Source organism: Fundulus heteroclitus, chromosome 19 (assembly GCF_011125445.2).
Source record: "Fundulus heteroclitus isolate FHET01 chromosome 19, MU-UCD_Fhet_4.1, whole genome shotgun sequence".
NCBI classification, from domain to species: domain Eukaryota; kingdom Metazoa; phylum Chordata; class Actinopteri; order Cyprinodontiformes; family Fundulidae; genus Fundulus; species Fundulus heteroclitus.
The window spans coordinates 3,732,049-3,792,672 of record NC_046379.1 but is presented as its reverse complement, the minus strand read 5'-3'; the positions used below and the strand labels follow the sequence as shown (position 1 = coordinate 3,792,672).

At 40.1% G+C, this 60,624-nt stretch overlaps 3 protein-coding genes across 8 annotated transcripts; 2 read left to right on the top strand and 1 right to left on the bottom strand.

Moving 5' to 3' along the window:
• Nucleotides 1-5,408: 5,408 nt before the first annotated feature.
• Nucleotides 5,409-7,450, bottom strand: cga (glycoprotein hormones, alpha polypeptide). Its single transcript, XM_012867782.3, has 4 exons — nucleotides 7,392-7,450; nucleotides 7,198-7,309; nucleotides 6,831-7,015; nucleotides 5,409-5,606 (listed from the first exon to the last, which is right to left on the bottom strand). Exons 1-4 carry the CDS (start codon nucleotides 7,392-7,394, stop codon nucleotides 5,529-5,531), a joined length of 378 nt encoding a protein of 125 aa, XP_012723236.1. The 5' UTR covers nucleotides 7,395-7,450; the 3' UTR covers nucleotides 5,409-5,528.
• Nucleotides 7,451-19,359: 11,909 nt separating this feature from the next.
• Nucleotides 19,360-27,965, top strand: LOC105929878 (heterogeneous nuclear ribonucleoprotein Q). Of its 3 annotated transcripts, none has more exons than XM_012867804.3 (12): nucleotides 19,360-19,504; nucleotides 21,115-21,274; nucleotides 22,050-22,168; nucleotides 22,404-22,511; nucleotides 22,632-22,745; nucleotides 23,015-23,191; nucleotides 23,414-23,549; nucleotides 23,952-24,157; nucleotides 24,257-24,406; nucleotides 24,512-24,633; nucleotides 24,841-25,166; nucleotides 26,417-27,965. In XM_012867804.3, the coding sequence occupies exons 1-12, from the start codon at nucleotides 19,394-19,396 to the stop codon at nucleotides 26,440-26,442; spliced, it is 1,755 nt and encodes a 584-aa protein (XP_012723258.2). In that variant the 5' UTR covers nucleotides 19,360-19,393; the 3' UTR covers nucleotides 26,443-27,965. The 3 variants fall into 3 exon arrangements, with proteins under 3 accessions (XP_012723258.2, XP_012723257.2, XP_012723259.2); XM_012867803.3 differs by having other exon boundaries at nucleotides 26,414-27,965; XM_012867805.3 differs by lacking the exon at nucleotides 21,115-21,274 and having other exon boundaries at nucleotides 19,383-19,504; nucleotides 26,414-27,965.
• A 1,118-nt stretch (nucleotides 27,966-29,083) lies between these two features.
• On the top strand, nucleotides 29,084-60,053 carry LOC105929851 (sorting nexin-14). Of its 4 annotated transcripts, none has more exons than XM_036150435.1 (29): nucleotides 29,086-29,579; nucleotides 29,684-29,804; nucleotides 29,878-29,951; nucleotides 32,428-32,506; nucleotides 32,585-32,628; nucleotides 32,713-32,800; nucleotides 32,874-32,958; nucleotides 33,041-33,197; nucleotides 34,657-34,732; nucleotides 34,857-34,901; nucleotides 35,407-35,487; nucleotides 35,679-35,793; nucleotides 35,896-36,051; nucleotides 36,867-36,991; nucleotides 37,453-37,511; nucleotides 42,349-42,480; nucleotides 43,073-43,205; nucleotides 45,496-45,682; nucleotides 47,622-47,705; nucleotides 47,930-48,030; nucleotides 49,044-49,155; nucleotides 49,266-49,306; nucleotides 49,573-49,692; nucleotides 50,694-50,817; nucleotides 54,312-54,476; nucleotides 54,564-54,659; nucleotides 54,755-54,846; nucleotides 56,407-56,463; nucleotides 59,472-60,053. In XM_036150435.1, the coding sequence occupies exons 1-29, from the start codon at nucleotides 29,446-29,448 to the stop codon at nucleotides 59,508-59,510; spliced, it is 2,922 nt and encodes a 973-aa protein (XP_036006328.1). In that variant the 5' UTR covers nucleotides 29,086-29,445; the 3' UTR covers nucleotides 59,511-60,053. The 4 variants fall into 4 exon arrangements, with proteins under 4 accessions (XP_036006330.1, XP_036006328.1, XP_036006327.1 ...); XM_036150434.1 differs by having other exon boundaries at nucleotides 29,087-29,579; nucleotides 59,469-60,053; XM_036150436.1 differs by lacking the exon at nucleotides 42,349-42,480 and having other exon boundaries at nucleotides 29,088-29,579; nucleotides 59,469-60,052.
• Nucleotides 60,054-60,624: the final 571 nt, after the last annotated feature.

Below are 60,624 nucleotides of genomic sequence, written 5' to 3'. Positions count from 1 at the left end.
TATGTTCTAAAACTATCAAGTACTGAGAAAGTCATGTGCTGAAATATTTTGCATTTTATTTATTTAAATATATATATGTAAAATTTATAAATATATAAATAACAATATACAAAAACATATATTTACATATATGTATACATATATATATACATATATTCATATACACATACTTATATATACATATATATATATATATTTCATATGAATAACGTAAAGATTTTCAGCACCTAATTTCCTAGTAGTTGATAGTGTTAGTACATCCACTGACTGTAGAATTACCTGTGAAACGTTTTCACTCAGCCAGAAAACTGCTTGTTGTTGCAACCAAATCCTATGGGATTCTGTGAGAGTAGGGAGGAGCAAGATGGCGGCCAGTGACTTCAGTTTTTCGGCAAAATCAGCACTCCAGTGTATAATATAGCTCAGTGGTTTCAGACCCCCGATCTAGCAGATGAAAACTGTGATAGCTGAAGCTAAACGTGAAACGCCTTAATTTTTAAATCCTTGCTAGAGTGAAACTGTAAAGGTAAAAAATAAAACTGGTCAAAGTGACCAATCAGATATGGTTTGTTCTCTAGTGTATATAATCGGAAGAAGTGTATTTAATGTTAGGCCTTTTAATGTTATTTCTTTAGTACAGAGGTCATAACAGGGGCCAGGACCAGTTCTACAGGGGCACTGGCCCCTGTTGGTCCCTGTCTAGAACCGCCCCTGCTTTGGAGAAGGATGCGGAGCCGGTGTTCTGTTGGTGTGGCTTACCCTGTCACATAACATTAATTCTTTTGATATTTCTTATCTGTCGCTGTAGACTGTTTTGTCGAAACAACAGTCTGTGAAGCGGCGTGCTGGTGGTTCTTGCTTCTTTGAAATTTAAATTTAAGAAGGAGAATGTTTTTTTTTTGACAGATTTTGAGGAGTTTAGCCTCAGTCAAGTTGGGGGAAGGTGCTAAAAGCTAGTAACTTCATCCAACAGCAGAGTGAACTATTTCACAGGCGATTAAACCATTTTATGGCTCCACTTGCTAAAAATATATAGAAGACTTCAGTGTGCATTTCGTACAAGGCATGCAATTAAAGCAAAGCAGCACCATGTAAGTTGTGACCCAAGAATTTGTCTAATTTGACATGTGATAAATGGTTTTTCAGTCCCATATATGGCGCTTGCGCATATGGATGCTTTCCTTATGAAAAACTTGCCAATGTCTCTAAGACTGCCATAACAACAACACCAAACTGATATGATACGTACCTGATCAGACATATTTCGGTTCTCTGATGTAGGATTTACTCTAGAGGAGTGAATGTTGCCTCCATGACTTCTCAGGCTGCTGCTCCAAAGTTGTCTGCGACCGGATTCCAAAACATGGAGGGAACCTGTTTAATTTTGCGACGGTGCAGTGTTACTAGTGGATACATGAAAGTTACAGATCCAGCACCCCTAGGGGTTAAAAGTTACATGGTGCTGCTTTAAGTAATGTGGTAGAGTTGCCGATTTTTCCAGAAGTTTCACCAAGTCCCTTTTTGAATAACTGCCTGTGTGAGTAAGACCGACTTACTTGCTGCCTTCCGCTCCTTAGAGGGGATCTTGTGATGAAAATCTTCCATATCCACTCTTTTATTTCTTTCTACTGAGGCCTTCCTCTTCTTCTTATAAACTTGTACGCCGTTCCCTTCTTCCGACTCCCAGCCACATTCAAAGTATTTGAGCAGCGGAGCTGCAATAAACGGCTAACAACGAAGCTAACTGCTAAGCTAACCGCTAAGCTAACAGGATATATAAACACTAGAAGTGTGCATGCGTAGCCAGCAAGCGGAGACTCAGAAGGAAAGAGTGCGCACACTGGCGTTAGGTCAGCGCGTCACAATGATTAGCATGTCACATCATTGTGGGACAGTCAATAGTTAAGGTGATACTACACCTGGAACTTCAGGGACAAAGGAATGAAAGCACGACCAAAACTCAAACCAATCCCTGATTGGTTTGAGTTTTTACAGCCCTGCAGCTCCCACAGAGATTGATTTTTTAACCTCCTTTTTTCTGAAAACGTATAATGTTTACTACTTACAGGATAGAAGGAGGATTTTACCTAGTATAACAAACAGTGTTTCTGAACAGGATTACCAACTACAGTTTTAATATGCAATATAATACACTGATTCTTGGGAATTTGGATAAAGCAGGTTTCAATTTTGAAAAATAAAAAGTTAGTTAAATAACAAAATCTGAAGGTATATTGTTATAGACCAAGATCTTGGCTGTTCAGCAATGTACTGGTGCAACCTCCTCATTTTTACACACAAACCACTTGTAGTCGGAGGTATGCCGAATTTACAGCGCATGTACATAAACCAAGTGTATGCTGTTCCGATGGGTATGGTGAACCGTCAGAACACCGGCGACCAACCCCCCCCCCCCCCCCCCCCCCCCCCCCCCAGGTCACAGGGCGTTCCACTTCAACCCGGTTGGCCATTTTTGTAGTACGAACACTGTATATTTAACACTTCACCATGTCCTTGTCTGCTCATATTGTGTCATATCTGGTAAGGGTTACTGTTGTTTTCATATTTCTTCAGGAAACAGAGGTTTATTGTCTTTTTGGACCTCACCAGAACTGTGCCTGGGCCTGTAGGTCTAAATCTAATAATAATGCTTTTATAGACACAAGCTTGGCATCTATTTATGAAACTTAAACTGCTTGAACATTATAGCTGATTCACATAAATTAGCTAAAATAATCTAAGCGTAACTTATAACTGATTTTGCCTACTTATTTCCTTTAATTTAGGCTTAATGGGGCGTAGGTTTCAATACAGTTGCAAGTTTTCAAGTTAAAAGCTTGTCGCCAGCTCCTGCCAATAGGTAAATAAAACAAAGGTAAAAATCCCTACATTGGCATTAAAAAGTGCCTTTTTTCTTCCTTTGCGTAGACCAGTGAAAGATTTCTCATTCACCTGGATGTAAACCAGGTGTGTACTTAACCGGCAACACCAGTACTTTTCTGGTTTAGGCTTAGTCCAGCGATTCAGTTTTTAATTTTCGTTTAAAAACGCTCTTCTATCTCTATCTTGCCTTGGTAAAAAGTGTTGATAGTTGCTTGTCGATCATGGTATCACCATGGTCATGTTCACAGCTTGTCCAACAAGATGGGCTGTGGACTGCAAAAACGGAACTAAACATGATATTTGTCCTTGATTTGAGCAGATAGGTAAGATGATCTGCCAATGGAATGAGTATTTTGACCCCTAAAATAAGCTAATCAGTTATTCTGCTGTTGAAATAAGAATATGGAAATTAATTGTTTCTATTTTGATTGAAAAATCTTATTCCACTTGGAGATCATCTTATCTATCTGCTCAAATCAAAGGCAAATTTCAATAAAATGTTGCTTACATTTTAGTTCAGTTTTTGCAGTGTGGATACAAGTTGTGACAACCTATTACATGGGTAGGGACCACGGCAAGCAGGAAGTTGTTTTCTCTGACCTATAACTATTTGTTCTACAAAATGGAGGCAGGGTTTGTGCACTGCTGGCAGAACCCAGGAGGGGAGGGGGTGGTAAAATTTACTGTTGCATTAAGTGACCACAACCCCATGCATTCCACTATGAATAGTTTATTTAATACCATTGCAGTTCACGTGAACCCATCTGATATGAATGCAAGTTCGTTTGTGGGCCTCCAGGCCAGCAGGGGGCGCTAAGCAGTCGCATAATTTGCTTTTACCTCGTACTGGCTCTGCATCCACGACCCACTCTACACACAGGCGTGTGATGTATTCATCATTAAACAATCCTTGAGTGACACTGAGCTGTACACGAACCCTCAGAAACTTTAATGACGCAGACCATAAATTATCTCTGTTAAGACTAAATGGTTTGCTAGCATGTTCCAGTGATAAAGTCCTCTCATGTTTCCTGTCCCCACATGCAGGGATATGCGGTCCCAGCCATAGACATAATATAAGAGTAGACGCGTCATTGGGCGCGTTCTGCCTATGCTGCGATGCGTCAGAGCGTCCGCCATCTTAAATGTGGCAAATCTGCAGTTACTCTGTCACTTATACAGTATCAGAGGGACTTTAATCTCTGAATATACTTTGTACTCGTAGTATTTTTTTGTAATATTACAAGTTTATTTTCGTATCCCTTTAGCTTCATTCTCCTGAATTTATTCTCCTAATGAATAAAAATATTTAAAATAATCTAACCTGGCCTTATTACTCCAGGAGTGAAATAATTCAGCAAACTGTGATTATTCTGGAAATGTCCCCCCTTAATTCTCATAATATGATGTTTTTATCATAACATTATCTCTTTTGTGTTTGTTTATTTATTTTTACTTTATTGACGTAGGACTTTTTTCCTCATATTATTAATTTTACCTCTTAAATACTCACCCGAAAAGTCTGTTCCTAAAGGTTCACATGTGACACGGTTTTATGAAATAATCAAGACCACAATGTTTAGATTTAACAAATTGATCCTTATATTAATAACACATACACACACATATATATATATATATATATATATATATATATATATATATATATATATATATATATATATATATATATATATATATATATATATATATATGTATATATATATATGTGTGTGTGTGTGTGTATTTACTGCAGCACAGGAATGAGGCATCTTCTCTGATCCACGTTCACAATAACAGAACTCAATTTTTTCTGCCACATACAATATAGCGGTGACGTTGACGTGCGAACCTGCGCCCTATGACGCGTCTACGTATATATGTCTGTGGTCCCTGCATGTGGAAGCTTATGACAACATGGATTCAATGTGAGTTGCTCAAAGGACCTTCAGCAGAGCCAAAACAGTCGATGAAAACATAAAGTTAGTTGAGCTTTTTCTAATAATCGATGTGAACATAAAAAAAAAATGCTAAGAGGTATGTTTCTTAAATCTACACTGTAAAAGACTGGACTGCATCTTTTAAAAACATCTATTCAGTGTTTCTACCTCATAAAAAGAGCTATTTTACAGCCTTTATTGTTAACACACTACACTTATTTAGTAGCAAGAAGAAAGCCAGGAGAATCATGAAAAAGTGAAAATAAAATACATGAAAGTTTATGGTTGTCATGTTGGCATTAATAGTTTTTTCTGACACTGTACCCATCCTGCCTTTTTTATCGAATTAGGCTCGAAAACAGTTCAAATCCTTTTTTTACTTTCATTTTTTTTTAGTTTGTTATATAAAACATGTCAGATTCAGTAAAGGAATCAAAGCTTAACTTGTCCTGAAGCTACACATCACGCTGGATATTTTGAAAAGAAATTAAATATTACACCTTCATGATAACCGCTTGGTGCATTTTTTTAATTACTTTCAAGTTCTCAGGTATTGATACACAGTTATCAATGCAAACACGGAGCCTAATTACACATCACAGAAAAAGAAACGCTACCAAAAACATTTGGCGATGGCCAAACAGAGAGCAGCTTGTGCATTTCAGCAGAGCTGGGCGTGGGAGGACGGCTGCAAGTCGCCACCTTTCATATCAATTTGTGATAGTAGCAGGTGCTGCAGTGACACTCTGTGTGGTTTCTCACTGTTATGTCATCTACTTTTGTCTGCAAAAAACGAAAATGAGAAAAAGAGAAAGGGGTTAATTAGCAAAAATAGGTGAATAATGTCGATGATTTGTTATTATTTTTCTCTGCTGAAAAACGGAGTTCTATGAAAAATCAGTACCAACAAACTTAAACAGAGCAAAATATTCCAGGAAAAGGTCTCAAATTCTAACGAGATACACAACAAGGACCTTTTTACATAAACCATGGGGAAATAAAACTGAAAAAATACATTTCATAATATGAACACAGTAGATCACATAAAATAGATGTACTGTCAAATTAATTTGGAATAGGTGCTTATTTTCCATGTTGGCTGCCTTGATTTTATCATATGGCCAGAAAAAAAAAATTATAAACTAGTTTGGTTTGCACCCTTAACAGCCTAAGCACTGACTCCCAATGTCATCATCCTGTCATTAAAGGACTAGAGCTGGAAGCAAATGGACATCTGCTGAAAATGACTCCATTGGCTTCTGTAAACATAATTAATTGGCTTTATTTAGCAATTTTTAAATGTCACAATGACAAACACAATTGTTTTCCCTTATGGGCTACAAGTAGAGTAGCACTACATCTAAGAAGTGTATATATTTATATAAATAATGATAAATATTATTATGTACATTTAGGGCTGGGCGATATGGATTAAAAAATAAATCTCAGATTTTATCATACCAAATCCGATTAATCGATTTTTTCCTCCTTTTTGTTTCATAAAAAGAAATTAAAGAAATTATTTTAAAACCTTGCTTTTTATGTCAAGTATATCGTCAGGGAGTTGACGTGAATTCAAAGTGCAACTAAAAACAAGCTGTGAAACATGCTTGTAAAACAAGATGGCAGCCGTGCCATTATAAACAATGAAAATATAACAAAATATTTGCTGCTATTGGTATTACACATTGAGCTAAGAACAGGCTTCACTGCACTTGTGAACTTCAAACTAAGTTAAAAAAAAAAAAAGTAAATAAGTAAATGAAGTACCTCGTATTATGGTAAAAAAAGTTTCTACTTAACAATATTTTGACAATACATTTGCCTAAACATATATTCAGCATCACATGCTGTTCTCTTCATGGAAACACAATGAGTCTATTGGCAAAATAAAATCTAGATTTTCCAAAAATGAAATCTTAAAGAATTGTAAATTTAAATTAATCGATTAAATCGATTTATCGCCCAGCCCTATGTACATTGTACGTTTGTTTCCGCCACCCGTACCTCGTAGCTGTGCTTCGCAACGCAGCACTTTGCCTCTGAAGTGATGTTCTTCGGGATCGCCATCGTCTGTATGGCTGTTTGAGGCGTGGGGTACGCTCGGGAGAAGCAGCAACCCATGCACTGGTAGAGCGGACGATCCCGAGAAAAAAGCCTGTTCAGTCCCAGGCTGCATTCCCCACAGGCCACTGCAGAACCAGAGGCAGAACGCAGAGAGCAACACTGTGAGCTACGGCCCTGATGGGTGTCATGGAGTAAAACGCTGTTTGTTCCCCCGATTTCACGCCTTTAAATGGTACATAAACTCAGATAAATATTTAAATTGTTACATAAATCCTTTCAAAGTGTGGTTGTCACAGATAATCCTTACTGCTTGAGGAATCAAAGTTGGGATGAGAATCAGCTGCGTTCAGTAGAAAATACAAGAGAAGAAGAGACACGCCGGCTGCCTTCATGCAGCCCATAGTCGTGACAGCAGATACCTGAAACACGGAGACAAAAAGGCACGATCGTTAGGAAATGTGTGAAGTTTCAGGGAACCGAAAGGCAGATGCTCACTGTTACCATGTTGAGATGAAGTTTCCTTTCATTGCGCCTCTTTGCAGGACTCCTTTATATGGAGGGAATAATGCTCCACTTGAGCTAATTTTATACCCGCTTACTTCCTGGATTAGGTGAAACCTGCAACCTTATCACAGATCTCAGTGATGCCCCCTTTCCTCTAATCCATTTAGAGCCCAGAATGATTAGAGCAAGTTGTGGAAACTCATAATATGCTTCCCCCATCCCGGCAATGGATGTTCTCTTTAATCCCTGGATCTTTGTTACCTGGTAACACAAGGTTGTCGTCTGTCAGGTCAGGACAGAAAGAACCACATTAATTAGGGAATTTGTTCAGCAGTTTCCAGAAGGCCATTTGTCCAGAGTGCAAACAAGTGTTTAGACTGCGTGTTTTTAAATTAATGAGCGGTCTGATATTCAATGTTTCAAATGCAGCTTTAAAGCGTGTTTTTTTTTAATAGCTCTAAAGGAATAACAGGAGGTTTTATGTCTGCAAGGGTTTCCTTTTTAGGTAAAATGTACTGACCTTATGGAGGGGGAGGCTGCTTGAGGTCAAGTGCCTTGCCCAGGGACACCTCAACATGTGGCGGGCATCTAAGCTGGATCCGAACCGACAGCCTTCCAATGGCCACATGATCGCTCCTGCCACTGAGCCACACCAAAGGTAATGAGGCACTGGCCTTTTTTTGGCACTAGTGGCCTTTATCTGACAGTAAGCGGACTGAAAATGGGGTTGAGAGAGAGGAGAAGACATGTGGCAAAGGTCCACAGGGTGGGACTCAAACCCGGGACCGCTACGTTAAGGCCTGAGGCCTCCGATCATGGGCGGCGCGCTCTACCCCTTCACCACCGCCGCGCCCAGGGAGGCACAACTTTGAAAAATACAGTGACTCTATTTGATTATGAAAGCAATTTGTTGAACTGGATTTTTTTTTAGGGGTGACATTCAGGCTGCTGGTAGTCCTGTTGTCTCAAAGGTTTGGGGTTCAAATCCTGTCCTGGGGCAAATTTTTCCTGCATTTGGAGGTTTGCATATTGATTTCTCCCACCGAAACATTAACTGGTGGGTTATTGGGTGAGGTGTGAGTTTGTGCTTGGCTTGTTTGTCCCGCCTGTCTCTGTGTTGCCCTGTGATGGTTCATATTCAATTTTCCTTCCACTTCACAACATTCTGAAGCAATCTGTGTTGGTCTGTCACATAAAAACGTACATATAAAATCAAAAATCTGTGCTTATGTCACGCGCAATGTGGGAAAGTAAATGAGGCCGTGTAACTGTCTATACTATTTGAAACCATAACAAGCCAATGAGCTTTTAGAACAGCCCTGCTCTAAAAAAACTTTATCACTACCAGTTCCAAGGCTATAAATAAATATTCAGGTTAAACAGAAATTTTTTATATATTCTTAGATAATGGTTTGACAGCGTGTCAGAAGGGAGGAAATTAACAGATACAAGAATATAATGACATTATTTTGTTGAACTTGTGTGTGATTCATATTATGGAGCTCAGCACAGCATAAAAAAGGCATAAACTGACGTGGTTGTACAGTGAAGATCATGAAGACGAGGTGGTGCATCGTTTGGGCGACACTTATCGATTCTCAGTGTGGGAAAGAGATTTGCAGCACTGAAGCTGGCGTTAAAATTGGCGACTGAACAAAACCTGCAAACAAGAGAAATAAAACTAAGCGTAAGAAAGAAGCAGAAATCTAAACGTTGTGTGGGAGGGATGAAGACTCTGGGTTGAGCCGAGACAAATCGCCTGGAGCAAACTGTATGCTGTTTGTTCTTGGTTCACTTCGTCTCAGTTTACTCGTACGGCGCCGAATCACAGCGAAGGTCCCCTCGAGGTGTTTCACAAGACAAACAGATCCACTTTGTACACAGAGAGAAATGATCTGAGCAATCAAATCACACTGACAGATTCAAACTGGATTACACACATCAGATTTACTCCTAGTTGGGAAGCACTGCAGTCACATTCAGTCCATTGTGCCAGAAAGCGCAGCAGACTGCATGAAATGCAGCAATCCCTTCGCCTGATAAGGCAACCCCCCCCCCCCCCCCGAACTTGTTGAATTAGGTTTAGTCAGGGTCTTCAAATGAAAACCTCTACCTGGCAAAAAAAGCAAAGTAAAAACTTTGAGGTGCTTGCTTCTAAAATGTTAGAAGCAAGCACCTCAAAGCTCACATTGGAAAAGGTTTCAGCCTCTCTCTATAGCAGGGCTGTCCAACGTGTATTTGTGGCCCCTTTGCTGATTTTCTGCGGCCCCTACCAACTGCTATTCAACAATGATTTGGCCCCCCAGCACAGGTGGCTGATGCCGATATTTTTCAGATGTTTTAAGGCAAAAATCTTTTTCCAGTTTGAGAATATGTGGAACAACATAAAGTATTCATCTTTTTACCGATCTTTTTAACAATCTATTTAGTAAACAGGAGACTGAATAGAATTTGCTCAAATTCAGACTTTAGGACATCAAAATCTGCTTTTATATTAATTTCTTAAAGTTGCCTAAACACAGCAAGCATTTTCAAAGACAGAACCTAAACCCTAACCCTTTTCTTATAGTTGAGAACAGACAACAGTTTGACCTTTTTTTCTGTCTTTAATGTGGCTAGTACGCAAAAAATATTGGATCTCCAATGACCGACACATCCATTTCCTAGAAAAAAATGTCTGAATTAAAATACTGCATGCTCATATTTTGTAGAGCAGATTAAAAAAAAGTTCACAATATTATTTGTGGTAGTTTTAGTTGTTTTTTTTCTGGCCCTTGAGTACTTTAGATGTGAGGAAAGGTTTGGACACCAGGGTGGAGTCTTTTTCTGAGTACTTTTTAAACATTGATTTACCCACAGTGGTAATAAGGCTAAGCATATATATATATATATATATATATATATATATATATATATATATATATATATATATTTGTTGTCTGTGTTTCTTCCAGTTTTATGAGGATTTCATTGCAAATCCAGGAAGGGATCCATGAATAAACGAGAAGCAACTTGATAGTTGATAAGGAGTTTCCATTTGTCCGCCCGCGATATCTGAAAATGTCAAGGATGAATATGAATTTATTTCAGGTTTAATTTGTGGGCTCACTGAAGTGCCTGCGTTCTGTGTCCTTGGTTGTGTTGGTGATAAATCCTTTGCCTGTCTTATGGGATGAGTGCAGTCATTTTATAGCTTTGAGGGTTTCTCTTGACAGTCTTTCACTGCTTTAGGTGGCATAGCCTCAAACAACAAATAGAAATGTTAATTTAGTAGTCAGTGAGTTTGTGTCTGACCAGAATCAGGACTAAACCATAGAGCTGTGATCTGATGTCGTATAATCCAGTTCTGAAATGGCTGAGGGTTGATTTGTGGAATATGAATCTCTTTCTTGGTCCACAAAGCTGTGGGTTAACTTGCTCTCTCTGACCTGCTCCCTTGAGTTCTAGTCTATTAAACGAAGTATGTTTCCAGGTTTAATGCCTCATGCTCTTTTTAAAACACTGGCCTCATACTTTAGGGCATCTCTCAAAATGTGAATATTATTGAAATGGACATTTACTCCAGTACGCTATGCATAAAAGTGAAACTTCTACAGAAATATAAGACACAAAGTGAGAAATATCAAGAGTTTATTTCAATTAATTTTGATGATCACGGCCTCACAGGTAATAAAAACTCAAAAATCCTGCTATCAGATAACTAGAATGTTACATAGGAGCAATAAATAAGTATTTTTAATTCAAAAATGTTATATTATTGTAATGATACTGTCTACACAGTCATGGAGAAGACTGAAGAACTCAGTTGTCCAGCAGATGATCACAGACAGCCTGTACATGGACAGCAGACCACAAAAGGTCAGTGGTAAAGAAGCTGGCTTCTCACAGAGGGCTGGATACAAGTGTCTCAATGGAAAGTACTGTACAGTCCCACATTTCTGAATTTAAAAAATATTTTAAAATTGCTCTGATGAACAATGTTATCTAAAAAAAAAACAATTACGTTTGCTCCATCAAGGCTTGTTTGTCAGATTAGAAGTCAAATCTGACAAACGATTAAAAATTATCTTTTGAAAAAAATCTATTAGGAAGTTTTTTTTTACATACTCTTCATTAAACCCACATTTCTGTATGAAAAACATTTCTATTGGTCTGATGTAATATTCTGATGTTAAATGTCATGTTTCCTTTAGGTTGTAAGCAGAAAATCGTCATATTTAACAGAGAAGAAGGCTTGAAGGCGTCAATTAATCTATATAATGAGTTTCATTTAGTGGTGGAGTTACTGCAATAAATGAATTTCTGTAGTCTAAAATCATCATTATCTGTGAACTATAAATCAACAGAAATGGATGGCTGAACTATATCACTCTGTGTGATGAATCTATATAATATGTGGAATAAAGTCACTTTTTGCAGATATAATTAATCTCTTGCAACAGAAGACCATGTTAATATACATCTGGGTTCACTGGTGCTTCTGAGGCTCCAAGATTGTCCTAGATTGGCAGGTTGATGTACAAAAGTGTTTTATTATTGCATTTCTGCTAAATTGTAAACAACGAGTCTCAAAATCTATTAAGTTCGCTTTGAAGGATGAATTTGTCCTCTATGTGGTGATACCATGACACATTTTTATATTTATAGAATTATCAACTTAATTCCATTAATTTAATTAATTACATTTGTTGCTAAGGGATTTCAAACAATTTTATAAGAATTTGCTAAAGTTTATAAAAGTTAGTCATTCTGTTTTTTTTATGTACTTTTTGGCTTGTTTTGTTTTGTTTTGGAAAAGGCATCATAGAGGGAAATTATGACAAAATTGGTTAACTAAGTAATGAATTGGGCCATAGTGAGCAATAACTAGGTTCTGGTAGATACTTCTATTTATCTCTGTGCATCTGGGAATGACACCAAACCCAATTTAACTGTGTTTGAGTTTAAATTTTTCAGTCCAGGCAGATTTGCTAATTGATCAGTGGCCAGACTAAGTCTTATCACTAATGTCAGCTAACATCAATGAGTTTTTCAATTTTTTTTTTAATTTTTTTTTTTACTTTCAAATTATAATTTTTCATTGTGGCTGTTTTCTATGCAAGGCAATTATGTTGGACTTTAATGCTGGAGTGTAAAACTCCAACTTTCCCACTTTGAATTTCTCTTAATTTCCTGAAGCATGGACATATCAACTTGTTACGGCCAAGGAAGTCAGAATACCATGCCTGAGCCTTCAAGAAGGTGGGCTCCAGCAAAAGAAAACCACACCAGGCGCCTTTCCTTTCCTTTCAGCTACAAACAGGAAACCGAGGCTAAAGTTCTCAAAGAACTGCAGCAGTCAGATCTGAATTCAGCATGAATGCAGGAGTTCATCCAGCATGTATCAAGGGTTCAGGCTGCTGGTGGTATAATGGTGTGGAGGATGTTTTCTTAGCATGCTTTGGGGCCTCTAGTACCAATTAAGCATTGCTCCACCTCCTGAGTACTGTTGCTGACCATCTCCTTCTCTACATGACCACAGTGGACCCATCTTCTGATGGCTACTTCCATTATGATAATGGACAATGTCACAAAGTAAATGGTAAATGGCCTGTACTTGATAGTCTCCTTATCCAGTCCAAGGACCCCAAAGCGCTGTACACTACATTCAGTCATTAACATGCTGACAATGGTATGCTAAATAGTAGCCACAGCGCCCTGAAGCAGTCTGACACAAGTGGGGCTTCCATACCATTGACGCCACCAGGCTCTTTGATGACAGGCAAAGTGTCTTACCCAAGGACACTGTCAGATTAGTAGTTCGAACCGGCAAACCAGGAGCCACAGTCGCAGGCTCCGATCATCGCTAACCTGTTTCTCTACTTTACTCCAAGACCCCAACATTCACCAGATCTCAAAAGATCTCAATCCAGTAGACACAGTTAACATAAATTATGAAATAAAAAGTAATTATCACGTCTGTTCTCTCATAAAATGTGTTTGACGTTTGACTTTTCAGCCTTTCTGTTCCCTTTTGGTCTTATTTGGGTTGTTTTCTGTGTAAGTCAAATTTTTAAAAGGTGCGGGACACCGGACAGACATGTGTGTACGGTCTAACACTTTTTTACCTACATGTGACTTCATGCTTGCGATAGACTGGTGACCTGTCCAGGGTGTACCCCGCCTCTCACCCAGTGACAATGAGATAGGTACCAGCACCCCTGGTGACCCCAACAGGGATAGATGTGTAGGAAAATGGATGGATGGATGGATGGTGGCTTCATACTGGTCTCTAAATGGCTATCTAAAGGCCCCTGTGGCCAATCAGTGATTTTTATGTCATTCCTCAGCCAATCAGATCAATTCATCATATCTGGCATTTAAATTTCCAGCCCAGGCAGCTTAGACGTGCCAATGTTACTTAAACATGCAAAGCAAGTGGAAGAGTTAGAAAAACACAAAAAGACAGGAGATAATGGTGACAGCAAAGGAAAAGTCTGTCATTTATTTACAAAATACTAGTGGATAAAGAAACTTGGGCTGACTAGACTTAGAAATTCAAATGACCCATTTTTGTTCAAGCTTTTTGTCGTGTGGTAATCTCTGACCTCTAGTACACGCCCCTAAAAAATGTTATTACCTGCCGCCAGTGGCTCTGGGTGTACCTAATGAAGTGGCCGGTGAAAATGCACTAGCAATCAGGATTACAGTTTCAGTCTATGAAAGTGACTTCATCAGTGACAAAGTGGCTAACGCTACAAAGGGTCTAAGTAAGAATGTACACTTCCTGTTCACCTGTGTTTTTTAAATGTATGTTATTTTTCTTTGTTTTATTAATAACTGGAAAATCCAAACTGTATCTTGTTGGTGTAAAAATGATCTGCTCAATAAAAATTAGGGTTAAAATATATTTGTTCAAAACTTAAATAAATAGTATAGAAATTTAAAAATTATAATTGATATGAACTTGTTTCACTCTCGCTTTGTAAAAATTTTCTAAATTATGAAAGTATTTCTGCATTTTTTTCACCTGGTCATAGTGGTAAATTCTATTCATTGTGGTTTGTTATTTCTTAAACCTATACAGCATTGCCACACAGTGACAGATCTGTCACAGTTCCCATCGTCACTCAATTTCTTAATAGTCCAGACGTCATTAGAACCTTTTCGAGTAAAAGTTGAGCTCAGAAAAACGGAAGACAATATTTCTTAACAACAATTTTAGTAGTAAAATGTGAGAAATTGTTAAACAACTTATAATTTTTGTCAGTCTTTAAGCCTTGGTCTCACAGAATATAGCAAAACAGTTGATTTCTCTGTTACACACTTCTTTCACAATATTAATATTAATATTTTACAGAACTTTTTTATAGCATTTTTACCCACTGACACAATGGGGTCAATGGGTAAAAATTACTAAAGGGGAAATAAAATCCGCCCAAAGGATTTTTCTTTAACACTGGATTATTTTAATCGTTAAAACTATGCTTGTTCTGGTTCCTTTAGGTGTTATTTTTGTGGCTAAATTGGATAGAAATTAATTTCTGACCAGTCTGGTAGGCCTAGATTGGTCTTATTCCTCCAGTTTATGAGAGAGTGAAACATTGTGAGAGGGGTGACACAGTGTGGTGAAAATTGGGACTTCATGGTTCTGCAAATGCTGTAGTGCATAAAATATTTCTCATATATGTTTGGAATATTTCTGGAAATTTGTCCCATTTCTCCTGACTGAACCGGGTCCCGGTTAGTAGGCCTGCTTGGTGCTTTGTGACTACTCTGGCTGTGTTTTTAGGGTCATTGCCCTTTTGAAACACCAATTTGGACAAAAGCTTAAACCTCCTGGATGATGGCTTGAGATTTTGTTAAAATATTTCCACATAATGGTATTTCCTTAAAATGGTAAGCAAAATGGGTCTCCAGCTGCCGTAATTTAGCCAAACACATTTGCTTTACCAAGGGAGGCTTTACATCTATCAAATTACAAAACCCGAAAACCAGCTGCTACAAAAAATCCTCCAAAGGCCATCATGGGGACACCAGGGAAAGACGACCATAAATGCCTGAAAAGGGGCAAAACTAGCAAACACAACACCAGCAGCAAGAATATGGAACAAAACTGTTGGTATTGGTGGAAAGAGCTACAGGGAAACACAGCTACTGTATTATGAATGCATAAATCTGTGCATTTGTTACTTCACGGCTGGACTATTGTAATTCTTTATTATTAGGAAGTCCACAAAATCCAGTGCAAAGCCTCACACTCATAATTATCAAGCACCATCATATATCAGAGCTCTGATTACCCCGTATGTTCCTAACAGAGCACTTCGCTCTCAGACTGCAGGTCTGCTGGTGGTTCCTAGAGTCTCTAAAGTAGAATGGGAGGCAGATCCTTTAGCTATCAGGCTCCTCTCCTGTGGAACCAACTCCCAGTTTTGGCCCGTGAGGCAGACACCCTGTCTACTTTTAAGACTAATCTTAAAACTTTCCTTTGTGACAAAGCTTCTAGTCAGAGTGGCTCATGTTACCCTGAGCTACCTCTAAAGTTATGCTGCTATAGGCTTAGGCTGCTGGAGGACATCAGGGCCTATTTCTCTCACTCTGTCGAGTTCTCCTACTGCTCTCCAATTTTAATTTTTTGATATTATTTAAATTTTTAACTTTATGTTTTCAAGGTTTTTATTCTCTTCATAGAATTTACTCCTGGGTCAATGTGAGCTTCTGTGCTTTCTGTGTCTCTGCTCTGTCTTCTCTAAGCCCCAGTGGGTGGAGGCAGATGAGCGTTCACACTGAGCCTGGTTCTGGTTCTGCTGGAGGTTCTCCTCCCTGTTAAAGGGGAGTTTTCCTCTCCACTGTCGCTTCATGCATGCTCAGTATGAGGGATTGCTGCAAAGCCATCAACAATGCAGACGACTGTCCACTGTGGACAGTCCTCAGGGTCCTCTGACCACCACCAGCAGGAAAGGTGAAGTGTCTTGCCCAAGGACACAACGACTGAGACAGTCCCTAACTGCTGCACCACTGTCACCCCTGCGAGTAGAGAAGACCTGGGAAACCAGCAGCTCCACAGATCACAGCGACCATACAGCCCACCTCTGACTGAAGACACTCTGTTGTCATCCAGTCTGATGAAAAGGAGTCTCAGGCTTATCCACAAGGTTCTCCATTTTATGAAGAATCCTTAGTTCAATTCGAAATCGTTGAAAGAAAACCACGAGAAGTCCTGTTTGCAGTTTGTCACAAGCTATGTTAGGGAAACAACACACACACATAAAGCAGATGGTGCCGAAACTGAACTTTGTGGCAACATGCAAAAAAATGCAGCATTTGTGGGAAAATTAAAACTACATATCTCCACAATTGGAGCATAATGTGTTGCAGCTTAAATATATTTTATTTCACTTCACGTTGTCAGACAGATTTTATTGAGCTGAATCAATTTTTGGCATAAATATGAAAACAAAAAACTATGTGGCAATAAGCCTCATAGTTGATGGGAATATGGATGAAATATAGGACACTACCGGAAGAGAACCAGTCAGCACCTGGAAATGACTTGTGACTGAGGAGGACGTTCTGGTACCAGCAAGACAACAGCCCTAAACATACTGTAAGAACAGCAGTAGTAGTAGATTATAGTATGCTGAAGTGTTAGAATGGCGTAGTCAAAGACCAGTCCTAAATCTGGTTAACAATCTGTGGCAGGACAGGAAGGTTGACGATCACTGATGTTCTAATATCAGTCTGACAGACACTGAGTTATTCTGCAAAAAAGAAAGTGCTAAGGTTTTAATCTGTAGCTGTGCAAATCTGCCTGAAACCCCAAAAGAGTTGCAGCTGTGACAGGGCCAACCCAAACCCTCTATTTCTGCCATTAATATGGATAGCTGCTATAAAGTTCAATTATTATTATTATTATGAACAGTTAGATAATCCGATCATTGACACGTCTACTAGAAACTCATTGCGGCTCTTGCAGTGGCAGTTTACGTCATTCTACATGTATACTGTATATCATCTAGTGTTACTAAGAGTAGCACTCGTTTTGAAGAAAAACAGCTAAAATATATAGAAAGAATAACCCAGAAGAATAATGAAATCAAAGATAAAGCTAGGTTTATATATATATATATATATATATATATATATATATATATATATATATATATATATATATATATAAACAATTTAGCATAAATATTTTGATACTTAATGGGACTTTTAAAAGTTGAAAGCAAGCTGATTTTCTATTAACAGCCACACAGATCTCTTTGATGAACATTACATTCAAGACATTTAAACATAACTTTTTGGGGTTTATTTCTCTTCTTCCTCTTTCTTTGCTTTGGATCTGAAGGACATGTTCTCGCACTGTGCATTGGATGGTGGGAAACTCACATTATCAGGCAGTGTGACCTATCGCAAACACTTTTTTGCATGTATATGTAATGTTTTTTTCCGTAGTGTGTCTGGGCTCTCCCTTAGAGATAGGGTGAGGAGCTCAGTCATCCGGGGAGGACTCAGAGTAGAGCCGCTAGTCCTTCACGTCGAGAGGAGCCAGTTGAGGTGGCTCGGGCATCTGGTCAGGATGCCTCCTGGACGCCTCCCTGGAGAGGTGTTTCGGGCACGTCCCACCGGGAGGAGGACCCAGGGGAAGACCCAGGACACGCTGGAAGGACTATGTCTCCCTGCTGGCCTGGGAACGCCTTGGGATTCCTCCTGAGGAGCTGGCCCAAGTGGCCGGGGAGAGGGACGTCTGGGCCTCCCTACTGAAGCTGCTACCCCCGCGACCCGAACCTGGATAAGCGGAAGAGGATGGACAGGTATATGTAATCATTTCTACATGATGAAAGATATATCAATGTGAAAAATACACAATACTATGATGAAACTTTGTGTTTTTATTATAACTATAGAAATCCTTGTACGTGAAAAGAAAAACAGCTGCTTGTTTTGCTTTTGCCTTGGGCCGGATCTGAGCTGTGACTCCAGTGGAAGGTAGTTCAACGAAATATACATTTACACCAAAAATTTGTTTTTTTTTCTTGTAAAAAAAAAAAAAATGGAGAAAAACGTGTATAATTTTAAAATCTCCCTTAAAATACACTCAATTTGGTAACTGTGACATAAGAAAATGTGGGAATGTTAAAGGAGTATGAAATATTTTTGCCAAGCAGTGTACATACATCCATCCATCCATTTTCCGAACCGCTTTATCCCTCATGGGGTCACGGGGGTTGCTGGTGCCTATCTCCAGCGTTAGCAGTGTACATTTTATGAAAAAACAAAAACAAAAACATTATTATAGAAATCCTTGTACATAAAAAGAAAAACAGCTGCTTGTTTTGCTTATGCCTTGCGCCGGATCTGAGCTGTGACTCCAGTGGAAAGTAGTTCTACGAAATATACATTTACACCAAAAATTATTATTCTTTTTTTTACTTGTAAAAAAATTATTTTTTTTCTTGTAAAAAAAATAATGGAGAAAAACGTGTATAATTTTGAAATCTCCCTTAAAATACACTCAATTTGGTAACTGTGACATAAGAAAATGTGGAAATGTTAAAGGAGTATGAAATATTTTTGTCAAGCAGTGTACATTTTATGAAAAAAACAAAACAACAACATTATTATTATGTCTCTTTTTCTGTGTTTAGATTATATTTCTGTGTGAAAACCAGTGTTTCCTCGTTTGCTCACCGGTTTTCATTTTATTTATAGCTCTTTATTTGATATGCCGGATTAAATTAGACACAGGTCCGTTTTGTCTTCTTTTTTTCGCTGTTGTTGTTGTTTTAACCCACGTCGTCTTAGCGCTAATAAGTGGTGTTTTGAACACTTAGCGGCCTGTTGTTGAGGGACAGCCGTGCCTGTTGTCCTCGCTGTAATTGTGTTGGATGAGGCTGCGGATGACCCGCCGCTCTACAAGGCAAGCCCGTGCAGGGATGTCCAAGAAACCCCATCGACGAGACAAAACTCGAGGCGTGAACGTGGCAGCCATTTTACATCATCAAGAGTGAATGACTGAAGTCGGACCAGTGCCGGGGAGTTTTACACTTTTTCCGTCTTTTAAATATCACGCTTATCTTCCTATACAATCAGCACCACACACTTTGGTGTGCCAGCGGCAGGTAGGGCGAATGCTTCCGAGCGGTCCCGTTATTGTTGCTTTGTTCAGCGCCGAAAAGAGCCCGAATCGTGCGGCGCTGTTTCAAACAATGTGGGAACTGGTGGTGGTTGGGAACGAGTTGTCCAGACCGGCTTTTTGAAAATGGACTCTTCCTATGTGGCGGCACGTTGACTAACCACGCATCCGTTTGGCTAAAGACGCAGCTTTCTGGGGCCTCGTTTAATCACGTTAAATAATAATAATAAAAAAAAACTCGCTTTGACCCACGGTGAGTTCTGTGCCGACAGATAACGCTCTAACAATGGCCTCACTGGTAATACCGTGCGAGTTAGCATTGCTAGCTTCGGCCAGCTCGTTTTGACAGATCACGGACCTGACATGCTCATTGTCAATTTATGCTAATACGGCTCAACGGGGAAGCTTAATATATGCACAAATGATGCCGGCGACGCGATTTAACTGCACCGTGAACCGTTCGTTATGTTTTTTTAAACAAATAGAGGTATTTCGCACTGGAAATGCACACACGAGTCTCGTGTTATTGTCCCAAAAAGGGTCCGTAGTTAGCTGTGCGCGCTAGCCGGCTAGCCTGGTAGCGGTGTCTTTAGTGCCAGGCGCTAAACGTGACACCTAAAAACGCGAGAAACGCCAGAAAATAACAGCTTTTTGGGAACATTTTCGCCTAATAGTGCGGGTAAAAATGTAGGCAGCGTTCTGTTTTTAGCCGGTAAAATGTACATTTTCAGGTTTTAGCAGCGACGTCTTAACCACAGACAGCACGTGTTTGTGGGGTTGAGCAGCGACAGTTTGAATAAATCGGGAGTTTCGGCTAGTTTTCAGTTCCGAGCACAACAAAAATGAGCTGCGCTGAGTTTAGAAATGTGAAGGGAACATTTTGATCAGCTCACGTTGTTGGTTAATATCAAGCAGAACGCGTTGAATTAAAGGTTATGTTTTAAGGGGAAACTTGTATCATTAGGCATGTGCCTCCTCCCTCCCCTCCCCCTCAAAAAATATAAATGAATAAAAAAAAGATAAAATAACGGGTGAATAAACCAAATGTGAAGCAGTACATTTGTACTGGACGGTCAGCCACCGGAAGCCGGGACACATTGTCCGAACACGTACATCAGCTGAAGTCAGCAATGGGGGGAATGGCTAACATGCAATCAGGAGGGTGTTGCTGACACGACTGCTGCAGGAGCTTAGGGATAGAAATATTTTAAGCCGAGAACAAATCAGAATGCTTAGTTTTCTGCCCTTTTTTTTTTTTTTTTAAATGTGTAATAGTTTGGTAAATGCATTGTGTGTCTTGTGCACATTTGGGTCTTCTTCCAAGCTGGAAGCTGTCAGTATAAAGTCATGTCGGGGAAAAGCTTCCAGCCACAGAAGGACTGAAAAATAAAAATCACAGCTTTTCTTTGTGTTTTATTTTTGGGCATACGCGTTAAAAAAAAAAAACAATTAAATTACTCCATATCCCAGGATCACATTTTTTTTGTTTGCATTTTTTGTATTTCTTAAGGTGATATTGTTGACAAATCTGAGGTTGAACACATCCAAAGTCTTGCCCGTGACCCAGGATTAATTTGGCTCATTGCATTTGCACAGATTTCTGGAGACATGGCCACAGAACATATAAATGGAAATGGTCCAGAAGAGCCAATGGACACCTCTGCTGCAGTTACCCATTCTGAGCACTTCCAGACTTTATTAGAAGCTGGTTTACCACAGAAAGTTGCTGAAAAACTAGATGAAATTTACATAGCAGGTAAGGCATTGTGAATACACTTGCATATTGAAATATGCAATTCTTTGTATGAATTCATGCATGTATTGTCATTTTATCACCTTTTTGAACGGGGGAATTGGGATCCTGAAGCAACTTTTTGTGGTTTCCAACCAAAATGGGTACTGCAGTGCTTCAAAAAATATTTAATAATACACTATTGGTGTGATTTAAAATGTGTACTAAAAATACAGAATTTCTATCCCCAACATATTGTCTTGATGAATAATCCTTTTTTTGATGACTTTGCCCAGCCTTGCAGTTATTTTTCATGACGTTTCCTCAGCCAAATAACTTTAGAGTTTTAGGTTAGTTTTTATTTCCTTTCTGGCACTTTTTGTTGTTTTTTTTTTTGGGCACATCTAGAAAACTGCTAATCTGGGCCAGATGAGGCTGAAACTGAAACAGTAGTGGCTGCCTCGATTGACTGGACATGTATTCTGGTTCAGTTATATAAATAAAAAAAAGCCCCCGCCCAGATATGAAAGGGTTGCACTTTGCATGTGTTGTGATTATTTCGAATAAACTGTAATGATTGCAACATAAATGCAGGCCTGTCCACTACTTCAGCCCCATTTGATTAGGCTGTGCAGATACCTCCTCCCTACTTCCAGCGGCTCTAATGAGGTATTAATAATGCACACATGGAGCTCCTGTAGAGAAGTTTGCACGCAGTGTTCTTGAGCCGCTTGTCACAGGTGACTAAAAATTCAGTGTTTATTGTTGGTAGCACATTTCTCTGTCCTCCGTCCTGCAGGTTTGGTGTCACACAGTGATTTAGATGACCGAGCAATCGAGGCTCTGAAAGAATTCAACGAAGAAGGTGCTCTACAAGTGCTTTTCCAATTCAAGGAAAGCGACCTCTCACATGTTCAGGTATTCGTCACGTATTCCTGGTTTATTATTAAAAGAAAATGGGTTTTCATTGTGCCAATCTGCTGCACAGGCTTGTGTGTTTTATCACTTTGTTCACGTTTTAAAAAAAATGTAACAGCAAATCTGGTTCTTTTGGGGTTTTGGAGTAGCGTGAAATAAAACTGTATACTCTTACTACATGTTGTTTTCATCTTTTCTTGTTCTTTATTATTTTATTTTTTTATTTTTTTTACAGAACAAAAGTGCCTTTCTTTGCGGCGTGATGAAGACATACAGGCAGCGAGAGAAACAAGGGACCAAAGTGTCGGACACCAACAAAGGACCAGATGAAGGCAAAATCAAAGTAAGAATCGATAAATAGATGTTTCTGTCAGAAAATCTATTTAGAAGTATGTTTTTTTTTTTTTGTAATTAGTTTTAAAGTTTACACGGTTATCTTATGTTTTATATACTTATATTTTAGGCTCTGCTGGATAGGACTGGTTACACACTCGATGTGACAACAGGACAAAGGAAGTATGGGGGTCCTCCACCAGAGTCGGCCCATTCAGGGGCGCAGCCCACCATCGGTACAGAGGTACACGACCTGCGGCGTTATTTTTCTGTTTCATTTATTCAGATTTATAATGCCTGTATATCCCCGTTTATTTTAAAAGTGCTCGTCGTTTTCTCCTCTGGTGTCCAAATGATGAAACTTAGTTGTCTGCTGTAGTAACCGTTGGTTACAGTGATAGTTTACCGCTAAGAGCTGACTGGATACCTTCAAAAAACAAAAAACTGTCTTTGCTTGAACATTTTAAAATAAAATGGCTGTTTTTGATGCATTTCTTTTAATCAAACTTCCAGATATTCGTAGGGAAGATTCCCAGAGACCTGTTTGAGGACGAGCTGGTTCCACTGTTTGAGAAGGCCGGCACCATATGGGACCTACGCCTAATGATGGATCCTCTCAGTGGGCTCAACAGAGGCTATGCCTTTGTTACTTACTGCACTAAGGAATCTGCGCAGCAAGCAGTCAAATTGGTATAAATGCTACTTATTACAGTCCATATTGTTTTACCGAGACGTTGCGTAACATTCACTCTTATTTCATTAATGCACCCGGATCAAAATGCTTGTTGACATGATGTGAAATGGTCCAGCTCTGATAATAACCTGGTTCCAAGTTTTTTTTTTTTTTTTTTTTTTGCTTTAATTCTGTTTCTGTTTAGATTTTAATTTTAACTCTTCTCTAAACATCCGCAGTGCAACAACAACGAAATTCGACCGGGTAAACACATCGGCGTGTGCATCTCTGTGGCCAATAATAGACTGTTTGTTGGCTCCATCCCCAAGAGTAAAACAAAAGAGCAGATTGTTGAAGAATTTGCTAAAGTTACAGGTGAGTCTATATGACTAGTTCCTGCCTAATCAGCAGTCTCTAGTTTAATGTTGTCTGTTGTACCTGCAGATTTTATAGTATTAAAAATATTTATGCTCTTCAGAGTAGTAATATTAGGATTTGATTGTTGGTGCTTAAAGCAGATTGAATAGGAAGTAACAAAAAACACATTCTTTTTGTTTTTTTTTCCCAACTAAATGTATACATTTTAACTCTTTTGCAATCAGAAGGAAATATTAAAGCTTAATTTTTACATGATTACCAATAATTGTTATATTTGTATTTGTTACGGGCAGTTTGGCGTATCTTAATACATGTTTAATGGACTATTTGTTTTGTCTTTAAAAAAAAAAACAACTTACAGCTGACGTTTTTTTTCCTCCTTGCTTTTTGTCTCTGCAGAAGGTCTAAATGATGTCATATTATACCACCAGCCTGATGACAAGAAGAAGAACCGAGGCTTTTGCTTCCTGGAGTATGAAGACCACAAGACGGCGGCTCAGGCTCGCCGCAGACTCATGAGTGGGAAGGTCAAGGTGTGGGGAAACGTGGTCACTGTGGAATGGGCCGACCCGATCGAGGACCCAGACCCAGAAGTTATGGCTAAGGTAAGCCATAAAGCAGCCATGCTGATAAATATTCACCTCCACGTGGAATTATCTGTTTTCTCAGAAAATAATAATAAAAAAAACACGTTATTTTTCTAGGTCAAGGTGCTGTTTGTGAGGAATTTAGCGAGCATCGTAACAGAGGAGACGCTGGAGAAAACGTTTAATCAGTTTGGGAAGCTGGAGAGAGTGAAGAAATTGAAAGACTACGCCTTCATCCACTTTGAAGAGAGAGACGGTGCTGTGAAGGTATGAAAGAAAAATGAAACGTGATAAATGTTACATTCATATTTTAGACGTGTCATGAAAGGATTAAACAAAAAAAACAACCTTTTTTTTTTTTTACTTTTGCAGGCTTTATCTGAGCTGAACGGCAAAGAACTGGAAGGAGAGCACATTGAGATAGTGTTTGCCAAGCCGCCTGACCAGAAGAGGAAAGAACGCAAAGCCCAGAGACAAGCCGCCAAGACGCAAATGTAAGCGAGAACAATGCTACTCAGGCTAGCTTTGGCAGCACGTAATTAACAAAGCTCCCCTGCTAAATGGAAGCGAGACGCTGCTTTAGTGCCGTCATACTTCTGCAGCCATAATGACACACGTATAGCTGTGAAATCACAAAATGAGCACTTTAAGATGCGACTGTCTGAAAAGTTGGCATTGAAGCTCCATCTTTTCCTCCCCAGGTATGATGAATACTACTATTATGGGCCTCCTCACATGCCGCCACCCACAAGAGGCCGAGGAAGAGGCGGGCGGGGCGGTTATTCTTACCCGCCTGACTATTACGGCTACGAAGACTATTACGATTACTACGGATATGATTACCACAACTACCGGGGGGGCTACGACGACCCCTACTATGGCTACGACGACTTCCAAGGGTCCGTGCGAGGACGAGGAGCCAGAGGAGGAGTCCGCGGAGCTGCGAGTCACGTCAGGGGCCGCGGTGCCATCACACCAAGGGGCCGAATGAGCTTCAACCACCGCGGAGGCCTTGGAGCAATCAGAGGTAACGAGTTCATAAAAAAAACAAAAAACAAAAGATTAGAAAATGTAGAGAAATTTGAAGTTAAGAGACTGACTGTGGGAAGAATGAAACACCAGAGGGAGACAAAATCTCTAAGAGCCTTGATTCCCAAAGTCTGGATTTAAACTAAAAAGGAAAAAATACAGTTGAAATGTTAATAATTATAAAAAACGCAAATCAAACTTGAGTAAATAAAAATGTAGATTTAATTAAAACGAATGATGATGACTAAAAGTTGTCCTAAAACCAAAATGCTTGGTTTTAAGTTTGCTTTTAGAAACATCAGAGGTCTCTGCTGCCCTCAGGTCTGTAAAACACTTCAGGGCCAATAAAAGATGATGATTATTATTATTATTATTATTATTATTATTATTATTATTATTATTATTATTATTATGCACAGGTATATGCAACAAGACAGAAGCAGAAATGAGATTAACGACTTTAAGCCTTAAAAACTGTTAAAATTAAAAAGCGTACAGTGAGTCAAAGCAGAGACTTTAAAATCAAGAATAATGTGAGTTTTCTTTTGGGTCTTTGACAGAATTTATGCTGCTTAATTTTGTATTAGTGGCAGAGGAGCTCTTTTTTTTTCTTAGGACAGAAAATCAGATAATTAATGTTTTCTGCAAGTTGTTAAAACATTTATTAGTTTCTGCATCGAACTGAGAAAGAAATGGTTAAACTTTCCTGGTAACATTTTGATTTGTGGTTTAAAAACCTTAAATTAGAACAAAACAAACAGCCTCTGTTGTTTGTTCAGAAGACTTCATTCCTATAGTTGAGTTTTGTCGTTTCTCTCATTAAATCTTCATTTTGGTCCTGATTTGAGCTAAAAAAAAAAAAAAGTTGGCATTCATGTCTTAGTATTTAAAATAAAAACTAAGTGCATCATTCAGCAGTTATGAGCCTAACTGTGAAAATGTATGCTGTGGGTTTTTTTCCCCCAGTGGCAGCGTGTAAACTATTTATAAGTGAAGGATTCAAAACATGAGCTTTGTGGAGCTCCAAACTAAACTGTCCTGATATAATTAAAAGAATTTGACATGAGTTTGTTTGGTTTTCAGCTGTTTGTCAATGTTGAACGTTTCTTTGTGGCTAACTTTTATTTTCTGTAACCCTTTAAGTTCTTAGAAAGCACAATAATGGAAAAATTTACTGCAAGCCGTTCTGCTTTCTGCTTTTTTTAAATTTTATTTTTAAATAACCGGCTCTTCTGATTGGTCCAGCAGGGAAGCGAGGCCGAGGGCGTTCCTGACCTGTCACAGTGGACACTGACTTGATGTATGGGTTCACACCATAAGCTGCAATGGATGTTGAAATGACAAGAGCGACGAAAAAGGTCCAGTGAAATTCCAGCCTTACAGCAGACGACGAAGAAGAAACATCTCCCCTCCACCCATTAATTTTTTTTTTTTTTTTTAGCTCCCACTCCCCCAGAAACTGCCACCGTAAAAGAAAAAAATCCCCAGAAACCGATTGGAAGATCCTGAATATACCCATAACAGCCTCTTTGCTCTGACTCCCTGTATGTTGCTGCCCTCCGGCTGTATGCATTGCCCTTACAATCGACCCCTTCCCTGTCCCCGAACATGCCATTTTAAAAAAAAAAAAGAAAAAATGAATTATTGAAGAAATTGCACTTTTTAAGTTGTTAGGTTTGAAGTGGCTCAAAGGAGCTTGATACTATTGTATATTTTTGTGCTAATCGCAATTTTTATTGTCGAAATATCCATGTTATTGTTTGATCTGGATGTTTGAAATAGAACATTTGCAGGGTTTTAGGGTGTGTCCACCTGGCATGGATAAGTCAGGCATTCCAGGAAAGTGGTTCTTTTCAGAACTTGTCTTTAAGGGTTGGTTGACTACCTCAGTACAGAGGACTGAACTACCCGACCTGTACTGTAAATAGGGAAACTATATAGATGAAAGCAGGGCTCGTTTTCCAACAAAATATGCACAAGAGCTGCAGCGCTGAAAGGATGTACTTTATGTAATATTACTCCTGTTAGCTGCAGCTCTGCAGGCTGTAAACAGTCAAGCTGGGCATGCAAAACAATCTCATGTGATGAGTCTGAACGAGCCCTGCTTTTCTCCTATTTTGAACTGAATTAGCTGCCTTGCTTCTTCAGAGTATGTAGTTACTGGTTGTATAGTTTTTCGGAAAATGTTACGTTTTTGTAAAGGCTTAAAATCAAAAGGCATCCAAATGCCTTTTGATTTTGAAGAAGAAGAAAAAAAAAACACAGAAAAAAAAAAATAAGGCCCTGCAGTGTCTCTTTTGTGCCACCGTTTATTCCACTGGGTGGGTTTTTATATTTCATTGAATGCATTTCCCAACACCATCAGAATAATGTCGGCTTGTGTAAAATCATGATCATCTCGAAGGGATCCCTTCCTGCATCATAGGACCGGCGTCTACGTGGAGGTTTATTCTGATGGGTGACTGAATTGCCATATTTTCCAGTCAGAGCCCAGGTTGGAGCGGCCGTGATTGTGGAAGGGATCGCAGACCCACAGTGGTAGAAGGGATACTGCAGTGAATAATTTGTTTCCAAGTATAGCATAAAGGAAACTGTTTGTCAATCCCAGTTTTCTATACAGTTAACTCCCTCAGTAAAAACCATAACAACCACCTTTTTGGAGAAAAAAAAAATGTTAGCAGTTTTAAACTATTGTTGGTGGCCAACAACATTTTTTGCATTCCTGCAAATAAATTGTTTTATACTGTAAAATGGAGGTGAGTGTAACTTATTTTTGTAATAAAGTTTTTGATTTCTATCTGCGTCTTAATCTCTGGGTAAATTATGTTGGTGAGCGTCTGCTATATCTTGAATTTGTTTTTTAGGCCATATTTACTTTATAATGTGTGCATGTGGCGTTAAAATGAACAGCAGAGCCTTTTTCCGTGTGGGAGTTCATGCCTTGCAGCAAGAAGGTCCTGGGTTCGGATCCTGGCCCAGGGTCTATCCGCATGCATGTGTGGGTTCTCTCCAGGTACTCCAGCTTCCTCCCACAGGTGTCCTGAGGTGTTTCCCCTGTGATGGACTTAGCCGCCTGTCGGCCAATCAGCTGCGACCTCGCACGGTTAAGTGGGTATAAACATAGGTGACACTCAAAGAAATGGACATCCTGTTGACAAAATACAACTTCTGTGATTAAGCTGAATATATATAAATATATATTGGCAGACAAATCTTAACCAACATAGTTTGTAAAAGTAAATCAAATAATACATTTACAGCGGTTAAAATAAAACAAGGAATCCACATAAATCGACCCATAAATATACCTTTACGCCTAATGCGCCATGATTGATATTTAAAATCTTCTGTGTGACTGAAAAAATAATGATGGGAGGGTTTTTAAATGTGGAGACAAGTGATGCAGCAGTTCTGCAGAAAAGCTCATTGGGTTGTGGAAATCAGGCCATATGGGTTCTAAAAGAACCTGAACCAGAATTACTGCAGATCTTTAATTAATGGGCCGGGGGGGCTTCAGAGGGACATCCCCTGGGAGGGGAGGGGAGCCCGGGCCACACCTAGAACCAGGGGGTTGCCTTTGAGTTGCTGGGCTCTCGGCTCACTCTGGTGATTTCATGTTTTTTTATTTTTATTTTTTTATTTCAGATGGTGAAAAATCGAAACAAATACAGGTTTCTTCTGCTCCTCTCTCTGAATATTTAGTATTTTAACAATACTCGAACGAAAATAAAATAACCCCTTTTTTTTTCGTTGTAATATACATTTAATAAAATGATAAAATGGTCCTAACATTTGATCCGGGATGATGTTCTGGGATGGGAGGACAGCCTAATCCAAGGCGCGGTGTTTGGTCAGAGACTACAGGAGCCAGAGGCTGGAGCGCAGCGCGGCGCGGCGCGGTGACATCACGCGTCCCCAGCGCAGAGAGACAGCCAGCAGGCAGCAGGCAGCCCCTCAATGGACGGAGCTGACGGGGGCAGCACAGCAGCCATTACCCAGAACCCGACCTCCGTGAGCTCCACGGCGCCCTGCGTAAAACCACGCTGCGTGATCCTGATCCCCGACAGCTGTGGACGGGCTGCGCGCCTGCGCCGCTCATCCAACCAGACCGCTCACTGGGCCATTTTCTGCTGAACCACCTTCGTGCTTTCGGCTGGAGAGCAACAACAGCACCATAAACCCGCTGGATAAGTGTCCGCGGATTTTTATTTACATTTCCCCCGAATCGGAGTCGCCGCAGCGTCTCCTCTTCGTGGCGACATGGAGTAGAATCAAAGATGGGCATCAGAGCCTTGATGAAGCTGGCAGGACGCGGGATGAAACTGGAGCGGCTCAGAGAGCTGGGCAGACAGTACCCGGTCTTCTGTTTCCTGCTGCTGCTCTTACTGCTGACCACTGTGCTTTTAAACAGGTAAGCAAACGCCACGCAGAGTCCCTGAACGCACCGCGCTATGATGTAATGTCTGTTTGTCAGGGGGGGAGGATGATAGGGGTTGGTGTGATTTGTTTTCACAGGTACATTCACATTATGATGGTGTTCTGGTCCTTCCTGGCCGGCGTGGTCACCTTTTACTGCTCCCTGGGGCCAGAGTCTCTGCTGCCAAACATTTTGCTGTCCATCAAATCAGAGACAAAGGTAGATCAGATTAAAGCTGCTCCCTCCGACCTCTGGTTACACATTGATAACGTGAGTTAATCTTCCCTGACAGACCTTCCAGCAGGAGCTGTTCCCCCTGGGCCACAGCTGTGCCGTCTGTGGGAAGATTAAATGCAAAAGACACAGGTAAACTAGCAGTTTGTCACAATTCAAAGGTTTGTGTGTTTTACTGGGGCTTTAAAAGTTGGCCAACACAAAGCAGAACACTCACAAGGACATTGATAGAGTTTTCTCTTAATTTTACAAATATATTTGTTGTATCTGTATTAATTAGGCCCTCTAAATAAAACCCCTTCCCCCAACTTTTAGAAATCCCCTTATTAGCAAAAAGAGTCCACCTGTGTAAAATTTCATCTCAGTTTAAATGCAGCTGCTCTGTGAAGGCCCTCAGAGATTTGTGAGAGAACATTATTGGTACAAACAATTTGAATAATAATCCCTCAGAAAGCAGACGAGACGAGCAGATATTATCCAGCATAGATATGAGGGGAACATATCCTGCACATATAAAAAAAACACCAAAACAAACATGTTCATGTAAATCTCGACAGCAGAAACAAAGTAAAGAGAAAACATAGACTGATAAAAAAAACAGAGTAAAGATGACAAAAGGAGTTTGAGGAAGCAATAGTTATTTTTCTTTTATCATTCGGGTGAAAATTGAGATAAGGAGCACAGCTAGCAACAGGAGCAAGGAATCCAAAAGACTGGACGTACCCAGTTAAAGAGTTCTTTGCATGTTTTTAGGGAACCCATGACTACCTTAGACTGGACTTTATTTATGTTGTCATTTAGATTTGCATCACTGAAGGCATATCTGGTATAAGATTTAATTGGTACGGCTCAGAAAAGGTGCAGAAACAAAAAGATCGGCATCAACAGTTAGCAGAACTGGATTGAAACTAATCTTAAAAAAGGTTGAAATGGAAAAATAATTGTATAAAACAGACAAAATCAAAAATGCAAAGGGAAATAATTGAAAACTATGCTGAGAGTTCATACGCAGGTAAACTAATGAACACGTCCCCGTTACGCTGCTAGAAAGCAACAATGAACCTGTCACAAACCTGTGACGATTTTTAAAACAATATGTACATTAATACCTGAAACATACTGAATAGTTTAGTTTTTTTTCTTGTCCACACTCCCCACCAGTTTGTGGCAGTATTGCACCGTTCTGTGTCTTGTCGAAAAATACAAAAAAATCTGAAGAAGAGAACATCAGGGGAACAACCACTGAGCTATATAATACACTGGAGTGCTGATTTTGCCGAAAAACTGAAGTCACTGGCCGCCATCTTGCTCCTCCCTACTCTCACAGAATCCCACAGGATTTGGTTGCAACAACAAGCAGTTTTCTGACTGTGTGAAAACGTTTCACAGGTAATTCTACAGTCAGTGGATGGACTAACACTATCAACTACTAGGAAATTAGGTGCTGAAATATTTTACATGTTATTCACATTAAATATATATATATGTATATATAAGTATGTGTGTGTATATATGTATACATATATGTAAATATGTTCTTGTATATTGTTATTTATATATTTATAAATGTTTTTTTTATATATATATATATATATATATATATATATATATATATATATATATATATATATATATATATATATATATATATATATATATTTAAATAAATAAAATGCAAAATATTTCAGCACATGACTTTCTCATTACTTGATAGTTTTAGAACATAATATAAAAGTATATGGCATTTGACATTTTAAAAGTTTTAAGCCCCCCCTGAACATAAGAAAATCCTCGTTATTCGATGCTGTAGCGCACATATTTCCTAGTTACTGGGGGGGAAATAGGGAGTACCAATATGGCGGCCGGTGGCTTCAAAGCGACTCGTTCTAACAGCCGGCGATTAGCACTCCAGTGTATTATATAGCTCAGTGGGAACAATCAGCATCATGAAGACCATGTGACCATGAGACGGGTCAGGGAGAAAACTGTGAAGCAGGATTAGGTTATAAGAGATGGATGGAGATAAATGCTGGAAGAAAACCTCCTGGAAGCTGCAGGAACTTGGCTGGAGGTTCACCTCCCAGCAGGACAACCGCCCTAAACTTTCAGCCAATGTGCTGAGACTAAAGCATATCCAGATGTCAGAATGGCCTAGTCAAAGTCCAGACCAAACTCTAATTAAGAATCTAAATGTTAAAGGATATTGTCCAAATAAGAATGAGTACGAGTGGTAGAGGCTAAATGTAAAAGACCTGCAGATTCAATGACAACAAAAGGCGGTTCAACTAAAACATGGGAGCAGAGGACAGAATTCAGATGCATTTAATTCATTTTTATTAAAAAACTAAACTAAAATAAAACCATGCACTTTCCTTGACACTTTATAATTATGCACTACTTTGCTTTTTTTCCATAAAATCCCACTAAAATACATTACATCTTGTGCATCCATTGTAACAAAATGAGAAAATGTTTTGCTTTTATTACCAAACAAAGAAACTAGTTTGGTGAAAACGAGGTTAAAAAAGATCCGCGCTGCCAGCTAAGATGGTCAGTAATGACTTTAACGTGTGGTTGGCTGTAATACGGTGATTCTTCTGTCTGTCAGACCAACGTTGTTACTGGAAAACTATCAGCCGTGGCTTGACCTGAGAATACCCTCTAAGGTGGATGCTTCCCTGTCTGAGGTACGACGTCACTAATAAAGCAAAAACAAACACTATTTTAAATCCGGTGATCTCATGTCATACTTTCTTTTTTAACAGATTCTGGAGCTTGTCTTAGAAAATTTTGTATATCCCTGGTACAGGTAGGTATTTTTTAATGTTAATATTTAACTTTGAGTGTAATGTGTGATGCTGCTTGATCGTAGTGACACAAGGACTTCTTTCAGAGATGTCACGGATGACGAGTCATTTGTGGACGAGCTCAGGGTGACGTTACGCTTCTTCGCAGCTGTGTTGGTTCGCCGAACTCAAAAGGTGGCAGATTCCGACATTATTCTTTATCATTATTATTAGATTTTATATTAATTTTTCCTCCATTTCCTCCAAGGTGGACGTGGCCTCAGTCATCACCCAAAAGCTCCTGAAGGTTTCCATGAAGCACATTGAAATTATCAGCAAAGCCAGACAGAAAGGTATTTGCTGATGTCAGCAGAGTGAGTCCTTAAAAGGTCCGAACAGCTCTGCAGGTAATTTTGCTCTTTTTGTCCGGAGTAGTAAAGAACGCCGAGTATCTCCAGCAAGCTGCCCTGGAGGAGTACGGTCCTGATCTCCATGTGGCGCTCCGCAGTCGCAGAGACGAGCTGTTCTACCTCCGGAAGCTAACCGAGATACTCTTCCCCTACATCCTGCCTCCCAAGGCCACAGACTGCAGGTAATACCAGCTACTGCTTCCGTAGTTGCTTGAATAAATCCTTTTTTTAGTGCACAGCATGAATGCATCATAGACTGTACCTTGCAAAAGTATTCTGAAGCACAAATTTCTGTTTTTTTTTTTTTTTTTTTAAATCTCTGAGAATCTACATGGTTGACCAACAGAGAGGCGCATAATTGTGAAGCGGAAGCACAGGAATCCATGATTTTCAGAATAATTTGCAGTGAGAATACTTTAAAAGCGTGGCATGCGTTAATATTCAGCCCCACAGAGTCCATTCTGTGTGGAACCACTCTTTGCTAAATGTTTTGATGTCAGCAGCTCTGGCTGCAGGTTCAGGGTGTTGTTCCAGCTGGAGAGGTGAACCTCCACCTCAGTCTCAGGTCTTCTGCAGCCTCCAACAGCGTTTCCTCTAGGATTATCCTGGATTTAGCTGCATCCTTCTCCCCATCAACGCTGCCCTACTTCCGTTTTCCTGCCACCGAAAAGCACAGCCAGACCCTGATGCTTCCACCTCCATGCTTTAAGACGGCATGGGTGTTTTAAGCACAGAGTTAAGGGACATATAAGCAACATCAGACGCATGTCAGCAAAAGTCCACATTAATAGTGACGGGGCCGGGTGCACTGGAGATCTTCTGTAGTTTTTCCCACCATCGAAAGCCTCATGAAATTATTATTTTGTTAATAAACAACCAGGTTTTCTCTCCCTGCACCATTCTCTTCTGGCTCGTCATTGTAGACGGACTCTACCACTTGGGTAGAGAGCCGGGACCGGAGGAGAACCTTTAAGTAACCGGTCAGAGATCACGGAGGCCTAAAGTGTAGGAAGTTCTATATACTTATGTCTGCTGTCCCAGGCCCTTTGGTTGCACCAAAAATAACCTCAAATAATCCCAAAATGGAATAGGAATGCTGAAAAATCCAAAGTCAGACACATTTTATGACCGAACAGATGTGGTGATGTCCATTTTTACACATTTCTTTCTGCAGTTATTTTGGGGGCAGCACCTGAGCGCCCCCTATGGACAAGCCAGCAGCACCACGACTTCTTCTGGATCTCTGAACGAAGGATTTTATTTCTTGTCGTTCTTCCAAAAAGACTAGATTTGCGGAGTGCTTTACCAGTAGTTGACCCGTTAACAGATTTTTCCACCATCTTGCAGCTCCTCCAAAAGTACAATTTTTGCTTGCAGATTAATATATTCGCGGTGTGTTTTTTATATGAATTTAATGTGGCAGAACAACACAAAGTAGTGGATAACTTGCATTCGTACCCCCTCAGTAAAATCAGTTGCAGCCGGTTGGCTTCAGTAGTCTGCCAGTTATTAAAGCAGGTTGTGTTTAATTTATCCTGAAAAGTCATGTGGGAAAGTTTAAGGGTGTGAATAATTCTGCAAGGTTGTCTCCCAAGTGGAAATGTGACGCCTTCTGCTTCTCCGACTCTTTGCTCTTCTCAGATCTCTAACTCTCCTGATCAGAGAAGTCCTGGCCGGTTCCGTCTTTCTTCCTTCGATGGACTTCTTGGCTGATCCTGTGAGTTCTCACCTTGTTAAAGGCAGACGTGTAGAGCTGCGGTCACTACAAATCTCCTGCTGATAGACAACACGTTTGACAAAATAAAGATAAATGAGCAAACCTCCCTTTGTTTACCTTACAGGACACGGTGAACCATTTAATTTTAATATTTATCGACAATTCCCCAGTAAGTATGTTGAACCTTTGATCACATCTCACCAACATGTTTAAGGAGTTTTCATTTCTTTCATAATGTTGCAGAATGAATTAATAATAAACAAAAACGTCTGTTTCGTGTATTTATGTATTTAGTCATACTGAATCAATTAGAATACTGAAAAGTTTATTAATTTCAGCAGTTTAAACACAGTCTATAGGTTAATTGCACACAGACAGTTGCTGTCAAGCCTTTATTTATTTTAATTTGACGATTTTCCACATACACCCCAGTAAAAACAGCATTTAATATTAGAATAATATATCAGACCAATATTTAACAAAATAATAATGCAGAAATCAGGGATTAATGAAAAATATGTTTAATACTTCCATTAGGGTTTTAATTTGTTTTCAAAAGGTACTTTAAATCTGAAAATTTTGTCTAATTGAACGTTATAATTGTTGAATATGACTGCATTTAATGATGCATTTATTTGTTGATGCATTTATTGATGTTTTTATTGTTCCTGCAGCCTGAAGAAGCTACAGAGCCGACTTCTGCACTTGTGCCATTTTTACAAAAATATTCTGATTCTCGCAACAAAAAGCCCTCCGTAAGTGCTTTGCTCTTCATTTAGAGTAGTGATAAATTACGAGTTTCTTCTGTCTGTCCATATTTTCAGACACGAAACGTGTGAAATAACATCAAACAGAAACCAAATGAGCACATAAAGCTGACTGTGAGCGTCTGAAACCCGGATCTTCTGTCTTTGCTGTTTTTTTATTTTTTATTTTTCTGCACCAGGTGCTGAAGCTGGAGTTGAGGGAGATCAGAGAACAGCAGGATCTCCTCTTTCGTTTCATGAACTTCCTCAAACAAGAAGGAGCTGTGCACGTGCTCCAGTTCTGCCTCGCCGTAGGTGAGTGCTCCCTGTTCCCACCTGGACAAAAGCAGCCAGGTGATCTGCAGCCCGGCCCCATAAAAGTCCTCCATGTCACGTCTGACTCTTCCAACCTCACAGAGGAGTTCAACGACAGGATCTTGTGCCCGGAGCTGTCGGACTCGGAGAAGATAATGCTGCACGAAGAGGTGAAAAAGATCTACGAGACCTACTGCTTGGATGAGAGCGTCGACAAGATCCGCTTCGACCCCTTTATAGTGGAAGAGATCCGAAACGGTATGAAAGAGGGAGTTACATTCTTCTAATGTTAGCTTTGTAGTTTACAAATGGCACCCAATTATTTCAGGGACGATTCCTCGTTTGTCTCCTTTTTTTTAATGTTTTACTGTCGCCTCAGGGATCTTTAGAGTGCAGCATCTATATGTGGTCAGGAAATAAGCGACTTATAAACGCTGTTAAAGTCAGTTTAAGTTGCTGTTGGGAACACTTGGGTATTTCTTTTCTTTATCCTTGCTTAAAAAAACAACCTAATTCTTTGAATTTTCTAAGCCTTCTTGCATGCAGTGCTGTTTAAAAGGCTGTGTTTAGATTTTCTCTGTAATTATTGCGCAGTGGTGGCCTGACAAACATTATATTTTTATATCAATCTAAATTTAAAAGATAAGAGGACAAACCGAAATGCGTTTACAAAATGTATTTATTTACAAAGCTAATTATGCATTTATCACTTTTTGGCATTCACAGTGCATGTCAACGTTTTCACATTCGGTCATGACTTTAATGTTTTTATTTAATTGGAATTTTGTGTGACGGGCCAAAACAAGATCATAATTGTGAAGTTGTTTGCGTTTTTATTCCTCTTTATCTAATACCCGTAAAATGAAACTCCCCATCCCCATGGTGTAACTCTGTAGCGGCAGCATCATGCTGCGATGAATTGTGTGATCTAAAGTAGCTACAAATCTAGTCATTTGAGTCCAACAAACCAATCAGACTGAAGTTAAATTAAGCTTTTGATCCTTTTTTTTATAGTAAAAGTGAAGAAATCTGCCACACGTTTATTTCTGTTCCTGTTTTCTTTGCTGTCTCAGTTGCCGAGGGCCCGTATGCAGAAGTGGTAAAACTGCAGACCATGAGGTGCTTGTTTGAAGCTTATGAGCATGTGCTGTCCCTCCTGGAGAACGTTTTCACCCCCATGTTCTGTCACAGCGATGAGGTTAGTACCTGAAGTAGAGATCTAAGCAGCCAAATACTGGGGTTTCAGTCTAAGTCGATAAAAAGACCTGTGAGAATCACATTTTTTTTAACTCATTGGTTTAGCCAAATGCAAATTGGAGTTAGTTCGCTGCTCATCCACCAATCAACACCAGTCTTGTCGTCAGAGACACATACTCAGCCGGCCAATCAGTGCCCAGCTAACACCCCCCACCCCAACAGGCGGCTTCATTAAAGAAAACCGGCCACTGGCCAAAGTCAGCAGTAATTTTACTCTTTCTGAACAACAGTAACTAACAGTTAAAAATCTGGTTTCTAAATAAAAAAAAAATATTGATAAGTTAATGTTTAAGGTGGGAAAACTGCATTTCTCTGATGGATGCTGCTGTAGTTTATATGCGGTGCCATACTTTGCAGCAACACGGCGGTGGTTAAGCAGCAGCGTTTTGTTTTTCCCTGCAGTATTTTCGGCAGCTTCTGAGAGGCGCCGAGTCCCCGGCCAGGAACTCCAAGATGAGCAGGTAGGTTCCAGCGTACCGTCGGTTTCTCATCAAATATCTCATAAGTCAAATGAAGTCGAGACAGATTAACCCTTATTTAGGCTCTACAGCTGCAGAACAGTGTCTGTTGCATCGTTTACGTCGGTATCGTTCCACTTTAGTCTTAACAGACCATTTAAATTACAGTTAAATCCAGATATGTACATGCGCTGTGTGAAAAGACATTTTTTTCAGTGTTTGACATTAAATCAGACTAAACTGGTCCGGTTTCAGCCCAGTTAGGATTACCAAAATAATTTCTATATTCTAAACGATGTCTTTATGCTAAACCACAATAATGGGAGAGAATGCTGCTAACTTTATCAGCAGTCAGACGTTGACATGCATGTCTTCAGTATTTAGTAGATCTGGCTTTTAAATCGAATGAGGTGTGGGTTTCCTTCCTCAAGTTTTTCACAGAATTTGCAGGAATTTGGGTCCATTCCTCTGGACAGAACTGCTGTAAGCGGGTCAGATTTGTGGCCCGCCTTGCTCACAAACACCACAAACATTTCCTGGGACTTAACGAGGGCTTCGTGATGGCCGCACCATAAGATTGAATTAAGCCAATTTGTAACTAATTTCTTGGTAATTTTAGGCTCGTGATAAATTTGGAAGACCCAGATGTGCCCAATGTTCCTGCTTGAAGTCCTGAGATGTTGCTAAAATATGTCCATTTAATGTTCTTTCCTCATGATGCCATCGGTTTTCTGAAGCCCACCCCACCTTCATAGTTGGGATGCTCCTCCCAGGCTCACAAGCTTCGCCCTTTTTTTCCTTCAACATTTAACGTTGTCGTTAAAAACACGTTAATGCTGGTTTCCCCAGATTTCCAGACATGCCTCCAAATAATTAAGTTATTTTTTGTCCCTGAGTGAATTAGCAAGCTGTAATCTGTCTTTTCCGTCACTGTTTTAAGTACTGGCTTCTTCCTCTCTGAGTGGCTTTTCAGCCCATGTCGTATTTTAAGTAAAACACGCTGGATATTTGTGGGACATCATGAGAAAATCATCTGAAACCCTCCTCCTTCCTGAACGGCTCCATGCCCAGACGTTCCCATAGTGCTGATTTCCTACGTATGTTTGAGCTGTTGACCGTGGCAAAACGTTTAAAAAACTGACACCCTCACGATCATCTGGGCTCTCCTAAGTTCTTCTAAAATGATATAAATCTTACTGAACCAATTAAAATTATGTCTTTAAAGAAAAGAAAACAAATCTGAAAAATTCTCTCTTTTTCTGATTCTTCCATTTTGTTAAATATAAATAATTTTGTTGGTTGACTGACCTAAAACAGGAAAAGGTTTAGTCTGATTTCAAGTCGCTGTTAAATGTCTTTTAACGCAGGGCAGGATTCTCGCCAACCCCGACCAAATGACCAAATGATGGCTGCAATAAAACATAGTTTAAGCTGCTGCACTTTTAGCAACTTGTAACAAATTAACTCTTGATTAGTTAATTAGTGGCTGCCATCTTTCAAAATAGAGAAAGTTAGATTAATTCAATTAAGACTTGGCCTTCAAAAGAAGTTCTCCTGCGTCATGAAGTTAGCACTTTCCTAGAACGTTATTTTTTTTAATAACAAGCGTTTCAGCTGCTTTCTCTCAGCTCCACCAGACACAAACAACCATGTAGGAATATCTCTGGGAGCCGCAGCAGCTAGTACAGTCTCTCTTTCACTGTTAGTGTCTTTGTAAAGAGTGAAAACATCTAGACCAGCAGTGTCCAAACTTTTAAGCTATTGAATAAAAATAAATAACATAACCAAAATACTAACCCTGGCCAACAAAATGTGATCAACTTAACAAAAGATATTAAACTGTATTTAGCCTATTTTTTTAAATCAGATCTTAATGCACCAAAGTCTGCATTTGAGTAAAAGTTGCACTATTTACTATTAAATTAAAGAGAATGTAAAAATTTAGCTTATTACAAGACAAATGCTTTTTGTTGTACATAAAATTCAATTGTGAGATTTTAACTATAATATAATAAATGTCTATAATAAATGTACCCTAATTAAAAATAAAAAGCGATGGTTGGCCAAAGTTTTCTTGAAATTCAGATTGAGGGCCGCACAAAATCAGCACAGGGGCCACACTTTGGACACCCCTGATCTAGACTCTCAGGGGAAACCCAGATTAATTAGACGAGCAAAAAGAATAACAAGGTGTTCACATTAAAAAAAGACTGTTATGAGATCAGCAGCGTAAAACATGGCTGCATGGCGTGTGTAAAATCGCAGACAGTGTTGAGTTTAATGGGGATTATTTAAAGATCAATGATCTGATCCTGGGGATTGGAATGGGACACTTTAGCTGCAAATTAAATTCATCTAAATATGAAGACTCAGAAATAAAAAAAAAAATGCTGTTTTTTGGGAGCGGAGATTGGTGTGCAGGTATCCGCGGTGGCCTTCCACTAACTCTCTGTGCATATTGTTCCAGAAATAGCGTGAGTCTGGATGACATTCGGTGAGTATGAGGCATCAGTGGGCTGACCAAAAAACAACGACTGGCTTGACAGGGTTGCACGCAAGATTTAAAAGACGCTTCATTCTTGCCTGACGAGAGCTGTCCACCGCCTTTACTGGGACATTTTAATGGCTTAGGTTTAAAACATTATCAGCTGTAAAACAATAATAAAAAAAAAAATTGATAACAAATGAAGTTTTTCTCCTAAATATGAGTTTTTTTTTTCTTGTTTAAATGGAAAAGAAGGGAGAGTTCAGAAAGATGGCCTTTATGGTGATCAAAGCGGTTCTTTGCTTGATTTATAGCTAAAATTCTCGTTTAATGCTGTTTTTATTAAATAGAAGCAGACTTGTTAAGAAGGCAGATTTTAAAACTGTAGTGTTTTGGGCTACGAAATTAGGTGCTGGGTTGTACTGGTGCCTTAACTAATTCAGTGTCTTCTGAAAACATTTATACCCGTTTAACTTTTTCACAGAATTCCCTCAAACTTTAATGTATCTCATTGGGATTTTATGTGACAGACCAACACAAAGTACGATGGACGTCCACCTAAACTGACAGGCTGAGCGTAGAGAGCATTGATCAGACAAGCAGCCAGGAGGCCCATGGTAGCTCTGGAGGAGCTGCAGAGATCCTGGTAGCAGTGGAAATCACAGGGAGACATGGTGATGGCAGTATCATGCTGTGGGCATGCTTTCCCTCAGCAGGGAGAGGAAAGCCTGTTCAGAAAGATGGATGAGGACCAGCCTGGAAGAAAACGGGTCAAACGCTGATTAAGAGTTGGGACTGGGGTTGAGGTTCGGCTTCCGGCCTAAAATCACAGAGATGTAATGAAAAGTTTTGGTTTGAAACACATTTGCATGTTAGAATGGTCTAGTCCAGGGGTTCCCAAACTTTTTCAGCCGCGCACCCCCTCCCATGTCCCAGCCGGGTTGACGCACCCCCAAGATTAATATATATGAAAATTTCTTCGTAGAAGAAGATTTCTTCTAAATAAATAAATTTTCGTGTTAATAATGTATCGTTCCGTTATGACACCCAAGCACCAGACGAGGTTTTGCTGCTAACACTTTATTTTAGGACGAACAGGACAGGAAAGCTTTCACTCGGCCAGTCCCCGAATCACGACTCCTCTCCCCTGAAGCCACACATTTCTTCCGCTATGACTCCAAAGAAATCTGATTTAAAGCAACAGTAAGTGTGCAACAGCAGTGGTGGTTCAAGACCAAATTTAGCAGGGGGGGCAGGGTGGGGCCAGTGTTTTTTCACAGGGGCACAGAACAAAAGATTGGGGGAAAAAAAGCCTAAACAGGTCAACATTTCATTGTTTAATATATTAAGTATGCCAAAGAGCCAGTTGTGGCTCTGGAACTGCAGGTTGCAGACCCCTGATCTTTTCTCAATATGGCGGGAGCTTAATGTGAAACAGCTAAATTTTTTTAAATTATCGTTATTTTTTATATTTATTTTTGAATTATTTTGTTATTTTATTATTGGGTAAAACCATAAACGTAAAAAATACAACTGATCCAAATGACCAGTCAGTCACAGTATCTTTGTCAGCATTTATCATCCTAAGAAATTTAATATCATGTCTTTAGTACAGGGGCCCTAACAGGGGCCAGGAACAGTTCTACAGGGGCCCTGGCCCCTGTCTAGAACCGCCCCTGTGCAACTGTATTCAGCAATAAAGTCTAATAAGAATCATCACAATACATTTTTATTTATTGATTAAATTAACAGTTTTTTTAAGCTTTACAAAAGAAATGCTTGTTTACACGCATTGTGTGGCGGGAAAAAAAACACAGTCAGACGCCATTACAGTTTTCACCTCGCGCACCCCCTAGTGGCAGCTCGCGCACCACACTTTGGGAATCCCTGGTCTAGTCAAAGTCCAGATCTAAATCTAATCGAGAATCTGTTTCAGTACTTGGAAAAACTGATGTTTAATCTGGCTTAGCTTGACCTATTATTGTAAACAAGAATGGGGGGAAAATGTAATTATTTTGGTGTGAAAAGCTGGTAAAGACAACAAAAAAACCCCCCAAAAACTCGCTGCTTTAACTAAAACCAAAGGCGATAACTACTTTGTGAGGGTCTGTCCCATAAAATCCCACGTTTGTGGCTGAGCTGTGGAAAAGCTGGAGAGTCGTGGCTACTTTTGAGAGGCAGCGTAAACTTTGGGACGCCTCCTCCACCCGGCCTGCCCGCCCCGCCCGTTACTCCATCTCTGTTCTGCTGCCACCATTGCTCTGTCTGTGACTGAATGTCCCCCCCCTCTGATTCCCCGACCGCCACACCGCCCGCCCTGACACCACCCTCCACGTGACCCTGTTCTGCTCATAGCTCCTGGGACTGGAGCCCCGAGTCCCCGTCCTCTGGCAGCTCCTCGCCTGCATCCTTCACCTCCCTCCATGCCCAGTCCACGTTCACAAACTTCCCATACGGCTCGCAATCCCACCGCCACTCATCGCCCAAGTAAGTCAGGGTCCATCTGTGTGGTGTCATGCCGTCCGCCCCCCCTCCGTGTGACCCCCCCCCCCCCCCCCCCCCCCCCCCCCCCCAGACGCCTGCATGGTAGGCCAGATGCATGGAGACGTCTTTTGATTTGGTTTTATTCAGCTCGTCTCTTCGGTTGGGTGTGAACCCGTGTGCTCTGTGTGTTCCCTAACCTATCAGACACAGGTGGAGTATCTGGACTATTTTGTTGTTATCTGGTTGACTTGTGGTTCAAAACGGCACAATGGCCTTTTTTTAATTTTTTTTTTATTTACCGGAGATTCCAGATAGAAACCTGTGAAGTCGACGCTCACTGCTCTGTATCTGTTTCTGCTGTTGTCCCACATTTTTTTGGCATTATAAGGCGACAGCAAAGGGACATTTTGGTCCTGGGTTGATTTTTGTCCCTCCTCTGTAAAGTCTGCTGCTTCGTCTTCTTCTGTGGCTCCCGTCCTGTCAGTCTCCCGAAGCTGCATGCGCTCTGCTGAAGTCACGTGAAACCCACCCCTCCCTAACACCCACCCACCCCTCCATCAGTCGTTGTTCATTATCCACCCTCTTCATGCTGCAGGAGCACGTCAAAGAGGGGCGAGTCCTTCGGGATCAGCCGCATTGGCAGCAAGATCAAAGGAGTGTTCAAAAGCACGACCATGGAGGGCGCCATGCTGCCGTCCTACGGGCTGGTGGAAGGAGAGGACGACATGGTGAGGGCGGCTCTTTGCTTTGGCTCTGATGGCTGCATCTCTGTTGCTGATTGGAAATTAGTCTAACCTGAGTTCTACGCGCCAGAGAAGCTGTAAAATGCAGAATAAATGTTCTTATCCTACCAGCAGCCAGATCACCGCCACATGGGGGCGTCAGCGAGTAAAGGGCCTTTTAAGTTTCCCTCTGGAAATAAATCAGATGTTAGACTAACAGTAGGATGGAGCACCTTCCTTCCTTCCTTCCTTCCTTCCTTCCTTCCTTCCTTCCTTCCTTCCTTTTTTATCTCCTAGTGTCCTTTTCTTTCCAAGCATGCCTTCCTTGCTATCCTTTCCTTCCTTTCTCGCTTCCTTCCTTTTTTTCCTTTTCTCCTAGTGTCCTTTCTTTCTTTCAAAGTATTCCTTCCTTCCTTCCTTGCTTCCTTCATTCTTTCCCTGATTTGTTCCTTTCTTCATTCCATCCTTGCTTCATTCCTTTATCTCCCAGTGTCCTTTCTTTCCAAGTATTTCTTCAGTGCTTCCGTCATTTCTTTCCTTATCTCCTCGTGTCCTTCCTTTCTTGCTCCCTTCTTTTCTTTCCTTCTGTTTTAGTTCCCTTCCTACATTGCGTCCTTTCTTCTCTCCTAATTTCCTTCTCTTCTAGTGTCCTTCCTTCCTTTATCTCCTAGTGTCCTTCCTTTCTTGCTTCCTTTCTTTCCTTCTCTCCAAGTGTCCTTCCTTTCTTGCTTCCTTTCTTTCCTTCTCTCCAAGTGTCCTTCCTTTCTTGCTCCCTTCTTTTCTTTCCTTCTGTTTTAGTTCCCTTCCTACATTGCATCCTTTCTTCTCTCCTAATTTCCTTCTCTTCTAGTGTCCTTCCTTTCTTGCTTCCTTTCTTTCCTTCTCTCCTAGTGTCCTTCCTTTCTTGCTCCCTTCTTTTCTTTCCTTCTGTTTTAGTTCCCTTCCTACATTGCATCCTTTCTTCTCTCCTAATTTCCTTCTCTTCTAGTGTCCTTCCTTTCTTGCTTCCTTTCTTTCCTTCTCTCCTAGTGTCCTTCCTTTCTTACTCCCTTCTTTTCTTTCCTTTTTAGTGCCATTCCCACATTGCTTCCTTTCTTTTCTTCTCTCCTAGTTTCCTTCTCTTCTGGTGTCCTTCCTTTCTTGCTTCCTGTCTTTCCTTCTCTCCTAGTGTCCTTCCTTCCTTCTGTTCTTTCCTTCTCTCCTAGTGTCCATTCTTCCTTCCTTCCTTCCTTATCTCCTAGTGTCCGTCCTTTCTTTTCTTCTTTCCTAGGGTCCTTTCTTTCCTTCCTTTCATCCAGTCTGTTTTTTTTAGGTTTTACTTTTAAAGCCAGATCTGTGAATAAATCTTCTAGAAATTAATTGCAAACGTTTGTGTTTTATAACTTTGAACGAACTCTGAAAAAAGTGTGTTTGTCCTCCACCTGTTTTATATGCAGCAACACATCTCAGCGCTCATGCTTGTGTAACTAAAGTGAACTCAGAAAATCTTTGAAATTAATGACATTTTACTGGAGATTTTCTCGTCTTCATTTTGCAGCTCAGAGATTTTAATTAAAGTAAATATTTCCTCTTCATTTAATGCAAAAGCCTAAAATAATTCACGCCTCTGTCAGATTTAGATTTAAAAAGTTTTTATTTTTTACTCCACTGAGATGGCTGTAATTAATAGAAAACAAGACCTCTATCTCTCAAAAGGTAAACAGAAGATATACCAGGACTTTGATTCTGGGAAAAATTTACATTTAAGAGAATAAATGGCTGTTAAAAATGTTAACATTCCCATTAATGATGAGAAAAATCTTTGACATTACAGTATTCAAACCCTTATAACTGGTATTTCTGTTTCTCTTCGGTGAGGAGCTCCAAGTCAACATGGATGAGCTCCTCGCCATCACCCTAATCTTTAGCTCCCTCCCCACTACTACTGGGCTGCTGCTGAACTCCCAGTCAGTAGAAACTTGTTGATAAAATTGAAAAATCTCAAATCTTCCAGGGGTTTGGATAATTCTGCGCTTAACTTTATGAATAGTTATTATTTGACAAAAAAATAAAAGGTTGATGAAAGGAAACCCTAAAATGCGTTGTTCGCTCATGTCTTCAGCCACTTTGCTTTGCTCCAGTGCTGCAGTTTATTTTATTTTATTCTATGTTGTGTTCCACTTTTTCACCCTAGAATAAACATTTTACCTGTGTGGTGAAGAAACTCGCCGCTAAGCTGGAGCATCAGAGAAATCTAACGATTACGGCGCGGCTGTAACCTGCTGCATCTTTAACTCCGCCTCTCTTTTAATCTAAGGTAGAGGAAGCCATGATGGTGCTGGAGGACGACTCCCCCATGGAGGCGGCGTCCACACCCAGCACCCCTCGTAACCTCTCGGCCTGGGACATCACGATCCCGTACATCGATTTCTACGACGACGACGTGAAGAGAGAGAGGATTCCTGTCTTCTGTATCGACGTGGAGCGAAATGACCGCAGAGCAGGTGCGCTCACACCTGGTCCTCTTCGCACGTCAGGTCCACCATTCTGGGACGTTTCTCTTTGTTAAGCTGGTAAATTAGTGAAAATTAGAAAATGTGTATATGCACGGCCCGATTAAAATTAGAGGAACAGTTTTTAATTGCAGTTGAAAGTTTTTCTGGTGGAGGCAACAGATATCTTCTTTTTTTTGTTTACTGCTTTTCAGCAGTTTAGCATTAGACCATTAGTTTAGCATTAGACCATTAGAGTCTGTGTCACAACTGGTACCGTGAGGCGATACCACTGAGCTATATAATACACTGGAGTGCTAATCACCGTCTGTTAGAACGAGTCGCTTTGAAGCCACCGGCCGCCATATTGGTACTCCCTATTTCCCCACAGTAACTAGGGAATATGTGCGCTACAGCATCGAATAACGAGGATTTTCTCATGTTCAGGGGGGACTTAAAACTTTTAAAATGTCTAATGCCATATACTTTTATGTTATGCTGTAAAACTATCAAGTACTGAGAACGTCAGTAGAAATATTTAGCATTTTATTTATTTAAATATATATTTAAATGTTATAACATTTCTAAATATATAAAAAATATATATATATATATATATATATATATATATATATATATATATATATATATATATATATATATATATATATATATATATATATATATAATGAATAACATGTGAAATATTTCAGCACATAATTTCCTAGTAGTTAATAGTGTTAGTTCATCCACTGACTGTAGAATTACCTGTGAAACGTTTTCCCACAGCCAGAAAACTGCTTACTGTTGCAACCAAATCCTGTGGGATTCTGTGAGAGTAGGGAGTAGCAAGATGGTGGCCAGTGACTTCAGGTTTTCGGCTAAATCAGCACTCCAGTGTATTATATAGCTCAGTGAGCGATACCTGGACCCTGCAGAGGCTGCACAGGCAGTCCAACATAGAGGAGATTCTAGGAGCCAGGCAGTTACTCTAGGAGAGCTGGACCGGGCCGTCAGAGGTCCTTTACTCATCAGCAGGACCAGTATCTGCTCCTTTCAGCGACGAGGAGCGGGACAACTACTGCCAGAACCCTACAGAGGGACCTCCAGCGGGCACGAAAGTCTCAGACCAAACCATTAGATCCAGAGAACATGGTGGTCTGAGGAGGCCTCTCCATGGAGGGTGAAGGATTGATAGAGCCTTGGCTGTGAATCTTGGTGGGGGTTTTCCTCACGGGGAAAGAATCTGCAGGCAGCACTTGGAGGACGAAGGGATTCGTACCTTTAATTAGCCTCCACCGACCCAAACCCAACAGAACGTCTCTGAGGCGTCATGTTTAGGTCCGTCCGGCGCCAGCAGGTGGCTCCTCAGGCTGTCCAGGAGATCAGGACGCCGTCCTTCCTCTCTTTAGTCAGCGGTTTTTCAGTTTCACTTTCTCTGCGGCTTCAGATTAAACCCTGCAGGTTGATCATTTCCCCTTTTTCACCCAATACTCCGGCATCCTGTTGTTCCCGACACGTCACCTGATCCACACCAGAGACCCAGCAGGATTGTTCCGTCCAGTCGAGATCTCACGCGCTTTCAAAGTGATCATTTATTTTTTCTCTGAGTTTAAGATGGTGCCGTTGAGTGTGAACAAAATTCATAATTCTTGCAAAATGGACAAATGCTGAGAAACGGATAAAAAGAACAACGTCACTGATTAAAGGGTTCATTATTTCACAACTTTTTGAACATTTCCTCAAATCTAAATCTGATTAATTCAACAGCAGAAAAAGCGACATCCTGTGCAACATTTAAACATGAATTTCTGTGAGAAATTATAGTAAAAAAAATGTAATCGCTGCTTTTTTGTCACCTAAACATTTTCGATCATGAAAGTAATTTTGATATCAGACAAAGTGAGAAGATACAAACTGCTCATGAAGTGTTCCTGTTTGTGTCTGACAGTGGGTCATGAAACCGAGCGCTGGTCGGTCTACAGGAGGTATCTGGAGTTTTATGTCCTCGAATCAAAGCTCACCGAGTTTCACGGTAAGTTTTCTCCGTCTCCTCTCCGGTAGAGCTTTTACATGTTTAATGTCTGGGTTTCAAACCATTTGGAGTATTTATTTTTCTAAAGAAGTTTGGCAAGTGGCTCTTTAGAAAATGTCCTTGCTTTAACGTAGAAGTAAACCTAAATCACAGAAATGTCTGTTGCATTATTTAGTTTGCTGCTGTGTGTTTCTCTCTAAAAAAAGAGTTTGTGCTCTGTAAAGGTTCATTTCCAGACGCTCAGCTGCCCTCCAAGAGAATAATCGGCCCAAAGAATTACGAGTTTCTGACATCCAAGCGTGTGGAGTTCGAGGAGTACCTTCAGGTACGTGTGTGAGGAAACATAAGGAGAGGCTAATTTCTGCTGAAACTGGGGCAAATTACCGTTTTTCATTGTCTTGGAAAAGTATTCACACCCACTGAACGTTTCACATTTGGTCACATTACATTATAAGAATATTGTGGTTGTAAAATGGGGGGAAAACAGCAGGTATGAATACTTTTCTAAGGCTCTGTATATCCCCGCTGTTAGATAAAGCATCTCTAAAGTTTACATTTTTCTCAAGATGGTGTCTTCAGGGGTTACAAATTACTTTGTCCAAAAGTTTTCTCCGTAAACATAATTTTGAATCTGCAGTTAGAAACTAGGTGTGTCTACCAAAGCAGCCCCCCCCCCCCCACCCATAGCAGAAACAAAGTTATTCTGATTTTATCAGTTTAAACTGAACTTTCACTTTCTAAAGCCATTTTGATCCCATAAATAATTAAACCCCTGCTTTGGCTTCTGGCAGTTATTCGTTCTCGTCTGTTTGTCCCGTAAATAAACCAGATGTTAAATCAGAACCCCAACATCGCATTTAAATTATGTGGTTTGAAAACCCAGAACCGAATTTAATACCTGCCATCTGTTTGGTACGATTCGACTGTGAACAGCGGCGTGTTTTCTAACGCATTCATCCTTTTTTATTCACCCCTGTCATCCTGAAACCAACTGGAAGGACCATCACAACAAATTTCTTTCTTTATTTTCCTTTTTTATTCATACGGGTAAATCTCACTGAGACAAGGTGTCTCTTTTCCAAGAGAGCAGAAGTCAGCATGATTTACACACCAGGACCTGAATTGGCAGCACGTTCGAGTTATGTTGAAGTACATAAACTGACATGAAATGAATTAAAAAAATTGTAAACACCTTGTTTTTGTCACACTTTTCACCTGCTTTTAGTCCCAGATGTCCATGAAATCCCATCATTTCATCCAAGCCCCTCTGAACAACATGCAGCTGCAGAATAATCCACTTTACCGTACGTGCTTTTTTTAAATCTGTGTCCTTTTCAGAGACTTCTGCAGCATCCTGAGCTGAGCAACAGCCAACTCCTGGCTGACTTCCTGTCTCCTCACAGCATGGAGTCTCAGTTCCTGGACAAGATGCTGCCGGATGTGAACCTGGGTACGACAGGAGAGCGGTCTGTCCCCGCCTGGATGTGGAGAGAAGCGATGAATGAAGGACAAATCATGCTTTTAGCACAGAATATAACAAACAGGCTGTTCTTCTTGCAGGGAAAATCATCAAGGCGGTGCCCAGCAAACTGATGAAAGAGGTACAGAACAAACTCCTTCAGGAGCGTTTATGTTTATAGTTTAGAGGCTATGTGTTAAATTTCTTTTTAGTTACTGTATGACTCTGCTTGTCCCTCCAGGATTTATACCAATCTGAAGATTTACAGACATTTATGTTGACTTTTAATAGATGCATAACATTCATTATGATTTTCTTTATTCATCCAAATTCTGGAACTTTTTGCCTCCATATTTTACTCATAATGTCTTGCGTATTTTGTTTTTATTACATTTTTTTCCTGTCCAGAAAGGACAGCATCTGGAGCCTTTCATCCAGTCCTTCTTCAACTCCTGCGAATCTCCCAAACCCAAACCGAACCGACCTGAGCTCACCATCCTGAGCCCCACGTCAGAAAACGATAAAAAGGTTGGCCGCCAACATTTAAAAACCTTCTGACCGTGTTTCTGTTGCTTCTATGTGGTTCATGCCGCTTAGATCATCTAAAGCAGGGCCGTCAAACGCGTCTCTATATGGGGCCACTTTGGCATCATGCAGTCATTAAAAGGGCTGGTTGCACCTGTATAGACGATACTCTTTATTTCATAATTTCATCTCAGTTCACATAGAAGTATAAAGAAAAAACACAGTAACATAAAAGTAGCACCTTAGGCCCAGTTTATACAGTTTATATGAAAAAAAGGTGATATTGGGGTGAGTTACACTTTAAACTCTCATCATTCTGCATCACTTTTTCTCTTGATGGACATTTCTGGGTTGTTTTAATGTGTTGTGGGAAAACTGACATCTAGTGGCAGGATGCTGTTACTACACGGTTAAAAATAATCAACATTCGCTACAGGAGACACAGTTTTGGCCACTTTATACACTTTAAAAAGGAGATATGCCTCTACTTTATGACATAATATGCTTTTTTTGGCTCTTGAGGACCGGATAAATTGCCTTGATGGGCCGGATTTGGCCCGCGGGCCGTGAGTTTGACACCTGGGATCTAATGTATAGCTGCTAGCTTATTGTTGTAGAGCAAAGTTGCAATACTGAAACGAGCTAATTGTTTTCCATCTGCCCAGTTCTTTGATAGTAAACGGTTGTTTAACTAGTTTATCAAGTAAAACAAAAGTCGTGGTTAGTTACATATTAGTTCACTATTTTTAGCCTAAAATAACTTTCTTAATGAATAAATGTTTTCATGCAAGAAACCTGTCACATGCACAATTTTCAAACGCTACGAGTTTAGAACAAACGTGATGAAATTATTCTAAAAGCTTTGAACATTTCAGATCATCTCTCCTTTATTCCCATGTTTCTATGTTAGAGCCGCGATCCCAAATCTGGTTGACCGCGCATGCTTTTAGCAGTTTGAATTGGAGCGGGACGTATTTATTTCTCCTGTCTTAAATTTCTCGCAGCTCTTCAACGACCTCTTCAGAAACAACGCCAACCGATCTGACGTGACGGAGAAGCGACACAACCAGAACTACTTCATGGAAATGATCACTGTTGAAGGGGTGTATGATTATTTAATGTATGTGGGTAAGTGATCAAACAACATGTTTACATAAACTGAAGGCAGTTTCATTTATTTAAAATGCCAATATATATATTTAAAGTTGAATACTTGAATTTCTTAGACGTTTGTCTTAATATTTAACCCCTTAGGCCACTGAGCTATATTATACACTGGAGTGCTGATTTTACCGAAAAACTGAAGTCACTGGCCGCCATCTTGCTACTCCCTACTTTCACATAATCCCATAGGATTTGGTTGCAACAACAAGCAGTTTTCTGGCTGAGTGAAAACGTTTCACAGGTAATTCTACAGTCAGTGGATTTACTAACACTATCAACTACTAGGAAATTAGGTGCTGAAATATTTTACATGTTATTCATATTAAATATATATGTATATATGTATGTATGTGTGTATATATATATATATATATATATATATATATATATATATATATAATTAAAATGCAAAATATTTCAGCACATGACTTTCTCAGTACTTGATAGTTTTAGAACATAACATAAAAGTATATGGCATTTGACATTTTTAAAGTTTTAAGCCCCCCTGAACATGAAAAAATCCTCGTTATTCAATGCTGTAGCGCACATATTCCCTAGTTACTGGAGGGAAATAGGGAGTACCAATATGGCGGCTGGTGGCTTTAAAGCGACTCGTTCTAACAGCCGGCGATTAGCACTCCAGTGTAGAATATAGCTCAGTGCCTTAGGCCCACAAGCCCCATTTCAAGGGGGCTTGAGCTCTTTAACAACAATAACATGCTTGTAGCTGACTGAGACCTACAGATGCTTATCGCATGTCCAGATCTTCATCTGAGATTCCTCTACAAAAGTATCTACCAAATATATAATAGATTTCACATTTTCAGTTTTAAAAATAAGTTCCAAACTTCAAAAACTGCCAAAATGGCACAAAAACAATAGTGGTCCGCCTGGATATTTTTCCATTTAAACATGTATAACTTATCAAGTGCTTGTTGTGAGGACACCAGACTTGCTACAGATGTAACCAAGATGTTGTAGTTGCAATTTATTGTGTTTATTTTCTTCTTTACAGCAAAAGTAAGAGGTTTTGTATATAAAAATCAGTTTGTTTCTTAGACGGAATTACATTTTATGGCATTTAAATCTTGATTACTCAGGCCCAGAATGATTTACTCTCTAATTTTCAAATCTACATAATCCTCCAGGACCTTTATGTTAATTGATAACAAGATTAGCAGTTTAGGCGTCGTACAAGTAGAGAAGTGCCTTATAATGTATGAGTATGCATTTTTTATTTTATGGAAAATAGACCCTCAGACTCAAGGGGTTAAGGGTAAGTTTAATAAAAACATGCAGAAAGGTAAAAATAATAATACTTAAAAAAAAACATTGCTTTAAAATATGTTAAAAAGATTTTAAAAAACAAATTACTGACTCAATTCATTATTACCTAAATAATGATAAAGATGAATCAATAAATTTTTGTCTCTTTTGCTTTTTGTTGTTTCTATATTATTTCTTACAGCTTTGGGGATGCTGGTCTATAACAGTAAAAATGCTTTGCTGTATAGCTTCTTTCTACCGTTGGACTGAGCAGAGTTTTAACTTTTAATTTAAGAACTGACCTAGTTATTTTATGACAAAACAGTCTAAAATATATTCAGAAAACTAGGTAAGAGGTTGTTATAAATATCCTGGTATGAAGTCTTGGTCGTCTCGCTGAGGTTGTTTATCCACTCAGACTCCAGCCCCCTTATTTCAGTTTTTCTTTATAAATTTGCCAATCACCAACTAGCAGAAGTGATGCAATTGTTTGCAACGGCTGCCATGACTGTCAAGCATCTAAAACTTAAAAACAAGATTATTTGCCCTGTTTATGCTTTTATTGCAACAAACCGCCCACAAGTTGCATTGACCCCCCACGTTGAAGTTAAAGCTTCCCTCCAAAGAGGAACATGAGCGCTAAGCAGCCTGAAGAATCTAGATGTACTGAAGCCATCTGCGGTCTCTCTTGCACCAACGTCCTGGTTGTTGGTGGTTTTATCGTTCATTTTTGACAGAATTTAACACAAGACCGTTAAAAAGACACATTAAAGAGATATAATTACAATATAGGATTAATGGCTTGCACATAAAGCTAAGTACCATATTATAGCGGCTGGATCAGAACCCTGTCTCTGTCAGACAGGGTTCTGATCCATATTAGCAGATTCAAGCGGGCAAATATGACTGAATCTGAAAATTTATCTAAAGCTCCTTCAACAAAGGATTAGTTCTTCGGGGTGTGAACGCTCGCTCTGACAGGCGGTTCACTGCCAAAAGGGAACTAAAAGTAAGCAAAAGTTTCTTGAAATTAGTGTTTTTTTCCTTGATTTAAGGAGCTACATAAGACTATTTGCCAATGTAATGAGTATTTTTACCCCTAAAGTAAGATTATTAGCTATCATGCATTTCAAATAAGATGATGGAGATTAATTGTTATTATTTTAAGTGCAAAAATCTTATTCCATTGGCAAGTAGTCTTATTTAGCTGCTTAAATTAAGGAAAAAGAAACTAATTTCAAGAAAATTTTATTTACTTTTAGTTCCCTTTTTGTAGTGTTCCAGGGTGCTTGTTCTTTTTCCAAATTAAAATTCCAGACTTTTTCCAGACTTTTTTAAAACTAATATTTTTTTTCCCCCAAGACCTTAACTTTATGTACTTGTATACTTGTGTGCCTACTTCATTGGTTGAGATTGTACAAACTGTTTATTAGAAATGTTAATTTTTATAGGCTAGTATTCAATGAACAAATGCATTATTCACAGTAAATTATGCTCTTACTGATAAAAACGTTTCAAAACATGAAAATCACAAGTACATGAATTTCACATCAAACAAGTGTTTGATTCCATTAGGCTAATACAGTACGTGACCAGTTAGTAAAATTATAGTTTTATAGCCTACCTTCCTATTACTCATTTCACAATGCCTTTCAGCATACTGTAAAATTCTACCATACTTTTTTTCCCCATACTTTATTAAGACTTTCACACAAAATTCAAGACTTTTCAAGGTCTGGAAAACAGTGTTTCAAAATTCCATACTTATTAAGACTTTCAAGACTTGCGCAAGCACCCTGTGTTCTGTGTCCAAGCGGTATTTGTTTTTCTGTTGCCTTATAACAGGATGTGTGGCGATATTTTGGAGAAGAAAAAAAAGCGTCATGGACTCATTTAAAAAAAAAAAAAAATTCCATCACAAAAAAAGCGCAGGAATGTTAACAGCAGCGCGGACACTCTGCAGAGCCGCTGCACGTCCGGAATCAAGCCGGAAAAATCCCGACACCCATTCTTCCGCCTTCTGCACATTAGATAAATGAGGAGCACTGAAGGGAAACAGGAAGCTCAGGGTTACAACGCCGTTTGAGTTGAAAGCTGAGAAAAGAATTAAAGCTACGAGGGGATCGGTTCAAAGTTCTCACTGCGCCGCTTTGTGTCCAAACCTGAAACTACTTTCTCTGTCCCTGCGGCAGGTAGAGTGGTGTTTCACATCCCTGACTGGTTGCATCACCTGTTAATGGGCGGCAGAATCCTGTTCAAGAACACCCTGGAGGCCTATACCGATTACTACTTGCAGCACAAACTGGACCAGGTGGTCCAGGAGCACCGGCTGGTCTCGCTCATCACCCTGCTTCGAGGTAAACGGGAAGGCCTCTGGTTTTCTCAGGAAGCACAAACACATTATTCCAGCCCGTCGGTTAGTAACAGAACTGCTTTTCCTCCAGACGCGGTTTTCTGTGAGAGCAGCCCGCCGCGCTCGGCCCAGGACAAACAGAGCAGAGCCAAGAGGACGTTCGAGGAGATGATGAGCTACATTCCAGGTGTTTGTTCTGTTTGTTTCCATTATTCTGCCGCCTTACGGGCCAGAGCTCTGCTTCTGGGACAAAGGTTCGCTCAACACGGAACATGTCTTTAGACTTTCTAGGAAAGTGTATCGGAGAGGAGGCCAAGTACGAGGGAGTCCGGCTGCTCTTCGACGGACTGCAGCAGCCGGTTCTCAACAAACAGGTACAGGAGAAACACGCCGCCTGTTTTCCCAGCGTGGCCGCGTGTGCGATGACGTCACGTAAGAAAGGCGTTGGAGTACAGGACTGTCTCAGAAAATTTGAATATTGTGATAAAGTTCTTTATTTTCTGTAATGCAATTAAAAAACATGAAATGTCATACATTCTGGATTCATTACAAATCAACTGAAATATCGCAAGCCTTTTATTGTTTTAATATTGCTGATTATGGCGTACAGCTTAAGAAACCCAAATATCCTATCTCAAAATATTAGAATATCATGAAAAAGTATACTAGTAGGCTATTCAACTAATCACTTGAATCGTCTAATTAACTGGAAACACTGCAGGGTTTCCTGAGCCTTGAAAAACACCCAGCTTGGTTCAGTAAACTAAATCACAAGTATGGTAGTGGTTAAGAGACGACATCAGATTCTCACAGTAACTGGTGTACTGACCATGGCATTACTGTCCTTGATTGGCCTGCCAATTCCCCTGACCTGAACCCCATAGAGAATTTGTGGGCTATTGTGAAGAAGAAGCTGAAAGACACCAGAGCCAACAATGCAAATGAGCTAAAGGCCGCTATTGAAGCATCCTGGGCATCCATAACACCTCAGCAATGCCACAGGCTGATTGCCTCCATGCCACGCCGCATTGATGCACTAATCTGTGCAAAAGGATTCCCAACCAAGTACTGAGTGCATTAATGGACATTTTCAAATGTTTGATTTTGTTTTGCTGTTATAATTTTTTTTTACTTGGTCTGAGGAAATATTCTAATATTTTGAGACAGGATTTTTGAGTTTTCTTCAGCTGTACGCCATAATCAGCGATATTAAAACAATAAAAGGCTTGCGATATTTCAGTTGATTTGTAATGAATCCAGAATGTATGACATTTCATGTTTTTTAATTGCATTACAGAAAATAAAGAACTTTATCACAATATTCTAATTTTCTGAGACAGTCCTGTATAGCTGCAAGGCAATGACTCGATGCAATCTGCCGGGTTTCCTGAGATAGAAAACCTTTTAACCAACCTGTCTGGGATGGAACTGAGACGGCATGTTATAAACTGGCACCGCATAAATAAACTGATGTGATTTTTGATATGGACAGAGGTAAAAGCTGCCTTTCACGCGTCAGAATCAGGACGTTTTTAGACACTTCTCTGGTCCAACACACCTGAATCCGATGGCTGAAATAAATCCTCAGGCTGCACTGAGGTCTAAGGACCTAAGGACAGAGATTTATTTATTATTTATTTATTATTGTTTTTTTTTTTTAAACATATGCACGGATCGATGGCACTTTTTAAATTTTGTTGTTCTTGTGACAATGACAATAAAGTTTTCATTCATTCATTCATTCTAAGGAAGCCTCAGAGTTGCAGGAGAAAATGGATTTTAGATTTTCTGTGTGTTTTTGGATGTGTCCACTCTTACGATGCGGTCAGAAAATTAGTTTATCACAGTTTTCTTCCTTAAATTCCCTTTTTTTGTGTGTGAAAAAGCAATATGGATTTAACGTTCATGTTTTTCTGCTTTGTTGCTTTAATTAGCTGACCTATGTGCTGCTGGACATCGTCATTCAAGAGCTTTTCCCAGAGCTAAACAAGGTAAACCGATAACGATCAAACGCTAATTTATTGGCAACCATCAACGTTTTTCAGATGTGTGCAACAAATATAACACAAACATGGTTTGAATAGTAAAATAAAGCAAAAGTTAAAGGGAGTTTATTTAAATCTAACCCCACCCCTGGCAAGATTTGGCCAAATGAGCACAAGATCTGATGCAATGAAGGGATTCATTTGTTAGTAGTAACAGGTGGGCTTACGAGAAAACATCTGTAATTTCCCCAATGCTTAGTTTCAGAAGACATCCTGAATGACACGGGATCAGGGTCGCCTACAGAAAACTCCGGGTGGGATTTGAAAAAGAGGAAAACCAACGGCATGAATGAGCTGGAGAGCTGAGGAGCGCTGCCAGACGCTGGCGTCTGAATAAGCTCCACGCGTGCAGCAGATCCTGACAGCTAACCAACCGTTCTCTACTTGGTATTAAAGATGAGCGTCATAAAGGATTACTGCATTACTCCTTTTAGACTTACACTTAGACAACTTTATTTGTCATTTTGTATGCACAGAGTGCGTACAGAATGAAATTTCGTTGCATACAGCTTATAAATTGCAGTAAAAAATCAAATTACAGTATAAGGTGCAGCAGTGATTTAAAAGTAACAATTTAAATGTAGACAATGCAGGAGAAGTCGCAGTGTACAGGTGAGTATTTTTAAAACCTTATAGAGTCAGTTTGGGTTTCATTTGCAGAAACCACTTGAAACATTAGTTTTGTTGAGCTGTTTAATTTGCTCTTGTTAGATTTGTTTGTTACAAACAGCTGCTAATGTGCGCTCAGCCATCAAAGCCACTTGACGGTTGGGTGTAAATGTCCTAAATTCAGTTTCCACTCCGCCTCTGTTCAACGTTGCGCTGGCTGGAAATGCACTGAAGAGTTGTTTGCTGGCAGATATGGACGACAATTTGAGCGTCAATGTGACCAAATTGTCGACATTAAACACTGCTGATAAACAAAATTGTTTTTTTAAAGGTAATCACAAAGTTCAAATAGCTGTTTTGGGCCATTCTGTGTCCTGGACGTGTTCCCAAAGCAGACTTTGTATTTAGTTCAAACATTTCCAGTTTGCTTTCTATTACAACCAACCAACTGTATTTCACTTTTCTGTGACAGAACAATACACATTAGAAAATCGCAAAATGAAGATAATAGTTTTAAATTATATATATATATATATATATATATATATATATATATATATATATATATATATATATATATATATATATATATATATATATATTAGAAATAATCAGAAATTTGTTGCCTCTTAGCCCCCTTTAATCTCATGCCCCTAAATTACCTTACTTACACCGACAGGCTGGATGAGGACAGCCTGGTAGCTCTGGAGGAGCTGCAGAGACCCAAAGCTCAGGTGTCAGAACGGATCTGTTATGATATATTTTTCTGGGATGAACCCGGACACAGCACGCACACACAGAGTCAGTTCTTATGAGTGAGTTTTTATTGAACAGTGTGGAAGATGGATGATTAGACCAGAGTCTTTCAACGGACGGAGGTGAAGGGTGTAGAAGCTGGCTGGCAGGAGGAGTGTGGAGAGACTGACCGGGAGGAACTCTGGAGCCGAACACTGGAGAGCCGGACCTCTGAGCAGAGCCGTGGAGCGCAGAGCATCAGAGCCGAGCAGAGCATCAGAGCCGAGCAGAGCATCAGAGCTGAGCAGTGGCGAGCAGAACGTCGGAGCCGAGCAGTGGCGAGCAGAACGTCGGAGCCGAGCAGTGGCGAGCAGAACGTCCGAGCCGAGCGGTGGAGGTCTGAACGTCTGAGCCGAACGGTGGAGGTCTGAACGTCTGAGCTGAATACTGGAGAAAACAAAACTGTCGGAAAGTCTTTGGGCTGACTGTAACAAGACCAGGTGAAAGGAGTCTTCAGGCTGACGGGTACAAACGGAGCTGACAAGAAAAACTGGCAGGGACTGAGCGGGAGTGAACGCTATGGACCGGCGACGGGAACAGAAAGAGGTGAGTCTGATAAAGCGGTGGGAACAGGTGGAAGCAGTTGTGGGTTAATTGCAGCCTGCCAGGTGAAACTGATCAGGCTGCGCAGGAACAAGAGAGAGGGAGAGAGGCTCAGCATGCAGCCAATAAGCTGCATCCTGACAGGATCAACAGGACAGCTATTAATTCTGGGTTCCACAGATTTGGCCCTTTGTGGAAGAGTAGCTGAAAGAAAAGCAAAGTCTCTTTTGCAGGTTGCCACAATCCATGTTGGGAACACAGATGGAAAGAAGGCGCTCTGGTCAGAAAAGACCAAAATGTAATTTTGTTTTTGGTCGGTATGCAAAACACTGTGTGGTGAAAAGATGAGATTTAACACCTTGTTGACTAAACTATACCCACTGTAAAAAAACACGGTGGGGGCAGCATTATGCTGTGGGGATGCTTTTCTTTAGCCGGGATAGGAAACATGGTCAGAGTTGATGAAGATGGATGGAGAAAACCTGCTGGAGGCTGGAAAACATGAGCCTGGAGTGGCGGTTCCACTTCCAGCAGGTCGACCAACAGAGAATCAGTGACGGGGCTTAAAAAGCCGATGTTCAGAGACGCTCTGCATCCATGCTGACTGAACCAGAGCAAAGAACCTGCAAACATTTCTGTCTCTGCGTCAGCGCGGTTGGTAGATCGACACCCTCAAAGACTTGCAGCAAAGCGTGGTTCAACAAAGTGCTGAAGAAGGGTTGAACACAACCTTTTAGATATAGACTTCTGAACATAACGTGTAATTTTCCTCTCCTTTCACATTTATGCACAGCTTTGTGTCAGTCAGTCGCACTAAATCCTGATAAAATACTCTGACATGCGACGTTGTGAATATAAAGGACAGAAACGAATTTGGAAGGAACAGAAAGTAGCAAAAAAGTCCCACTTTTTTTTGTTCTGTGAATTTAACAAACTCTTGTCTATAACGTATCTAAGGAAAGTGTTGGTCGGCGTCTCTCTGACTGGCTTCCATCTTCTCTCAGCAGGTGCAGAAGGAGACCTCTGTGATGGCTCCATGGATGTGAAAATGAACCCAGCGGATGAGCGGACACGGTCGCCTGGCAGGAAGTCGTGTTTCTCCTCCCACCGGCGGCTGTGGGACCCGCATCCTGAGAGGCTCTGAGTCCTGGGTGGACGGCACCAGTGGGCCTCAGCGTCCGCATCTTAAAGGACGGTCTGTCTTCACCTGGATCGACCGCTGATCGCTGACCTGATCAGCCGTGAAACTCGGCCCTCTAACGTTGCTACAGACCGCTGAACATGCTGCAGGTTATGAGTCACCTTAACGGCCGAATATGGCCACCATGGTTTCTAATTGATGTGATGGACGGGATGTGAAGGGAAACTAAAGATGTTTGCACTTTAAAATTCAGTTTTCTGTGCTGAAATGTGAAGGGAAAGCTGTTTTTTTTTATTTATTTGCTGTAGCGCCGTTCCTCTGATGCTTCAGTCACTACAGACCTGCTTTCACTGCAGCTTTGCTCCTGGTGTTTGGGGGGGAAAGTGAAGAATTTCTGTTTGGATCTAACAGCTGGACAAAAAAGTTATGACTTTTTTTTTTTTTTTTAAAGAGACCCTGTGAGCAGAGTGTATTTTTATTTTTTTTTTATTTCCGTGAAGGGTAGGAATCGTCCAATCACAGAAGAGTGGAGCTGATTGTGAAGATCTGGACTGTTTCAACCACAGGAGGGAAGGAAGACAAGCAGATTCTCCTTGAATATTTCTAATAAACCTGTAAAATGAATAAAATATTAACCAATTTAAAGGGTGGAAGCTCAGGTCTGTTTGTCAACACATTCAAATGTAAAACAGAGAAACTTTTGCTGCTGCAAAGATGTAATTCTCTGTTTTTAGTTTTTACAATTATTTAGTTATACCTGGCTCTATGAGAACGACCATTCGTCCCCAGTTTACCCCTGTGGAGCCTTATTGCTGCTACTGACACGCCTAAAGAGTGAAATCCAGACATCCCGTTCACCAGCGCCACTCTCCTGCTCTTTCTGGGAAGCCAAAGGCCCCAGACGTACAGATAAACGTAGAAATGATTCACACCCCTGACAGATTCAGAGTTAAGCTGATCTTTTCATTTAATCAAAGGGTTTCTCTCGCCTTGATGTAATGTTAACATTTGAAACGGTC

Coding starts and splice junctions, on each gene's coding strand:
- LOC105929851 (XM_036150434.1), top strand. CDS start 29,446: ATGGGCATCAGAGCCTTGATGAAGCTGGCAGGACGCGGGATGAAACTG. Junction 48,031..49,043: donor AGTTCGAGGAGTACCTTCAG/GTACGTGTGTGA, acceptor TGTCCTTTTCAG/AGACTTCTGCAGCATCCTGA. Junction 49,307..49,572: donor CCAGCAAACTGATGAAAGAG/GTACAGAACAAA, acceptor TTTCCTGTCCAG/AAAGGACAGCATCTGGAGCC.
- LOC105929878 (XM_012867803.3), top strand. CDS start 19,394: ATGACTGAAGTCGGACCAGTGCCGGGGAGTTTTACACTTTTTCCGTCT. Junction 23,192..23,413: donor CGCAGCAAGCAGTCAAATTG/GTATAAATGCTA, acceptor AAACATCCGCAG/TGCAACAACAACGAAATTCG. Junction 24,407..24,511: donor AGAGAGACGGTGCTGTGAAG/GTATGAAAGAAA, acceptor TTACTTTTGCAG/GCTTTATCTGAGCTGAACGG.
- cga (XM_012867782.3), bottom strand. Junction 7,016..7,197: donor CAACTTTGATTCCTCAAGCA/GTAAGGATTATC, acceptor CTGGTTCTGCAG/TGGCCTGTGGGGAATGCAGC. Junction 5,607..6,830: donor TTGCGAAGCACAGCTACGAG/GTACGGGTGGCG, acceptor CGTTTTTTGCAG/ACAAAAGTAGATGACATAAC.